Here is a 71,285-nt window from a genome sequence, read left to right as displayed (position 1 = left end):
AATAACCCTCTTTTCAATCTTTTACATTGCAGGTGGGGAGAGATTTCCCCTGGGTATAGGGTTACGCTGTTTACACCTAGCTCCTGCAGAACTCTCCAAAATTTGGCAAACTTAATTTAATTCAGTCTTCACTCTAATGCCTTTTCCTCCCCCTCCCCCCTCCGGCTTTGAAGCGCTTTGAGACGTCTCGCCAACTTGATAAGGCGCTATGTCAAATGCAAGGTTTATTATAATTATTATTGAGGGATAGAGGCAAGCTGTTTTGTGACGTCAAAAACAACAATAGTGGTGTCAATTGAGGTGTGTCTAAAATTCCAAGGGGCACCGACTTCAGGTTAACTTGATTCAACTTAATTTTTGTTTTAGATGGTAGTAGTGGTGGGGGGATGGGGGGAGGGGAGGGGGGCAGTGGAGAGATTTAGCTGAAGAGGAAATTCTTGTGTTATCCTGTGTTAAGTGATTGGCATCCTCACCTGCCTCAAGCATTTTCATTTTACTTCAATAAATTGCTTCTGTGCGTTGGTCCTGACATTGGCGTACGAACACAGATGGCGGGCAACAAAAACCACAACAACACCTTGTATTTATATAGCACCCCCCCCCTCACGCAGAGCAGTGTCTCAGAGCGTAACTGCAGCAAGTGATGTATTTATACCCAACAAGTTGGAAAAGTTCGGTTTGCATCGGGGAAGGGATCGAGACATCAGATTCACATTTCTTAGCCTACAGTGATTCATCTGATCCTAAGTTCATTTGTTTAGTCTGTATTTAAAAAGATCCTGACTCCCGGCCCCCCACTCCGTGTTCCCCCCCCCTCCCTTACTTTGTCCTTCAACAGTTTTCAGTTCCTTTGAGATTATTTCTTTAAATCCACTTAGTTCTGGTGCAGAATTGCAGTGGTTTTGGTCGTGTGTTGCGAGACGGGGCTGGTTTGGAAGTTGATGTGTTTGGGGAGTGGTGTGGGGTGGCGGGGGGTGTGGGGGGGGGGAGGCGGGTGGAAGACTCCTAAGGAGAGCTTTGGATGGATATTAGTTTGGATGGAAGACAGTTGCTCTCCCTGTCAATGCAGCTACATTGACCCAACTGGGTTTGGAAATCCTTTTGTCTGCACTGCTGCCGTGATGCTGAGCTCCTTTTCATGCTGAGTGACAGCTGTCAGCTCTGGTGGAAATTATCCAGTACCGTCTTTTGGGCTCATAGTTTGCCTACAAAGCACACAGTCACTGCACTTTACAGGATAATAACGATAATAATCCTTGCATTTGATATAGCAACTTTTCACCTCGTTGAGATGTCGTTCAGGCATCTCCAAGCGCTTCCCAGGATATACTGTGCAGTGAATTGACTGTAATTTGTGGAAAAATATCCTGTGAAATGCTTGCTTCGAGGCGTTCTCCCAGGCGCTGTATCAAACATAAGGCTTAATATTATTACACATTACAGAGCTGATGATTGGCCTGTGTGAGGCTTTGAGAGCAAGTGTGGATTCCAACACTTACCTGTAGCCCTGCCAATCCTACAGGTGGGGAATAACAGTCAACACGATTCGGAATAGACACAGAAACACCAGACAAACGACACAATGAAATAATGAAACCAGGTTTTAAATATGGTGTGGAATCTCCTCCTGGATCTAGATTGACTCCGTTGATACAGGATGTCAGAGCGTGCAGAATTTGGCAGATTTTTGAATTCAGTCTCAGCTTTAAAACTGTTTTTCTGTTCTGTCGTCCGTCAAATAAACTTACAGGTAACAAAGGCTTCAAACTTAAAGACTGCATTCGACAAATTCTGGATCCTGCATTAATGCAGTAATAATAATAATATAATATTCCTTGCATTTGACTTAACATCCTTTACATCAGGAGGGCATCTCAACGCGCTTCACAGGATTTACTGTAAAGTGGAGTGGCCGTAAATCTGTACTCCACCTGAGTCAAATTAATCAAACCTCCCGCTCAGAAACGGGTCAAGTGGTCATTCTTAATGTGTGCCCCTTGTGTATGTGTATGAGGGAGTGTGTGTGTATGACTGAGTGATGGAGGGAGGAGGTCATTGCAACTCAACTCAATCCTGCCCTCCCCCCAGAATCCGCACCTTCATGCACTTTCCAGCAGGGAGGGGGAGGGAGGGTTCTGTGATACCCAAGTGCCTGAGTTGTTAGGTGCTCTATGGCTCCCGGACTGAGCTCAGAGTCAGATCCAACCTGTTGAGACGTATTTCATTGGGTGTAGCAATTTTTACCGATTCAGTCATTGGGGAGGGGGCTGTCAGAATACCTGTGTTTGTATTTCTTTCCAGATGAGAGCAGCTGCCTTGTGGCCTGGTTCGGGTAACACGAACAGTAATTAATTAAGGTGGAGATGAAAAACAGGAAAAATATCAGCACTGCCCTCACCCTAAAACATTTCCCCCCTCCCTCCCCCTTACCTTCAAAACACCTGTCTTTTCAACTGCACTTTCGACTACATAGCTCTACCACCAACCCCCCCCCCCCCCCCCCAACACACACACAGAGCTCAGGCTTTGTAAAGTGCTTTGAGACATCCTCCTAACATGAAAGGCACTGTATGAATGTAAATAGTTTGTGTGTGTGTGTCTGTCTTGTAAATTGTGGGAACTTGTGTGCGTGTCTGTATGTGCGTGTCTGTATGTGCGTGGTTGTATGTATGTGGGTGTTTGATTGTGTGTGTTTGTGTGTGTGTATGTGTTAAGCGCTCTGAGACACTACCCCATGTGAAGGGCGCTATATAAATACACGTTGCTGTTGTATGAGTGGATAAACCTCCTCTCTCCTGGCCCGTTCTGGGTGTGTATTTTATTTATATATAACTTTATTCTGCAATGGGCTTTTCTTATCCCTCAAAGCCACCTTCCACTTTGTCCTTGTAAATCATTTGCACAAAGTGATCAACTGAGTCAGTCACTTATTTGGGGAGGGACAAGGGACAGAATGGAACGGGCAGCTATGGTGTCAGAACGACCATCTTTCTCATAAGATAAATCAGAGATTTGCGGAGTGGGAGGCTCAGTCTCCTTCCCCTCTCTCCTGGAGATGTATTTAAGCGCTCGGAGATGCTATCCCTCGCGGAGGGAGCTATATAAATGTGAGTTGTTGTTGTTTGACATCACGCCCCAGCCCCATCCGAGGTTCCATCGGGTCAACAGAGAGCAGGAGAAATCCGAACATTGTAGCTGGTTCATCACAATGGCTGATCTCAGGCGATAATTAGGCTCAGTGTCCCATGGGCTGGGGTGGGGGTGGAATCAACCTGGGTTTCCTGCCCCCCCATTATAATGAATAATAATCCTTGCATTTTAGCGCCTCATCACGTTCAAGACGTCTCAGAGCGCTTCACAGAATATACTGTAAAGTGAATTCATTGTATATTTTGTGGGCAAAATGCGGCAGCCAATTGCGCACAGCAGTGTCCCCACAAACCGTCGTGGATTGAGTGACCAATGTATTTATTCAGTTTTTGAAGGTATTATTACCCCTGAAAAAGTGATCCACCAATCGACTAACAACCAGGTTCCTACTTACTGCTGGGTGACAGAGGCGTGGGGAGTAAGGAACTTGCCTAAGGTTTTGCCCCATCTGGGAATTGAACCCGGGTTCTCCGAATTATTACCCAGAGACACCCCCTGCTGAGGGGAGGATAATAATACTAATCCTTGCATTTGATATAGCGCCTTATCACATCTTCGAGACGTCTTAAAGCGCTTCACAGAATGTACTGTAAAGTGTAGTGACTGTGTATTTTGTGGGCACCTGTGGAATCTCAAGCACTTTGAGACGTTATCCCCGACATCAAAGGTGCTTTATAAGTGCAAATTGTTGTTGTCCTGTAGCTCAGTGGTTAGAGCACTCGTTTTGCAAGTGAGAGACCTGAGTTCAATTCCAGGCAGAGGGCGAAACCTTGGGCAAGTTTCCTTACTCCACACAGAGCCTAATAATAATCCCTCCAAATCCAAAAACAATAATAAAATTGGTGATTTTCAATCCACGACTGTTTGTGGGGCATTGCTGTGCGCAATTGGCTGCCGCGTTCACCCACAAATATACAGTCAATTCACTGTCAATACAGTGTGTTCTGTGAAGTGCTTTGGGACGTCCTCCCAACGTGAAAAGCGCTATATCAAATGCAAGGATTATTATTATTATTATTATTATTGTGTCCTAGTGGAAGATGGCGGAAAGGAGAGGGGAGGAGTGGTAAGCTTTCCAGGAACGGGGAATGGAGGAGCAGAGAAGGGTGTCCCTCTCCCTCATGTTTGTGTCAAATTTTTTACTTCAACCTCAGCATGCACAGTGAGGTCCACATTCTCACCACCTTCTTGCATGAAGGAAGTTCCTTCTCAACTCCCTGTCATAGAGAAGCTGGAATGTGAGAATCAGATACAAAAGGGTGATTTAGTAAAATGGGGAGCAGCGGGATAGACATGACAGGCCAGCTGGCCTCCTCCTCTACCTGAAACCTTTGTCTCTTTACATTAGACCCCAACAAACAAGTGTAAAGCTACAGCAACAGCTGTCAAACTGGAGCCATTTAGACTCCTGCATTCAGTGTACATCACACACTGATGTCTCAGAGCTCGTGTTCCAACTTGCTCTTCTCCACCCCCCCCCACCACTCCCCACCTGCCACTGGGCTGCCCATAACGTGACCGAGCATATCTCCCCCCGTGATTAGTTCTCATGGTTTCGCTTTTCGCTCCCTGATTTGAAGATTTTGGCTCTTGTGGCATGTGAGATGCTGCTCACAAGACATGCTCGGTGGAGTTCAATAAATTGTAGGTCACGGTAGAAAACAGGTCAACAGAAACAATGTCCTCAGAGGATTGCAAACTGCTTTTGTCCCTCTCCTGGGCTTCGGGAGCACCTCCCGTCCCCACTGGGATGGATTTACTGCATTGTCGAAGGCGCCGTCTTTCGGGTGAGGCATGAGGAGCAATCAGCAGACTGGAGCTCGAAGGGCATGAGGGCAGAAGAATAGGACTGGGAGAGATTGGAGAGATAGAGTAAGGCAAGATGGTGAAGAGATTTGACAGAGCTACTGTGGAGTTTAGTGACTGTTTCGGTCGGGGAGAGTTAGTATGTGGTATTGCCGGGGCCATGGATGGTTTGGAATTTGTCTGATCCAGTGTTGAACACAAAACCATCGTTTCTGGGGGGTTAAAATCAAGTAATGTGGGTTTCAGTCCCTGATGGACAAGCACAATGAAGTTGAGGTTTTGCAGCAAACTCTGCCCCAAATAGTCAGGAGCGGCTGCTTGGAACAGTGCCCTAATCCCTCTTACCCGGGTTGGTGTGCTCACTGCATCTCACTGACTGCAGTGTGGGCACATTCCCCCTCGCTTGGCCTGACAAATGCAGGTCCCTCTTCACGGCTGACTCGCCCCGTGTTCGTGCGGCCGTTAATTCCGCTCAAGCTGGGGGGGCAAAACATCCCACAGAGAATGAAAAGTTATCTTAAGCGGATTAAAGTCAAAAGCGCGGCCCGCTCTCTCCCTCTCCCCTTCGGCGTTCCCGACCCCGACGCTTAAGTCAACATTCTTTCATCTTCCCCTCGCTTGCGTGCTGTGTTGGCATTTCGTGAATTTGGCTTTGGCTCCACACGGATCCTTTCACAATGTGCGGCTGAGGCTCAGAGACGAGGTAGTGTTTTGGGATGGCGAGACGGGATGGGGCGGCAGCTTGGATAAGAGATCGTCAGATTGAGATCAAATGTCCACCGAGTCTTGGTCAGTAAGCTTATTGTCTTAAGGTTTAAGATCATGAGATCAGTTTGGATAAAACAGGTTCTTCATCCCTCCACCGCCTCACCCCACAGAAGCCCTCCGCCCGACCGTACTCCCATCACAACATGCTTCTTGGCATCGCTCTGTTCTAGTCATTGTTTACCCACTTTGTAAGGGAATACTTCCTGGTTTCTGTCCTGAGATTGCCTCTTTACTGCCCAGATCTTCGTGTCCCGCTGTCTTGGTGTGTCGGGAAGTAAAGATGGTGCAGAATTGTGGAAAAAAAACACAATTCTGTGAGCGATCTTCAGGCAAAATGGTCACACAGGCTAAGGCTAGATGGAATTCCAACCCTCTGATTTGTTATCAGTGTAGAATCGTGCAAAGCTCGGGAGAGTGAAGGACCAGAGAGGGACAGCTGAGCGATGTTCAAAGTTAGCAAGCAGTTAATGTGTGTTAACCATCTCAAAATACATATACATAACACAAATAATGCTTGCATTTGATACAGGACCTTATCACATCATTCAGACATCTCAAAGAGCTTCACAGGATGTACTGTAAAGTGGAGTAACTGTGTATTTGTGGGCAGAATGCGGCAGCCAGTTGCACACAGCAATGTCCCGTAAACAGCCATGGATTGAGTGACAAATTTTATTTGGGGGATTGTTGTCCAGGACACCGGGAGAGAGAGAGAGAGAAACTCCTCTCTCTTTTTCAATAGCGCCGCGGGATCTTTAACATCCACCTGAACAGGTAGATGGGACCTCGGGTTTAAACAACGTCCAAAGCGTAGGCTTGATCCAGTGCGGTCAGTCGCTGTGGGAAAAGAGATTGTCAGACTGAGATCAGATGACCACCTAGTCTTGGCCAGTAAGCTTATTGTCTTAAGGTTCAGGATCATGAGATTAGTTTGGATAAAAGAGGTCCTTCATCCCCCCAACCCCCGACTGTCCTCCCATCACAACGTGCTTCTTGGCATCGCTGCTGTGGCAAAATCCGGGACTACACTGAGATCTGAGCAACGCTCTCTCCTCTCTTCCGGTCCTTGTACAGGAGTAGACATCGTGTCTGGGCCGACAACCCCCCCCCCCCCCCAGATAAAACTGACCGTTGGCTTTGTGCCTGTTTGCGGGGGACAGATGTCGATGTGTGCCTCTTTTCCCCACAAAACACACCATCACTTAGTTTCCTGTGAAGTACCGTGTGCCACTGTGATGTTGCAGGCGCTGTATCAAACGTAACAATGATAATTATTATTATTATTATAATACTGGGTGATGTTGCCCCTTTTATCTCTTGATCACAAAGTGTTTCGGTGGTTTAAGATTTTGGTGCAGTGAGGAGGAGGAGGAGGGGTGGGGGTGAGAATGTGTGAACTCTCCTTTTTGCGATGTATCATTTCCAAAAAAAAGCAGCATTTTTTTTAATCCCGGATCTGAGCGTCGCGGAAAGAACTAATGGAGTGTTTCTTGGGTTCAGGCTTTAAGTTGGTACGACAAGTCATTGTGTGCATGTTTGCCAGAGGCCTATCGTTGGTGAATGACAGTAATTATCTGGTCTAGACTTAGCTTCACACTGTTCGCATTTTAGCAAAAGTACAAGGGTTTGTGATACGTCTATAAACCACTTGAGGAGAGTTGCCAGCGATGGATTATCAGACCCAGCCAATCTGATCCCTAACAAAACCCACATGGTTTAGAGATGACCTGCTTTCTCTACACAATCTTCAAAGGGACCCACGAGAGTCTGGGCCTTTGATGGGAGTTTTCCTACAGTTGAAATCCTTTCTTTCTTTTCGCCGTTCGCAAAAAGACATGCCCTCGGCTAACTCAGGCTCACTGGGCGTCTCTCCTGGCTTCTCCCCACTTTCAGTTCCTACACCCAAACCTCAGGAACTACCTCCCTCCAACCTCTCTGTCTTCCTACTCCCCGTCCCCCTCTTGTTCTGTCTTTAAGCATCACATCAAATCCTAACTCTTCGGAACTTATGGCCACTTAATAATAATAATAATAATCCTTGCGGTTGACATAACGCTTTTGCACGTCTTCTAGACGTCTCAAAGCCTTTCACAGAATATACTGTAAACTGAATTGACTGTATATTTTGTGGGTGAAACACGACAGTCACTTGCGCACAGCAGCGTCCCCACAAACAGTCGTGGATTGAGTGACCGATTCTCTTTTGAAGGATTATTACCCCCAGAAAAGCCATCCGCCAGTCAACTAACAACCGGGTTCCTGCTCACTGCTGGTAAACAGAGGCGTGTGTGTGGTGTAAGGAAAATTGCCTAAGGTTTCGCTCCGCTCGGGAATCAAACACAGGGCCTCTTGCTTGCGAGGCGGGCATGCTACGCACTACATGATGGGGGGGGCGGGTGTATGTGTGTGTGGTGGGGGCTGTGGAGGGGGGCTGTTCTATCAGTGCCAAGCACTGTATGAACAGTGAGTGCCAGTGCTGGTGGGTGGGCGGATGGACACTGAGGCACAGCAAGCTGCCGACAAACAGGACGGTCTTTATGTTTCTGTCCCTCCTGCCAGTGGCGGCTCACACAACCGTGCAAGATTTTTGCTGAGGAAAGTTGAAACGGGGGAGGATGAGTGAGAAGGAACAGCGGGTTGATAGGAATGTTAGGAAGCATTTATTTGGAGCATTGCTGTCAGACCTCTCCCCTCCCACACATACACACATACACCCCCGCTCCTCCCTTTCCCATCACTATCTCCATTGGTCCCTTACCCACGAAGTTGCCTCACAGCCTTCGGTTAATGTGTGAAGTTTGTGGTATTCCCTCCTTCCAAAGGGAGCAACACTGAATCGCTAACAAGGGGGCAGGAGTTCAGGGCTGTCAGTGGGTGAGTTAAGGAGGAGGTTAGAGAGCTGAGGGTCAGTGGTTTGCTGGAGGCGGCTGACAAAGCCGAGAGCGACGCAGCAATTCAGAGTGAAATGGAAAAGTGTTTGAGAAGGGTGTAGGAGAAAGCGTAGGGAATTTGGGATTAGCTTCCATGAAAGGAACCTGTCTCGGGTCTGGGCTTGCTGGGGCGGTGCTCAGGTTAGCTGATAAAAGTTAGGGATACAGCTCACTTTGCCACCCCCGAAATCAAGAGGAGGACATCAGCCAGGAACAACAACGGCAAAATCACATCTGTAAAGCGCCTTTCACATCAGGAGGACGTCGCAAGGCGCTGGTTTCCATTCCCCCCACCTCAATAATTATCCGGATCAATCACCCCCTAAAGGGTAGGTTTAAAAAAAAATTTGGTCACTCACTCAACGACCATTTGTGGGATGTCGCTGTGCGCAATTGGCTGCCATATTTTGCCCCCAAAATACACAGTCACTCCACTTTAGAGTATATTCTGCGAAGCGCTTTGAGATGTCTTGAAGACGTGATAAGGCACTGTGTCAAATGCCAGGATTATTATTATTATTATTAGCTGAATAACACTTTCAACGACAATTGGTTTGACTCCAGCAGTTACCCAACGCGCACTCTGCCCCCACCCATGTCCTACAAGCCTTGGCTCTCGCCAACCTGCACCTGATACTCTCTTGGATTAGGTGAGGAGGCGACGTCCTTCAGAAGAGAAAGAGAGTACATTCCATTCCGGATACAGGAAAGTTTTCCAACCCTGATTCGGAGACTCTTAAGCACAGCGATGGGTTTCTGTGTGTCAGACCCCGGCTGATCACGGTGATGGGTTTCTGTGGGTGTCAGACATTGGCTGACCAGAAACGTAATGACCTGGTCGATTTGTGTCGCGGGGATACTTCACCACACTGCCCACCGTCGAGGGGTTCGGTTGGAGAGAGGGAGGGGGGAGGGAATGGCTTCACTTCCCTCACACCAGACGCGTCACCATGAAATGCTGATGTCTCGGTGCAGTTGATAAGTTGCCCTATTTGCTGAGTGGATTTCTGGGCTCAGGAGGCGTGTGGTTTGTGTGTGTGTGTATGGTTTGTGTGCGTGTGTGTGTGTGTTGTGCCGGCCTGGTATTCACTGGATTTTGTGTATCAGCAGTTGGATGTACAGGTGACAGTTCCTTTGCTAACCTGTCAGCATTGTTTGCTGTTGCCCGGGTAATCTCACCAGTCTCACTAAGAATCCAGGCAGAAGCTCGGAGCCAAGCCTTGGGTCAATGTTCATCTCACCCCCCTCTCCCCCGCCCGCCTATCTCCCTCTACTTCACAGGCGTTCGGTGGAGCCTGGCTGCGCACAAGTGTTTACTTATAAAAACAGTCACTACACTGTACACGGCACCTCTAGAAACAGTCACAGCACAGAAGGAGGTCGTTCGTCCCCACTCCCCCTCCCATCTGGAAGTGTTTGGGGCGGGGCGAAATCTTAGGCAAGTTTCCTTACTCCTCGTCTCTGTTTACCCAGCAGTAAGTAGGAACTCGGTTGTGAGTCGATAGGCGGAGTGTTTTCCAGAGGGTAACTCGCTTCAAAAAATATATATTAATAATAACAATTTCGTCACTTAATTAGGACGCTGCTATGTGCAATTGGCTGCCGTGTTTTGCCCACAAAATATACAGTGAATTAAATTTACAGAGTATCCTGTGAAGCGCTTTGAGACGTCTCGGAGACGTGATAAGGTGCTGTATCAAATGCAAGGAGTATTTCTTGTTGTCTATGAATCTCGACCACTGATGGAAGTAGTTTACCCACTCAGCCACCAGGCGGGGAGCGTTTTATCAGTGGTTAACAAGCCTAAATGCTCAGGAACTAGTGAACAAAGTTAGTTGTAATTGGTGGGTGCAGTGTCTTGTTATTTTACCCGGGGCGGGGGGGGTGGAAGTTAAGTGGGCATAAGCACAGTAGACGTCTGGCTCTTTTGAGAGACCCCAAATGCCAACTCTTCACCCGAGCACCATAAAGTTTCGCCCACAAAGTACAGTCAATTCACCTTACAGTATATTCTGTGAAGCGCTTTGAGACGTCTCAATGACGTGATAAGGCGCTATGTTAAATGCAAGGATTATTATTATTAGGGTTAGGTTTAGGGTTACCTCTGAGATGCTGAGTCCCCAAGTTGCTCTGCGGCTCGTTTGGACAGGGTAACTGTGGCCTTGAAATTCCCCCTCTCCTTAGCCTGCGAGACCGACTGCCTTGACCTTCAGGACTAAACAAGCAGTGGGTTAGTTTCGGGGTAAATTTTAATCAGCTGATGACCGACTGGATGAGCTCTCCCCAGCCTGCGGCAGTCAGTCAGTCAGTCAGTCAGGACTGTGTAAAGTGCCATTGGCCACACAGCAGATTAGTGCAATTGTGCAATTTGGGGTGTGTTTGACTGTAACTAACACTTTGCTAACCCACTGTAGTTTGGAACTCACTAACTACAGTGCTATCTCCAGCCACTAATATCCAGCTTGTTTGTTCAGTGATTAAGAGATGGTTAGCTTTCGTTGTTAACCTGGTCATTGAGGGTGAGGCAAACCGAGGACCAAGTAACACTCTGTGTCAGTGTCTGTCTCGCAGGAATCCCATCGTATAGTGGTTAGAGCGCTCGCCTCACAACCGAGAGGCCCCGGGTTCGATTCCCGGGCGGAGCGAAACCTTAGGCAAGTTTCCTTATTCCACCCACACGCCTCTGTTTCCCGGCAGTCAGTAGGAACCCGGTTGTTAGTCGACGGGGGTGTGGGGGGGCGGTGATAATAATAATCACTGCATTTGATATAAAGCCTTAACAGCAGCAAAGATTTCAGTGAAGGATGAGAGAGAATTTTTTTCTGAATATACTAACCCCTGTCCAAAAAAAACTCCTTCCCCCACTCCCCAAAATGTGCAGAGACCGTGAGCCCCTCTCTCCTCTTCCTCCTCCCCCTCTCTTCCATTCCGCTTCACCACCTGAACGCACATTGTTTCAGCTGTTGTGAGTAATTTAAGAAATGACTGGATTCCTGTCAGATATTTATGAATGTTTACGTCTGCCGATCTCTCCCCTTCCCCATCCCCCAGGGCCATGTACCTAGAATTAATCCTTCACCCACCCCACCCCCCGACCTCAGGCTGTGTGTCAACACTTCTCCTGCCCCAGTGTAGCTTTCCTGACTCAGTGTGACTCACAACTTGGGGTCCTGCAAGCGAGAAGACCTACGGTTGATTCCCAGGTCGGGGCGAAACCTTCGGCAAGTTTCCTTACTCCACAAGCATCTGTTTGCCCAGCAGTAAGACGGAACCCGGGTGTTAGTCGATTGGCAAATCTCTTTTTCGGGGGTAATAATCCCTCCCAAAAAATGTGGTCACTCAATCCACGGCTGTTTGTGGGGACGCTGCTGTGCGCAATTGGCTGACGCGTTTCAACCACGGAATACACAGTCAATTTATTTTACAGTATATTCTGTGAAGAGCTTTGAGACGTCTCAACGACGTGATAAGGCGCTGTATCAAATGCAAGGATTATTATTATTACTATTATTATTATTTCGCCCACAAATATACAGTCAATTTACTTTACAGTCTATTCTGTGAAGCTCTTTTGAGATGTCGATAAGACGTAAAAAGTGCTGTATCAAATGCAAGGATTATTATATATTATTACAAGCCTCACAACTGGCGCTCAATCTGAAGCTGTGTGGGCGCTGGGACCCTCCCAAGTTGCTGAAGATCTCAGAGATGAGCGGCGAGGCTGAGGGTGGGAGCCTGTGGCTCTATGTGTCTGTGCCTTATTAATGAATGAATTAATCAATCAATAATAATCCTTATATCTGATCCACGTCAGGAGGACGTTTCAAAGCACTGGACTGTAAAGTGTAGTGACTGTGTCTTTAAGACGAACGCAGCAGCCAATTTGCACACCGCAATATCCCCACAAACAGCCATGAAGTGAATGACCAATTTTGTCTGCGGGATTGTTGGCCAGGAAACCGGGAGAAAGAAACTCCCTTCTTTTTCCCAACAGCCCCGCGGGATCTTTAACACCCACCTGAACAGGACGAGCCAGGCTGACCTTGGGGGCCTGATAGGCATTCGGTTTGGGGGGGCGGGGGGAGGGGGGGTGATAGATACTGGTTATTTATTACTTCCCCTTCATTATGATCTCAGAATTTCTGCAGTTAAAGTGGACATTAATACTGTACGTCATTGTTCAACGTGATCAGCATTCCTGGGGATTAGCTCACCCTGTCCATGTCTGCCCGAGGATTGTGAGTGTGTGTGATTTATTGCGTGTCAGATTGCATGTATGTGTGGTGTGTGTGTGTGATTGCACACGTATGTGCAGGGGAATGAGAGACACTCTCCGGGTGTGCGGGAGCTGATTGGCTGATCACTCACCTCTCTGCCCCCAGGACGGGGGTGAAACAGGTGGATTTGAACACCTGACTCCGGGGTCAGAGCTGCACTAACGCCTCTGAGCCGTGTGGGGAGCGATGCCGAGCTTGGATTGCCGGGCTGACGGCACAGCGGTTGCTAAGGGAACGGGAGTGGGTGAAAGGGAATCCGGGCATCTCAGTCTCTTCTTTTATGTCCACCTGAAGAAAGAAAATAGTGGTTGGATTAATGATGGGTGTGACCTCTCTCCCGGCCAAACCCTGCAGGTCCTGGCACAGAACTTCCACCCCGGCTACAGCGGATGTGTGTGCGCGCACATGTGTGTGTGTCTGAGCATGTGTGCGTGTGTGTGTGGATGTGGCTACCACACTCTCCTGCAAATCGCACAGTCACTAGACCTTACAGCGAAATCCCGCAAAGCTCTTTGAGCTATTTTGACGTGATTTGCAACATTTAAATTACGGATAACTTACCAGAGCTCCCGACGTCACATCACATACAATATTAACAATAATCCCTGCATTTGATACAGCGCCTTATCACGTCGTTGAGACTTCCCCAAAATGCTTCACAGGATACACTTTAAAGTGTAGTGACTGTGTATTTTGTGGGCGAAACTTGGCAGAGCACAGCAGCGTCCTACAAACAGCCATGGAGTGAGCGGCCAATTTTACTTGTGGGATTGTTGACCAAGACACCAGGAGAGAGAGAGAGAAATCTTTAACGTTCAGCTCAACTGGCAGATGGATCCTCGGTTTAGCATCTGAACCAAAACACTAATAATAATAATAATAATAATCGTCTGACAGTTCTGTGGCCATCATTTAGGAGGGTTGCGGGAAGGTGATGGTCGAATGGAGCCTTGGGAAGGGCAGAGGAGAGGTATTAAGCGTTGTGGTGGTTGCTTGGTCATGTTGAAGGGATTGGCTTCCATCGGAATGCTGAGTGTAAAGCGCAGGATAAAAGGCTAAAGAAACGCTGCCCACTGACCTGCGCGGCAGTCTGACCGCTCACTGCACATTCAGAAAGCAGCCTCTCCGCCACATTTAACATCAGGAAGAACAATTAATCGTTTTGACGTTTTTGCGCCCAGCAAACAGCCGGGAAACAAGGCAACCGATTCTCTTCAGGGGGATTGTTTCGCCCACAAAACGCACAGTCGATTCCACTTTACGGTGTGTCCTGTGAAGCTCTTTGAGACGTCTCGACAACGTGATAGGGCGCTGTGTCAAATGCGAGGATTATTATTGTTGTCGTCCGGGACGTGGGGAGAGTGACACTTCCTTGACTTTTCCAATAGCGGTGGCGGAGAGAATGGGGAGTGTGGGGGACCTGGGGGTGGGGTGGGGGCACAGCTGAGCTCAATCCTCTCCTCGCTGCATGTCCGGGCACCCACCTTCCAGCAGGAGGCGCTGGGCCGCAGGGCCTGGCTGACCGTGACGCCCTCCGCTGGACGGGCTCCGGCAGAGCCGATGCCCTGTGAGAGGCGACACACACACAATACAGCCTTGTCCACTCCACTCGGCCGCTCCCTCAGCCCTCAGCACAGCACCCTGAGCCCCCAGCGTGACAGGGGATTACAGTGACAGCGCCGCCGGCTCCAGCGGCCTTTGTAAAGCAGATAAAAAGCCGGTGCAATGGTCAGTTAGCACAGGCCGGTCGCCATGGAGATTGCCTGTGGCTTGGCGTCTTATTTGGTGTCTTTACGTGTCTGTATTCTAAATATTATACATGTATCCAAGGCTGGTTCTTACTTGCAGGAGAAGTGTGGGGGGGGGAAGGGGGGGCTGGGCGCGGAGGGCAAGTCTGTGTGTGTGTCCCCCCCAGTGACGAGACTGACTTCATTATAGCAGTCGGGACATTGGTTGTAGACCCTCAACCGGGTGGGGGGAGAGGAGAGGAAGTGGGGTGGGAGAGGTGAAATATCAGATCCTGCTTCCTGGCCATCCAGTGAAAGCCTTTCACTGTGTGTCTTTGTCTCTCTCTGTCTTTTTCTGACTCTTTCGGTCACTCTCTCTCTTCCTCTGTCTCCGTCTATCCCGTTCTCTCATTGTGTCAATACTTATTCTCCAGTATCTCTCTCTCGGGCTCTTGGCCGACAATCCCCCCAAACAAAATTGGTCACTCGATCCAAGGCCGTGCGCAACTGGCTGACGCGTTTCACCCACAGAACCCGCGAGTCAACGCACTTTACAAGTACATTCTGTGAAGCGCTTTGAGACGCTTCGTTGAAGTAATAAGGTCTTATATCAAATGCGAGAATTATGTTTCTCATTAGCGTTGTTGTTGATTGTTGGGAGTCGAACCGGATTAACACCGTACAGCTCACCGTCGCACATCCTGACCGGCTTTGTCTTACTGTGGGACACACTATAAAAAGTGAGCAAAATGTGGGCAGTAGAACCCGATGCCATCGCAGTCAGACCCCCGGACCCTGGGACTGGGAGATGGAGGCAAAGCGGTGTTCTGGTGCCCTCCTGTGGGCACTTTGCAAACTGCAGGTCCCAATCCAAGAATTGTCCGTTTTACAGTGACTTGTGTGTATACAGAGCTCTTCACGTAGGATAGAGCCTCAGAGCGCTTCACAGCGACGGTGTCTGACACAGAGCAAGAGAGAGGGAGGCCGTAGTTGGCCAAAGGCGCAGTTAAAGGTGTCAGTGTTCACAATAACTTTACATTTACACAGCGCCTTTCACATCGGGCGGATGTCTCAAGACGTTTGCTTCACAGAGCCGATGAGGGCCTGTGGGGGGACGCGGGGGGGTGGTGGCTGGGGGGTGGGGGGGTGGGGAAGATAACTAAAAGTGCCGTTGAAAAGAAAGAACTTAATGCAGGGAGGGAGGGAGGGAGGGGGCGATTTATAAGGTGATGAGTTTTAGGCGTGATTTAAAGAGAGATCGAAGGAGGGAGTTCTTCCGGAGGGGACCCCTCATCACGCCTCTAGTCAGGGTGGTTTGGGGCTTTCCCCTGGAAAGCGATCCGCCAATCAACTAAAAATGGGTTCCTACTTACTGCTGGGTAAACAGGAAACTTGTGTAAGGTTTCACCCTGCCCGGGAATCAAACCCGGGTCCTCTCGCTTGTGAGGCGAGCGCTCTAACCACTACACTACTGGACTCCTCAGTTGTACTTACTATTCCACCTCCAGATGGTGCCGAACGCACTTACCCACATAGGGCAGCCCTGGGCTGAGAGACAATCTTCAGCCTGAGTAATGTTTTGACTGAACTGAATGAAAGCAAACCTTTCTCCTCTCTCTGCTGTACTGAGCCGGAATGTGCGGAAAAGAGGGGAGGGGGGCAGGTTCAGGGAGATGGGGCGGTCAGGGAGGTGGGGGTTCAAGGAGGTGGGGGTGTGGGGGGGCAAAGTGAAGCAGAGAATGTCTCCTCCCCAAAACCGGATTCTCAAATCTTTGAAATGATTTGATCTTCGCACTGAGAATTGAAGTGGGAGCTCATGGTCTGGGGGTGTTGACAAGGGCAATATTTGGTGGTGGGTGAGTGTTGGGTGGGTGGGGAGGGTGGGGAGGGGAGGGGAGGAGAGCAATGGGAGGGGAGGGGGTCAGGGCTGCTTCCTCAGGTTCCCAGGCAGAAGTGACCAAAATTGGCAGTAAAGATGTTAATAAATGTCTCTGTTCTCCTAGGCTTGTCATGGCTGTAACACAGGGTCATCATGCGACTGCAGCGGAGTGAAAGGAGACAGGGTGGGTCTTTTGGTCTCTCTGTGTTTAACCACCTCCCCCCCCCTCCCCTCCCCCCCCCCCTCCCCTCCCCTCCCCCCTCCCCCCCCCCTCCCCTCCCCTCCCGGTAACATCTCCCTCACTCCCGGAATTCAAACATTTGTCAAACTTTGTACAAAATTCTCTCTCCTGAAGGTGTTGACTGTTTCTGACCGAAGTTCGGGATATCCAACTGGGTGAGGGGGGGAATCGAGGCCAGAGTCATGTCCACACAATTACACGTGGACAAACCCAGCGCAGTGGTGGGGGCTGTGGGGCCATCTGAGCAGTGATCAGGAGCAAACACCCCGGCCCCCGACCCCCCCCCACCACCACCAACCCACCCAACTCCAATCCCAAACCGCCCAACGCTGCGGGAATAAGACCCTGAACTGGAATCAGTCACCTGGGGCTTGAGCAGAGTCGGCTGCAGTGCCATCACCTGGCCACCAGGTGGAGCAGCGTGAAAGAGTGGCACCACCCAGTGGCCAGGTGATGGCACTGCAGCCGACTCAGTGCCCATTTTAATAAAATTAATAGCTAATTAATGGAATGGTTTCTGTCCAATATTCGCGCCATCTTTTGCTGCACTGCCTCCGAGCAGCTTTATAATAAATAAGTAAATAAATACATAAATAAATACGTTATTTTGTCACTCAATCCACGGCTGTTTGTGGGGACGCTGCTGTGCACAATTGGCTGCTGTGTTTCACCCACAAAATCAATTCACTTTACAGTATATTCTCTTTACAGTATAGACGTCTCAAAGACGTGATGAGGCGCAGTAGCAAAGGCAAGGATTATCATTATCATTATTATTTATACTGTTCAATGTTCTTTGATTGTCTCTGGACAGGGGGACCGGGGTTTGCCTGGGATGGAAGGAAATCCTGGATTGCCTGGGTTCCCTGGACCAGAGGGACCACCTGGACTGAGGGGTTTGAAGGTAGGAGGCGGCGGAATCCACTCGCTCGCTATCTTGCTCCTGGATGTTCCCGAAAAATGTTCTTTAAAAAAAACGTTGTCAGTGAAGCTGATAATGTAAACAAGTTGGCCTGAGCCGCTCCTAAACAAAGGACCCGTGTGAGCGCGAGCTGCAGATTTACTGTTTTACGTGTCTTTTTGCCAAAACTCTGCCCCCATCCTCTGGCCACCAATGGCTGGAGACAGTGTCTGTCAGTGACGGTGACTGGTGGTGAGGGGGGTCGGGGGAGGGTCTGTGATGGTGGTGTTTAATTCCCTCTCTGTTTCTCTCAGGGGGACCGGGGTTCATCGGGCTTTCAGGGACCGAAAGGAATCAGAGTAAGTGTCTCTGCGTGTGTGTGTGTGTGTGGGTGGGGGGGGGGGTATGCTCCTCGGTGTCTCAACTTGGGGGAAGGCTTACTCACCAGTACCTCGGTGGGAGTGGGGGTTCATTCACTCCTCTCCCCCCCCCCCCCCACCCCGAATCCAACCTTAATTCAGAAGGGGATGAGGGGGACGCAGGTGAGAGATAAATTGCAGGGAGGAGGGGGAGGGAGACTTGCTTATTGATCTTAGCCCTGTTATTCACCTCTGTGACGTCTGTGTATTTCGCAGGGACCTCCAGGGCTGCCCGGATTCCCAGGAACCCCCGGAATTCCGGTCAGTATAATCCCGGAGACTGTGCACTGCACACGGATCCGATGAAAAATTAAAATAGGAAAAAATCCCTCATTGGATTGCCTCTCCCACCCCCTCTCCACATCACCTCACATCTCGTATCATTACCACCTTTTATTATTATTCCTCCGGCCTCCTGCATGTCCCTCGTGCCCTGCGTTCCACCATCGGTAGCCGCGCTTTCAGCCACCAAAACTTTTTCTCTATCCCTCCGCTTTGCCCCTTTCCTTCCTCTTCGACCAGTTTTACGTGTCTTTTTGTCAAAACTCTGCTCCCATCCTCTGGCCACCAATGGCGGGGGTCAGTGTCTGACCTTCCTCTTTGACTAGTGCCTTCAGTCCCCATCCCCCCGGCTCAGGCTTGTGCTCCACTACTGTCAAACACTCTGGGACACTACCCTGCGTGAGGGGTGTTATATAAATGCAAGTTGTTATTATATAATAGTAATCCCTGTGTTTGATATACCATCTTATTAGGCGGCTCAAAGCGATTCACAAAATATACCGTAAAGTGAATTGACTGTATATTTTGTTGTTGTCGCTTTCCCAACTCCTCCCTCCACAGGCTGCAGAGCATCCAGAACTCTGCAGCTCATGGCCTCTCCTACTCCAGACTCCATGACCCCATCACCCCCACCCGGCTCCACTGGCTAATCTTCTCCCAGAGAATAGAGCTCAAAATATTCGGCCTCGCCTTCAAGGCCCTCCATGGATGACCTCGTTCCTTCCTACCTCTGTGACCTGCAAAACCCCTATCAACCTGTCCGCTACCTCCGCTCAGCGGGCTGCGGCCAGTTCCATGTTTCCCGCCTCACTCGCCCCACCATTGGCGGTCGGGCCTTCAGCCTCTATGCCCCCAGCCCTATGGAACTCCATCCCACATTCCCTTCGCCTCGCTCTCTCCACAATCTCTAAACGTAGTCTTTCTTACCTCTTTTGAAGGGTCTCCCGGGACAAGATGGTCCTGCAGGAGTCAGCGGTGTCCCAGGCTGCAATGGAACCAAGGTAGTTTGGCGCCCGCAGCCTGTTCTGTTGAACAAATATCTTGTTATGAAATAGAGTTTGACGCTCTCTCCTCTTCGTTCTCTTGCAGGGCGAACGGGGGTTTCCGGGTACCACAGCTTTCCCTGGATCTCCAGGCCCTCCGGTAAGTTCCCACGGTAATGGCAGCAACTGTCATTCCTCCCACCGCCACCGGCAATTCCCAGGACCCTCGCCTCGACCCACCGGGCTCAGGAAGAAGAGAAGAGAAATGGCAGGAAATTGGCTTAGAAACAAAATGGCCTCTGGCGAAGGCAGAGCTGGGAAACCTGCTGAGGCCTATTGGTTTCTGTAAAGAAATGCGTCCTGCGGGAGTTGGAACTTGGCCGTAATCAGCGAGTTACTTGGGCTCGAGTTGTGTCTGCCTTCTCTGAACGTGTTTTTCCTTTTGCAGGGACCTCCCGGGTACCCAGGAGCGAAGGTGAGGCCTAAAACCTTGTCATATTTGTCTCTCACTCCTCGTTGGGCTGTGTGGTTTAGAGCCTGATTCCGAATAACTCACTTCCCCCCCTTCGTTCCCTCCTCAGGGCGACCCTGGTGAAGTGCAGGTGTCGCGGTTGCCAGGGCAGAAAGGAGACCCAGGCTTGCCCGGCCTGCCCGGGCTCCCGGTGAGTATGGGCACGTCCTCTTTGGCTTTGGGTGGGGGGGTGTTTGGTGGCCAGTGGTGCCAGCAGGCGCTCACATGTTTGTCGTGGGCATGTTGTAAAGCTGCTCACACTGGCCATTGAAGCTGGATATTTAGTCGGCGTACAAAATACACAGTTAATACACTTGACAATGGAATCGAGGGAGGGGGACATCACGGTTGGGTGCCCTCCCCCCACCCCACCCACACACCCCTGGGGCTGTTTTGTTTCGAGTCTCTGCTGCCCCCAGTGGCTGGTTAGTGCCGCACGGCATACGATGGCCACTAGATGGCGATGGTACCTTTCTTAAACACGGTGATTCTGACAGATGATCGGTGTGAGCACGACTATCGGGTGTGCGCGTGAAGCTAACCAGCGTCTTGTCTTGTCTCTCACAGGGTCAGTTGGGTACACCCGGGCCCGTTGGCCCAGTCGGCCCAAGCGGCCCAGCAGGACTCCCGGTAAGTAAACTGTCTTCTCACAGCAGATGTGGGTTATAATCTCTTCACAACCAGCGCCTTCCCGAATTCCCTTCAACGTTTGATCACATCGGCCACAGACCAATCCGGGGCCTCCCCATATCCCACTTCTCACCATTTTCTTTTCTCGTTGGCCTTGCTGAGGATCTATCCATCGCCCTCTTCAATCCCCATCCTCACCGGGATTCTGGGGACAGACGTTCCAAAATTGCCCTCCAATCCGTGAAGAATTTCATCCTGGTTTTTGTCGAAGCCCTAACCCCATCTTCGCAGTTTTAAGGCTGGGGGGGAGGGGTGGGGGGGGAAACCCGCTCACTGTTTTTATTGGTCAAATTCGTAAACCCTGAAAACCTCTTCAGCTGAGATCGTTACCCAAGGAAGTGCTCTGAGACGCGAGCCTGCGTGAGGGGTGCGCTATGTAAATGCAAGTTGTTGTTGAACATGTTTTCAGTTCTGCACAAGATGGCGCTGCACTCACTCACCCTGGGAACGCTTGTTATTTTTGTTATTTTCCAGGGTTCCTCCGGACGTCCGGGCCCCGCGGGGCAGAAGGTAAGGCAGACGAACTGTCCGAAGAGCGGGTGGGATTTCTATCATAAAAAAAAGTCTTTGTTTTCCTCAAGCAGCCTGATCTGACGCTGCTCCTTTGCTTCCTCACAGGGAAACATGGGCTTGAACTTCCAAGGACCCAAAGGCGAGAAGGTAAAGGAAAACCCACTGTTTTATCCCCTTGACAAATCGCTCACTCGCCTGCGGGTTGGTGATTGTGCGAGTTGGAGTCTGTTCGAGGGTGAGGAGTGGGGGGGCGCTGGTGGTGGGATGGGATGGGACGCTTGGCTTTATCTCCTCCTCGGCGGGAAAATCACGAGCCACCACATAGCGGACGGAGGCTGGAAGGATGGAGAGTCTGACGGTCGTCCATCGCGGAGACGTCTTTGGCTTCAGCCAGGCAGTGGGTCAGACAGTCAGCCTGAAATGACCCCAGGTATCTGCAGGGTTAAACAAACTGCACCTCAACGTTCCCACTATTGTAGGTTTATTGAGAAACTAGGAGGAGGAGCCCTGTGGGCAGGAGGCAGGGAGGGAGTGAGGCAGGTAGGCAGATAGGGAAGGAGGGAGGGAGGAGAGTCACGGTTTGGGGAAAGAACAAGCTGGAAATAGAGGTTGACTGCAGAGGAACAAGTGGACAACCGGTTCTGACGTATTGGGGAATGGTTCGAGAAGTCCAGAGAAAGAGGGTCTGTGTGATCTGGGACACAGTAATGCCGGTGATAGGAGAAGCCAAAGGAATAGCCTCTCACTCTTTCTCCGTCCAATAACTGTAACTTTTCATTCTCAGGGCGACCAAGGTCTGCAGGGGCCCCCTGGACCCCCGGGGCAGTTGGAACAGTTAAATTCCCCCAGGTCGGACTTCCAGAAAGGAGACAAGGTAACCACCGCCCCTTGCTCGCTTGTCCCACCCCACACCAGACCACGGCTCTGCCGACAGCTGCTCCTCCATGATCTTTGGTGCCATGTGTTGGAGCATGCAAAGCACACAGGTTTATAAGATGATGACAAAGGTTTATAAGGGATGAAGAAGACCCTTTGGCCCATTTGATCTCATCTTTCCAGAACTCCATCCTCCCTTCACAGCTTCTAGTTGTTGCTCAAAATCAGCCTAGCGTTCTGGGCTCAACCTCCCCTGCCCCTCCCCCTTAACCCCATTCCAGCTGCGATTCCCCCTTCTGTGTTAGGAAATGTTTCTCTCTTTCTACTTTTAGTTTAAATTGTCTTCGTTCCCACCCACCCCACACCAACGCCCCCACCATCCACCACCATCCATGGATGAGGTCATTCATCGGCACTGAGATATTTTCCTCATTTCAGCCTGGCTCAGTTGGTAATGCTCTCTCGCCTCTGAGTCAGAAGGTTGTGTGTTCAGGCTCCCACGTCGGGATTTGGATTCACATGGTCTAAGCTGATGCTCCAATGCAGCGCTGGGGAGAAGGGTTACATTGTTGGAGACTCTGTCCTTCAGCTGAGACGTTAAACCGAGGTCCTGTCTGCCTGTTCAGGTGGACGTTAAGGATCTGCAGTGGAGCTATTCGAAAAGAGAAGGGAGTTTCACTCTCCCACAAAATACACAGTCGCTTCACTTGCCAGAATATCCCATGAAGCACTTTGAGATAATAATAATAATCCTTGCATTTGATATAGCGCTTTTCACGTCGGGAGGACGTCCCAAAGCGCTTCACAGAACACACTGTAAAGTGAACTGACTGTATATTTGTGGGCGAACGCAGCAGCCAATTGCACACAGCAATGTCCCACAAACAGTCGTAGATTGAAAATGACCAATTTATTATTGGTTTTGGTTTTTGGAGGGATTACTATTAAGTGTGTCTGGGCGACGGTTAAGGCACTGAATCAAATGCGACAATAATGATCTGTCTTCCACATTTTCTTTTCTGCTCTCACCAGGGTATGATCGGGCCTCCCGGGCCACAAGGTTACCAAGGAAACCCCGGCAACCCTGTGAGTATGATCAGACAAACCCTAAGCGCAGCACTCACCATCTCAAACCCGCCAACCTGCCCAACCGCTGACCGCAACCTTTATGTTCCTCACAGGGTCCCCCTGGCTATGGCAACGTTGGCGAGAAGGGCATGCCCGGGGAACCAGGAAAGCGAGTAAGTCAGAGAACTACCGAGATGTTAGTCACGGGGAAAGCTGGAGCTCTTAGTCTGCAATTTCAAAGGTGGCCACTGGGTGGCTTTGAGGGAGCTCTTGGTTGCGATCGTTTGCCGTTCCACACCTGGCGGCTTTGAGCCTGGAGGACAAGCATTGCATTTGGGTCGCTCTGAGGGAAGGAGAGCGACACAAACCAGCCGAACATCAACATAGAAAAGTGCAGCCGCCCACGTCTGTCTTTGGCTTTGACGGTGTGTTCGGTGGTCAGTGTTTTACACTTTTCTGTTCTCTGATCTCAGCCCTTTCTCTCTTTGTTTTATCACCAGGGAAAACCCGGTAAAGATGGAGAACTTGGGACGCCCGGCTTCGATGTAAGTCCTTGTGGTGAGCAACGAGAGTCTCCCAACAAACCCCCCGCCCCCCAACACACACCCACTGCCCCCAGCACCCCCAACACGCATCTTTGTTATAATGTTGATTCTCTAACAATTCCTGAAGCCTCTTATTATGGTAACGCTGTGTGGAGCTGCTCCAGGGCCTATCAGCCTTTGAGCTTTTTCTGTTTACCACTCAGGGTGGGTGGGGGTGTGGGGGGGCAAGTGGTGATCTGTACGGCAGTAAACGGACGGTGTGTCTCACATTCCACAGGGTCTGACAGGAGAGCCAGGCCGGTCAGGATTCCCAGGCAGAGATGGCGCCAAGGTAAGTGCCACGTGGGGTGGGGGTGGGCGACGGTGTTCAGCCATAAACATTTCCAGGAGCATCTGAGACAATGTGAAGTCTTTGCTGTGAGGGAACCAGAAGGTGGAGGGTTTGTGAAGAAGAATTCCAATGTGACAGAAGGTTTGATGTTCTTGGGATGTCCTCCCGACGTGAAAGGCGCTATACAAATGTAATCTTGTTGTTGATGGGACAACACGGGACTGGTCTTCTTAACAATAAAAAGTGGGTATGAGAGAGGGAGAGCGAGGGGGGCGGGTGGGCGTTGAGTAATGGCGGTCACCGTCGAAAGATGTCGTCCATTGATGGGTACAAGTTTGTGATTTCGCTCTCGATAACTTGATCTAAAAAATCTAAATCTTTTATTTCTCTTTAACGTTTGGGCCTCTCCTGTGTTCATGTTTTTTTTGTTTGTTTTTTAACAGGGTGGGAAGGGCGAGTCGGGTCGTCCAGGTCCTCCAGGCATTGTGAGTAGCAATTGTCTTCTCTTCTCCCCCCCATCTTCCCCCCACGATCTCCCCCTCCACCACCCCATCCTACCCCAACCCCCCCTTAGACGGGGCTCCGGTTCCATCGGGTGGCCAGTGACCAGAAACGGCAGATCCTAATTATCTGCAGGAGACTCACTGGAAAGATAGATCTTCTCGGTCTGATTGTTGACCAGTTATTTTGGGTACAGAGAGAAGAGACCAGTCAGCCCAGGTCTCTGGCGTTCAGCATCCAGCCTGTTCCTCCAGTTTATTAGATCATTTCCCCATCTCTTCTCCGTAACTTTCCCTTAATACCCTCACTCCCCATTTCTCTGTCTCTGATAAGATTATCAGATTTCCATGTGTTTGTCAGACACCGGGCTGATCACGGTGATGGGTTTTGGTGTGTGTTTCCACGACCTGGTTGATTGGTCGAGGGGACATTTTGAAGCTTCACCCCGCTGCCCACTGTCAAAGGGTTCTATTGGAGTCCTGTAGCTCAGTGGTTAGAGCACTCGCCTCACAAGCGAGAGACCTGGGTTCGATTCCCTGCCAGAGGAAACCTTGGGCAAGTTTCCTTACTCCACACACAGCCTGATAATAAGCCCTCAAGAAAAAAAAAGCAATAATAAAATTGGTCACTTCAAACCACGGCTGTCTGTGGGTCATTGCTGTCCACAAGTGGCTGCCGCGTTTCACCCACAAATATACAGTCAATTCACTTTACAGTCTATTCTGTGAAGCGCTTTGAGATGTCTATTATTGGAGGGAGGGAGGGAGGGAGGGAGGGAGAGCAGGAAGGATGGAGGGCAGGCGGATAGCAGCCATGTCACTGAAAGGTCCCACCTGGATGGCATTTGGGCGGGATTAGGAATGGGATTTGGATGGATCTGCTTGCGTGGGCATCTTGCCCTGTGCCCAGTGACCTCCTTGCAACCTGACTCACACAGTAGCCTCGCTGCTTTGCAGACCTTCCCAAGGCCGGGCATCTCAGTCGGACAGAAGGGTGACCCCGGGTTCCCAGGCTCCCCGGGGGGCAGGGGTGACCGCGGTAGCTCAGGTGAGTAGCCTCTCCTCATCGTCCGACCACGAGCACCATCTTTCCCACTCATTCTCCTGCAGCCTTTAAACTGCGCTAACCACTCACCCGCTTTGTCTTGCAGGCTTCCCAGGGCCGCCCGGACCACCAGGATCTCCAGGTGAGTCACAAGCCTCCGGCTGGGTACATCGCTGTCCGTTCCAGTGAAACCAGTCAGCACCCCAGCAGGGGAGGATCAGTATGAATGCCTCCCAATGGTCTCTCGCTCTGTCGAGGCCAGTCTGCCTGCTTGGGTGGATATCAATGATCCTATGACACTGTCCGTCAATCGGGGTCAGTCTCTCCACTCTAAATCAGAAGGTCATGGATTCAAGCCCCCACACCAGCATTGTGCCCCCCCACCCCCCAACCCCTCGCTCCTCCTGGCACAGTGTCTCATCACAATGCATGATGGCCAAGATTGGTGACTAACCCTGTGTGAAGGCCAGGATGAACCCCCACCCCCGAAAACCCCGCTGTTTAATGGTGCAGTGGACAGGGGCTACCAGCAGAGGGCGTAACATTGAGTTATACCTTGGCCCTGACTTGTCTGAACCCATTTCTTGCCCCCACCCCCCGCAAACACACACTTCGGTAGCAGCGAAGTGTCCCGTCCAACAGTCACTTCACTCCCAAAGGACTTCTTGATTTCTCTCTGTTTGCTAAGCCATTTTCTTTTCCCTTCCTTCCTGTTGTTCTTTCTTCCAGGACAACCCAGCATAGGCCCACCAGGCACCCCAGGTTTCCCTGGAGAACGAGGCCAGAAGGGTGACCAGGGCCTGACTGGTCCCACACTGCCAGGGCCCTCGGGGTTGCCTGGACAACCAGGCCCAAGCGGACCCCCGGGACCTCCAGGCCGCCCAGGAATTGCACGTAAGTCTTTTTTCCTAACTGTAAATTATTCATAAACAGCAGCAGTGCACAGTTAGGAGTAAATGTCATAATAATTATTATTATTGACAACAATAACATCTTAAATAATGTCCGCAAGCAAGTTCTTGTTGCTGAGATTGGAGCGGGAAGGAACGTGTTACCCGCTGGGCTCTGGTGGCTGAGCTTTGGTTGTTTTGTCTCTTCAGAACCGGGGATTGGGGAGCAGTGCCAGACGGGAAATCCGGGGCTGCCTGGGGCCCCGGGGCCCCCTGGCTTCACGGGGGAGACTGGTCTGAAAGGTGAGGGCTCTTTATCCACAGCGTCCACTCGCCCACCCGCCCGCTGACACGACACCCGTGGCTGTAAGATGGGGCGTGCCAGACTCAACAAGCGCGGTCTCTATTGTACCATGTGGTGTGTCACCACCCTCTGGGCTGAGACCGACCTGGAGATCTTTGTGGAAGAATTTCAGCACCTGAAAAAAGAAGAGTTTTAAAGTGCTTTGAGATGCTCTATCCCATTTCTCCTTCAACCTTTAGGTGATCGCGGAGACACTTGTTTCAACTGCATTGGCACAGGGCCCGGAATTCCTGGCTTTCCAGGACCTCCCGGATTCCCTGGAGAACCAGGTGGGTTAGTGTGACCGCGAGGAGCTTCGGCTAATTGGTTGAGCGTGTCGGCAGATTGAGGTGTGGGGGACTCTGAGCTTACAGTCCAGGCTGAGGCTCCAGCGCAGTGCTGGGGGGGAGAGCGCACCGCATCATCAGAGGTGTCGTCCTTTGGATGAGACGTTAAACCGAGCTCCCGTCTGCGCCCTGTTCAGGTGGATGGTAAAGATCCCACGCTCTGTTGGAAAAGAGAAGGGAGTTTCTCTCTCCCTGGTTCCTGGATAACAATCCCCCAGATAAAAAATTGTGCCTTCACTTCATGGCTGTTTGTGGGATCTCACTGAGAGCAAATTGGCCGCTACGTTTGCCTACGAAATATACAGTCACTACACCTTACAGTGAATTCTGTGAACTCAGCACAGATCAAGGCTTCACCCTGCGACCATTTGTTGGTAGGAATCAGTGCAACACAGGACAGCGCTGCCTTTACCTCAACTGGGAAATCAGGATAGATGGGAAACCACTCGCTGAGTCCTTCTGATAAGATTAATTCTCACTCACAAATGTTTCTCCAAATCATTTAAATTCCACCCGTTTCCCATTCGATGGTCTGTAACGTTATTCATGTCACGCTCACACTGAATGGGCTTTCTTTCCCACCTCACTGGGCCCTCGTATCTCCACATCGCTCGTCATTTGACTTGACTTATCTCGGTCGAAGCGGGAAAAAGCAGGTCAGTTAATTACCATTCCCTGGTTTCAGGTCGCCCGGGATTTCCTGGAGGGAAAGGAGATAAAGGACTACCCGGACCTAGGGGACCCACGGGGCTGACTGTAAGTATTTATCCAAAGTGGCCGCGACCATCTCCCAAACACCTCAAACATGAGAAGCCGTGCCTGAGACAAGGCCACAGAAGGAGACATAGGAACAGGCCTGTTCTGCCATTCTATAGGATCATGGCTGATCTGTACGTCAACTCCAATTACCCACTCTTGCCCCATATCCCTTTGGCCCACCATACATACCTGTTGCCAGCTCTCTGAATGAGCTCTGTTTAGTCCCACTCCCCTGCCCTCCTTTGCCCCCAACCCCCGCCTCCACCCCACCACACACAGCACATACACTTTTTTCTTTTTCCAAACTTTTGTCTCATTCCCTTTTAAAAGCACATAATAATAATAATAATAATAATAATCCTTGCATTTGATATAGCGCTTTTCACGTCTTCTAGACGTCCCAAAGCGCTTCACAGAATATACTGTAAAGTGAATTGACTGTATATTTGTGGGTGAACGCGGCAGCCAATTGCGCACAGCAATGTCCCACAAACAGTCGTAGACCAATTATTGTTTTTGGTTTTGGAGGGATTATTATTAGGCTCTGTGTGGAGTAAGGAAACTTGCCCGAGGTTTCGCCCTCTGCCTGGAATTGAACTCAGGTCTCTCGCTTGCAAAGCTTGCATTCTGCTTCAGCTGCTAGTTTTTGGTCACTGTGTTACGTGCCTAATAAATAAACCCTCCTAACCTCACTTTTGGTTGTTGTTGTCTTCAGTCTCTCTGACCCCACCCTCTGGAACTCCATCTCGCAACCCCTCCGCCTCGCCTCCTCCCTTGCCTCCCTCAAGGCCCGTCTCAAGGCCTTCCTCTTTGACCACAGCAATGGTAATCCTCCCAGCCCCAAACCCTCCCTACCCTCTACCCCTCTTGACTCCCACCCCCATCTTGGATGTAATCCCTTCATTGTCTGGCGCCTTGGGACATCCTCCTGTCGTGAAAGGTGCTGTGTAAATAAATAAAATGTTTGTTGTCCAGTAAACACTAACAGTTGGTTTCACTTTCAGTGACTTTGATACTCTTGCTTCTCTTTTGGTTCTTTCTAGGGGGGGACTGGTACCCCAGGGTACCCGGGGACAGCTGGTCAAAAGGGCGAGTCAGGAGGCGGCTTCGGTTTTCCGGGTCCGAAAGGTGACCGAGGCGACCCTGGCTTCTCAGGACCCCCAGGACTTCCGGGATTGGATAGAGGTCCAGGAAGAGATGGGGCGCCTGGGCTACCAGGGCCCAAAGGCGAACCTGTAAGTATTTCTGCTACTCCAGGCATCCAGGGAAATGAACCATGCTCACTGGGGTTGGAGTTGGGTTGGGGCTGGGTTTGTGGGTAAGGTTGAGGAGGGTTTGGGGGCTGGGGTTGGAGTTAGGTTGAGGGTTGGGGAGGGGTTGAGGGCTGAGATTGGGGAGGGGTTGGAGCTGGAGTTGGGGATGAGATTCAGGGCTGGGGTTGGAGTTGGGTGATGAGGCTTCCAATTCAAAGACTCATCTTTTTGAAATTGAGAGCTAGAGTTCCATGCCCCCAGAGTAGACTTTCCATCAGTCTACGTTCAGGGAAAGCGAGCGGGAGAAAGGTCCTGACCACCATGTCTCTGCGCTGAAGACATCGGTGTGAAAATCCTTGGCCATGTGACGAGAACAACCCACATTCTGTTCAGTTAACGGCAGCGGAACTCTTTCAGGGTGGACTGGCCTTCAAAGGGGAGCGAGGCCAACCAGGAAGCCCAGGGCAACCAGGATTCCCAGGAGACCGAGGGCCGCCAGGACCACCAGGGTTTGGTCTCCCAGGTCCCATCGGTGGAAAAGGTGAACAGGGAGTGTCAGGCCGGCCAGGATCGCCCGGAATCCCAGGTGGGTCTTGTGTGTATGTGTGTGTGCCAACTCCCACAGATATTTGAAAGAGCTTCTTGTTTGATTCAGGCTCCGTTAACCCTGTGAGCCAACGCCCTATCAGGTAGGAAGCCGGAGGAATCTTGACAGCGAATGCCCACAGTGGCAAGCTGCAGTTTTAGCTGACTGACTGTCAATGCAAGCACTCGGGGATTTACCAGCAGGTTGATGTTTCCTACACTGACATGGGTCAGGGCTAACCCTCCTCTGTTCCTTGCAGGTCCCAAAGGTGAATCGGGAAGAACGATCAGCCAACCTGGACAGCCCGGCTCTCCAGGGCCTCAGGGTGAATCTGGGCTGCCAGGTATCCCAGGTAAAGCCACCCAGAGTCCAGCATCACGGTCTGACTTGTGGGTTGGGTTTAACAATCCATGTGCAATATCCGTGTGCATATGAATGACCTTAGTTATGTACACGTATTAATTTTCAGGTGGGGTGGGGGGGCTTCCCTAAACCTTTTAATTGGTTAATTATTGTAAATAAAGGCACCTGCATGCTGTTCAACCTGCAAATTAGACCCAATGGTACATGTACGTCCTGTGTCATCGATCGTTGAGGTCAAGAAAAGCTAGTCAGTGGAACATTTTGCTAGGAAGCTGCTTTGTAACCTGGGCGTCCTGTATACTGTATAGATTGTAGACTGACTTTCCCACCATCTGTCCTATAGGTGACCCTGGCCTGCCCGGACAGCCTGGTTTACCAGGTCAGCAAGGACTGAAGGGGGATCCGGGGGTGCCGGGGATTGGATTCCCAGGGCCACCAGGGCCGAAAGGTAGGTTCCTGTGGATGGATATCGATGGATCGAGCTCTGTGCTCCCGAAAGTAATATTTTGATGGTGTGTGTTGTCCATTTAATCTTCCCAGGTTTCTTGGGACTGACAGGCCCACCAGGGCTTCCAGGGGGTCCGGGGAGACCAGGGTTGGATGGGTTACCAGGTCAACCAGGACGTCCTGGGTCAAAGGTGCGTAATTTACTGTCTCTTTGGTGACTTTCTGAATGGGCGGCAGGAGGAGTCCTGTAGAGCACTCGCCTCGCAAGTGAAAGGTCCCGGGTTTGATTCCTGGGCAGGACAAAACATTGGGCACGTTTCCTTACTCCACTCGCCTCTGTTCACCTAGCAGTAAGTAGGAACCCGGTTGTTAATCAATTGGAGGATTGCTTTCCAGGAGTAATAAATACTCAAAAATAATAATAATTTGGTCACTCAGTCCATGACTCTTTGTGGGACACTATTGTCGGCAATTGATTGCCAAGTTTCACCCACAAAATACACAGTCACTCCACTTTACAATATATTCTGTGAAGCACTTTGAGTTGTCTCAATGACTTGATAAAGTGCTGTATCAAATCCAAAGATAATTATTACTATTTTAAGCATGCAAAAACAGCTGAGAGCCTATCAGCCCCATTTTGTGGTGGGAGGGTAGAAGTGAGGGCTTGATGGGTTGAATGAAGGAAAGCACGAGAAGACAGTCCATCTTCAAAAAATTGGTGAGATTGTTTTTCCTCACACAGGGAGATCCAGGGCTCGGGGTACCAGGGCCAATGGGGCCTCCCGGGACACGAGGCATTGATGGGCTGCCTGGATCCAAAGGTGACACGGGATTTCCCGGGTTACCAGGGTCATCGGGTCGCCCAGGATTGGATGGCACATCGGGGGTCAAAGGTAAGCGTTTTGAATGTTTGCGAAGGTTGGTTGGGCCAATGGATTGGGAGATGGCTCCCAAGCAATAAGATGTGCCCACCCAACCCAGAACCTGAAATAAATTCAGTGAAGAACATTAACTTTGTTCCTCAACAAAACATCGGTTTTATAACCCGTTGTTATTTTTCTCTTCCCATCTCCCTCCCCCCTCTAGGTGACCCCGGTTTACCAGGTCCCCAGGGTGCTACCGGTGGCCCAGGTAGCCCTGGGATTGGTGGTCAAGGTCTTCCAGGCCCGCAGGGTCTGCCTGGGTCTCCAGGGCTACCAGGTAGGAATTGCCACAGCTGTGCCTCGTTTAGTAGCCCAGCGTCTAGATAGATCATAAAGTGCTCATTGTCCTGTGTATCGCCTCCTCTATACACAGAGGTTTCAGACATCAGCAGTTGCTTCAACAAGGTCCACGACCCCTCCTATTCTCGGGCGTTCTGATTATGCAGAATTTTAGAAAACGGCCTCAAATCCGACCTCAAATTTGCAGCCTTTAGATTCTCGGAAGCCCCAATTCTGACCCAACCATGTACTTTTGAAGATGGTGATCTTGAGCCTAAGAAAGAACATGCTCACACCATGTTTCCTGTGGCCGGTCTTTTTTTTAAGAGGAAATTTGACAAAGGGAAACAAATCCAACTCTGGATTAATATATCTCAAGTGAAGAATTACTGGTGAATTTACGCTAACTTGGGGTTTGGGTTAACAGCCCACATGCAAAACTTTGCGAGTTGGGCCAGCCGCATGCAAAGGCAGAATGAATGGCAGGATGGAATCCTTTAACTTGAGGTCCACGGACAGACCAAGATTGCACGGACAGACTGTCTCCTGTTTCAATCACTGACGCTCTTCCCACAAGCTTAACACACGCCTGCTTATAATCAGACAGTTCAGCGTACTAACCTGTGACCACGGGGTCTGACGTGTGCTTTCCATTTAGAAATGCCTTGGGTATCAACTGGAAATTCCCCCTCCCACCCCCCACCAACCCCCCCCACAGTCACCCTGCCCCTCAATTCCAATAACTAGGAGCTGGAACACCCTTCCTAATAAAGCCTGTGGAAGTCACTATTGAGATGGATGTTCGGAAAGAACCACCACCTATTCGGTCCGTTACGTTCCGTGTTTACGCTGCATGTTAGACTCCAGAGCATGACTTCAGTTAGGCATCCAATGTCAAGCACTTGCTAACTAACCAAGGCTTGTGTTTTCCACTTCTCCATATCTCTCTGTTCATGTTGTGTGCAGTTTGATGGTAGGGGACCATCCAGGTATCAATATTGCAGAGGTTGAGTGTGGGAGGTTGAACAGGCAGAGCTGATGGCTTTACAGGACAGAACAATTGGCTGCTCCCAATAACACTGCCTGAGTCTCGCCTGTGACTGGGATGATGAATGCCTTTTAGAACGAGATGAACCAGGATTTTGGAAGAATTTCGCCAAACAAAAGCCACCGACACTGGGAAACAGCTCTACCCACCCGCCCGCCTCGCTTCTCAACCGCCCCGAGGCACGCTGGCTCGTTTTATAGGGAATTTTTATTTTAAAAATTTGATGAGCGGCATGGGGATCAAAAAGATCAATCAATCGTCAATATTGATACTTGGGTGTTATCGAGTTTTTTTATGAAGCATTTGCTGGCGGGGGCGGGCGGGGGGAGAAGAAAGAAAACCATTTTTTTGAAAAAAATGTTTTCATTAACCTGTGTTTTTGAAGTTATTTCAAACTTCAATCTGCTTGGTTTTGTTTTCTAACCAATGACTGACTGGCTTTACGGGCTACCTGTAACCGCTTACTGGTGACTGCCAACTGCCGGGCGACCCTAACACGCGGACCTTTCCACCTGCTCAGGGCAACCAGGTACTTGCTTTCGGAAGTTGCCGGTGGTTTTAATAGATTCATTGAAAAGGCGTTCTGTGTTGGTTTTTTTTTGCTTTTCTTTTGACTTTCCGCAGAGGGAGATAACAATATCTGTGCCCTGTGTTCCTCTATGTCACTTTGTGGCGCTAGGACTGAATGCCAAAGACACAGACATGCTGGACACGCACACTGACGCGGGCTGGACACGCACACTGACGCGGGCTGGACACGCACACTGACGCGGGCTGGACACGCACACTGACGCGGGCTGGACACGCACACTGACGCGGGCTGGACACGCACACTGACGCGGGCTGGACACGCACACTGACGCGGGCTGGACACGCACACTGACGCGGGCTGGACACGCACACTGACGCGGGCTGGACACGCACACTGACGCGGGCTGGACACGCACACTGACGCGGGCTGGACACGCACACTGACGCGGGCTGGACACGCACACTGACGCGGGCTGGACACGCACACTGACGCGGGCTGGACACGCACACTGACGCGGGCTGGACACGCACACTGACGCGGGCTGGACACGCACACTGACGCGGGCTGGACACGCACACTGACGCGGGCTGGACACGCACACTGACGCGGGCTGGACTATTTTAGTTCAGACAAATCATAGAAATAATAGCACAGGAGGAGGCCTTTCAAGCCAGCGAGCTTAAAGCTGTTCCCGCTCCTCCATTCTTGCTAACAACTCTAATCCAATTTCCTGCTCTTTTTTCTCTTCGGATGTTTATCTAGTTCCTTTTAAATGTTCCACCTTGACCGCTGCTTGTGACGCTGGGTTTCCTCTGCCTGATGCAATTTTTCTTCTAACCGCCCCTTTAACTCTTCCCGTCAGCACATCGTAGCTTGCTCGTAAACAGATACTCTGTAACCTGCTAACTCCATACTGACCTGGCCGCTCCCTCCGATCTGCCCGCTCCACCATCAGGGGTTGGGCCTTCAGCCTTTCTGCTCCCTCCCTCTCGAACTCCATTCCACAGTCCCTTCGCCTCCCCCCTTCTTTGCCTCCTTCAACGCCCATCTCAAGACCTTCCTCTACCACGCCTTCGGTCACCCTCCTACTCCTACCCTGCCTGTCCTCCACCCATCTTGATCCAACCCTCAGTTTGGGTCCAAAGCCTTCACTGTCCAGTCTGGGCTGCAGCTAAGGCTAAGGTGTAATGTTGAGTAGCGTACGAGCAACGTTTACTCTGCATCTACCAATGCTTTACCTGATCACCTGACCCCACTGAGGAATACTTCATATCAACATTTGAGCAGAGTGAGTGGGAACACACCCCAGGACTGACCTCTTTACTTTAAGTATAACATTAATCTCCTGCCACATGTCCCAGTTTAACACCGTGCGGTCCCTTTGCCATCAGAGCCAACAGCCGAGAGAGCTCTGAACACCTTGTTCCTCATTACAGATCGAGGACAACGTGTTAACTAGAGACCGCTGCCGTGGTTGCGTAGTTTGAGATCAGAAGAGAGGTTCCGATGAAGAAGGCCCTTTGGTCTACTTGATCTCCTTCCAGAAAACCAGTCCCACCATCACTCAGTCACGGCATCCAACTGTTTCCCAAGAGATAGTAAAGCTAGTCGGGTTAATCGATAGAGATCGGTAATACCTTCTGCGTACCCAGACTTTACATTAATATTATTATGTAAATGTTCTGCCCCACCCTGGGAGAAGACTGAATGACTAGCACTGGGAGAAAAGGGGAGTTATGTTATAACATTGGGTGGGAGGGAGGGATGAGCGATTTGGTTCTTTCCTATCTATGTGTTGCAAAGTGTGCTGGTGCTAACGTGTTTCCTGGTGCAACCGTAGGGATACCGGGTTCCAGTGGCGAGAAGGGGGACCCTGGGCCTTTGGGGCTCGATCTCCCAGGTCCTCCTGGCGACAAAGGAAACCCAGGATTCCCGGGAGGCCCTGGGGCAATAGGTCCTCCTGGCACTCCAGGTCCTCCAGGAAGAGACGGATTCACAGGCTTTCCCGGTGAGTGGAATTTCCTGCCTCACACCTATCAAAATGACAAGGAAGAGGTGCTTTACAAAGACAATGTGGAGCACAGTGGGAAGTAAGGAGGAAAACAGAATGAGGGAACCGATGGCACGGATTGAAGTATGATGTATGTCGTCAGAGGGTCTCTGAGAGGAGAGGGAGGGTGTGGGGCGGAGGGAATTTGGCCGGGGAGATCCAGGGGAAGGATCTGGAACACATTGTGGCTCTGGTAAAAGGACATTGTTCTTCTCTGCCTATATGTGTGCCGGTTGTTTTTCGAGGGTGAAAGGAGATCGGCGGTAGGAGATTTGCTCCTGGTGATTGATTTCCTTTCTCTTTATCCACAGGTGCTAAGGGTGATATGGGTGTGATGGGGACTCCAGGGCCCCAAGGTCCAGCTGGCTCTCCAGGGATCCCTGGCTTTCAGGGTCCAAAAGGTAAGTGGCAGGAAAACATTTACCAGTAATTATTGTCAAGTGAAGTGACTGCTTTTGTGGACACCCAATAAAGGAATGCACAGGCAAGGAGCCCTCTCTGATCGCTGCTGATACGAGTGGAATAAATTGAGGAATAAATTGACTGGACCGAGCATGGTTGCTTCTGCCTAGGTGTCTAGCCCTTCCTGAGGCTGGAGAGAGATGCTTATTGGCTGTCTTGTAGCAGCCTGGAGGGAGGGTTAATGATGACTTTTTTTCATTTGGTTTCTCTTTGTTCTTCTGACCTGGATCTGTTTCCCAATGTTCAAGGTAATGAAGGACGTCCAGGTTCCTCCGGAAGTACAGGTCAGCCCGGATTCCAAGGTGTAAAGGGCGAGGCTGGCATCCCTGGCCCTCCTGGATACATTGACCCCGCAATGTTTCAAAGAGGCCCCAAAGGAGATCCGGGATTTCCAGGTTGGATGATCCTTCCTTCCTTCTTCCTTCCTCCTCCCTCACTCCTTCCATCCCCACTTCCCTTCCTTCAGTAAAGGCACTTGATACAATTCTCCACGACCACGTATCATGTCGTTGATGTGACTTGAGGGGAAAATGGTCAAGGGGATGTGTGGAGGAGACTTGCAACTCTTCAGTCTTCTTTTATTCAGTCGCAAGTCACAAGAGAGATTCGGGCCCCACTTGATGGCATCCTGCCAGGAAACTCACCCTACAACATCAAGCTGTTTCTTAACCGAGTCCAGTTTTCCGGCCTCTTTGCACCTTTCCCAGCAACCTTGTTCCAGCTGTTGATGTCACTCAATGGATAGAATTGGTTGTGTTTGTGAGTGTACAGTGCTCAGTCAGCGGCCATGTTACACGTGACAGCAGGAACCCCAGTCGAATTCCAGGGTCCACTTTGTCTTTCCTTGCCCACATCTCTTCTCTCTGATCTTCTGAGGTGTTTTTGTGCCTGTCACCCTTGCTCACCACCTACACAGCTCAATGTTAAATGCTTGAAATTCTCCGATGGCATTAGTGCTCCATCTCTAACCATGGGCCCGGAGTGAGCAGCCCTCAGGGTAACAATATCCAATGGCATCTTTAGCCTTGCACAAGGTATGCCAGTAACAGAGATGTCCCATGTACCAGCAAAACATTTCCCAATGTATTTAAACATTGGACTAATTTGGCACGCCAACAATGCAAGAAAAACTCCAAAAGACAAGGTACTGGAGCACACATTACTCCGTACTCGCGGGTCTAACTGGCTTGAGAAGTGTGGGGTTCATGTGGTAAAACATTTTCTTCTCTTGTTTCTAGGTTCGCCCGGGTATTCGGGTGAAAAGGGTTTCTCGGGTTTACCTGGCAACCCAGGGGCACTGGGACAAGATGGTCCACCAGGATCACCTGGAGGGTCAGGTGAGAGCGAAAGGCAAAGAGTCACCAGCTATATTATATACTGTGAGGAGGGTCCCAGTCATGGTGGTGATAAACAGGCAGAACTTCACATGCGACTCCCTCAAAGTGGAGTCCCGCAGCATAGTGGTTAGCGCGCTTGCCTCGCAAGCCGGTTTGATTCCCCACCGGGACGAAACCCCTCAAAGCAGTTCATAGGATCTCACTGTAAAGTGCAGTGACTGTGTATTTTATAGACATATGTGGCAGGCAGTTTGGGCCCAGCAACAGCCACAAAATGAACGACTATCTGTCCAGGGAGTGGACCCGATGTGCGTCTGGACATTTTCCTGCTCTTTCTATGTATTGGATACAAATCAGCGACGTGTCTGTTTCCAAGCGACGCTTCACATATATTGCGTCATGTGATGTAACAGCAATAATGGGTTGGCTGTTGAATAAATATTTTCAAGGGTAGTGATGGGGAGGTGGGGGCAGGGAGGAGGACGATGTCTCAAGGAATGGAGAAGAACCCCCCCCCTCCACCCCCCCACTTCTAGGGAGAACGATTGAGAACTGAACATTTTATATCTTATTATTTTTAGGTCCCAAAGGAGACCCAGGATACCCGGGGCAGTCTGGCCTTCCCGGGGCACCAGGCCAAAAAGGATCAATGGGAGAAATGGGGTTTCCAGGTACGGTTCTTCACGGAAAACATGTTGCTAGACAGTCATCCCCAAACGGCCTCAAAACCCACCCTGAGTTTGAGCTCAACATCAGCCAGAGCTATACAATGATGAGAGGCGCGAGTGTAGGAGATATTATTTGATCCTGCGATTCCTGAGAACTGTATGTTTTTGTTGTTTCTTTATGTGTGTGTTCCTGTGATAAAGGGCAGATGTGATGCGAATTGTTATTGGCATTCTGCAGGTCCATCGGGTGCTAAAGGTTTTCCAGGAATATCCGGGCGTCCTGGGCTTCCAGGTTCCTCTGGTCTCCCAGGATATAAAGGTGAAAAAGGTGACTCGGGGGTGCCGTCAATTGGCTACCCTGGGATTCCTGGGCCTAAGGTGAGTCTCGATTGATCTCCATGCAGAATTCCATTCACCGCAAAATGTCACTTTGCTGTCTTTTCTGTGGGGGGAGGGAACTGTCTCCCTCTCCTGCCCGCCTTAACCAGCTCTTCCTCCTACTCCCATGAGCGTAGCTCCCCTGTTCTCCACAGCCTGACACTTCTTTGTCCTTCACTACCACAATCGTGACCCAGGCAGAGAACAGATGCACTCTCCACACCCTGTGTGCACCAATTCTCCTACACAGCAGACTGTTTGGCAGATCCTTAAGTCCCCTAACCTCTGCACTTAATCTCCCTACCCCTCCATCTCAGCCCCTACTCTATCTCTCTTCAAGTTCCGCCTTGAAACCTAGCTCTTCGGTCATGTCGGTGGTCACCTATCGTTTCTCCCCAGTGATGTGAAGGGCACTACAGAACCAAAATATGTTGTGTGTGTGTGTTTGTGTAACTATATTATATAATGTGTGAGTTCTATTATATACATTAGTCAAAACCTTCAAATATCAAAATACCATTTATCAGAAAGTCTGCTGTTTATATGGTGCTCAATCTTGGTCTGTTGAGTTAGTCCCAGTCACCCAGACTTTCTTGGATGACTGGGACTAACGTGAATGTCTTCTCTCTCCACTGCTCTCTCACTTGTCCCCTTTCTCTCACCGTTTCTCCTGTTCAGGGTGATCCAGGTTCGCCCGGTTTCCCTGGCATTGCTGGAGTCAAAGGTACTCCGGGAAGCCCTGGTCTGCCTGGTCTCCCAGGGGCAACAGGTTATAAAGGAGATCGTGGCCTTCCAGGGTACCAAGGTGAGTGTCGCCCAATTAGCTACTGAGCTAAGCTGCGCTGAGCTGGAGAGACTGCAGCGTCCCCCATTGGAGGGAGGAGGCATTGTAGGTGTGGTCAGAGAACAGGGGCATTCTGGAGCAAGCCATGCACACCCGCCATCTTGGATGCAGGCATCAAACTGGATGGACGAAAAACTTTTCACCACCTCTCTCCTCTTTCCTATGCCTCCCCCAACCCATTCAAAATAAAATGCAAAAATAGAAGTATATTAATCTGGCTTTGGGAAAGAATTAGAGTGGCCTATTATATATATATATATAGATAGATATCTTTGAACTAGGTGACTTTGGACTCAAGGAGTTTGGGCATCTTTGCCCTTTGAATGACCAGTCACTGTTTGGCAACTTGCTTCCATATGAATTCTGCGTTCTGAACACTTGGCACAAAGAGTCTTTATTCTCAGTGTTGGCAATCATTTTTCTATGAGGCTTTCACTCACCACATCATTTGTTGTTTCTTCCTCTGACTTACAGGTAACCCTGGCATCACTGGCCCCAAGGGACCTGATGGTTTGCCAGGTGGGCCAGGTCTGATGGGACCACCTGGGTTACCAGGTATGTGGCAGGCAGCGTGAAGCAAATTGGAATGAACTCTAGGCTTGATTGTTCAGGTATCTCTGGGCTTTGATGCCAGTCTGTAGCTTAGTGATTAGAGCACTCACCTGGGTTTGAAACACTGGGCAAGTTTCCTTACTCCCCACACCTCTGTTACCAGCAGTAAGTAGGAACTCGGTTGTTAGTTGATCGGCGAATTGCTTTCTGGGGGGAAATAATCCCTTCAATCGAGCGAGTTTCATTTCTTTCATAAACTATATATTGCATTTGGATCTGAGTGACGCAGCAAATTATTTTATTTAGAAGTAATATTTTTCACGTTAAATCTGAAAATGTAAATCAAGAGACGTCAGTGATGTAAAGGTTTCTACCTTTGAACGTATTCTTGTGGAAGTTCATCCCCGGATAAAGGCACTGATTCTCTTTCTCTCTTCTGGTACTGGTGAGGGAGCGGATCTAAGGAGAGGAGATGTTAATAATAATTATATTTGATATAGCGCCTTGTCACATCATTGAGACATCCCAAAGTGCTTCACAGGATATACTGTAAAGTGTAGTGACTGTGTATTTTGTGGGGGAAACGAGGCAGGAGAGGAGATGAGGAGTGGTGTGAGGGATAGTGGAGTATAGACACAGACATTTTGTGGTGTGGTTGGGCCTCACAGCCTGTTTACGCGCTGCAGTGTTGTGTGGAATTAATTGATGGCTCTGTTTGCAGGTGAGGGGGGACGCCCGGGGCTCCCGGGGCCGACTGGCGAGAAAGGAAATCCGGGTCGTGACGGTATTCCAGGCCCCGCTGGGATGAAGGGAGACCCAGGTTGGTTCGTGCCCCTCAGCACTCAACCCAACCGGGGCGTGGGAGAAATTATAACAGCAATGGTGCCTTCTATAATGCTCCCTCTCGGCTGAGTGTCCATCGCAGTCACAATGTTAGTAGTGGTGGGCTGGGGGAGAGAGATGAGGTGGGGAATGGGGAGAATCAGTGTAGAAGAAGCTCTGAGATGGTAACCAGACCAAGGATCGTACTGACTCACCTTGACCAGATGTTGGTTGTGACTCCTGTGACGATGGCCTGGTTCGATTCCTGATCCAAATCCAGGCTTGAGCCCCCCTTGTGGTACCTTTGAGGGAGGCTTTCAGAGCGACTGAGATCCAGAATGTCCGAGCAGCTGAATAAGTGTCTAAGGACAACAATAACCAGCCAAGCTAAGTGACAACAGCCACCATAGGTGTTCCTCTGCAGCTCCTCTCACATTGAGAGAACATCTCAAAGCGCTTCATGGAGTTGGAGGGGTAGTCGAATCTGGGCAAGCGATTGGGGTAGGAGGGGTAAGGAGGAGGTGGCCGAAGGCGCTGTCAAAAGTGGAGAGTGAAGCAGAGGGTTCCAGACAGCAAGGCAAAGTGGCTGAAAACTCACCCACTCCTGGTGGGATGGGGGTGGGGAAACGGGCAGGGGTAATGGAGGGGGGGGAAATGGACGGGTAGACATGGAGCAGGCTTGAGTTGACAGAGCGGATGGAGCGAGCAACACTGAATGATGGGCATTTAGAACAGTCTCACATCTGTCAGATGTTTTCAATTCTCTTTTCAGTTTTGAAATGATTCTTCCTGTTTCCACCCACTGACCTGATCAATGTGGTTTTATCTCCAGGTCCCGCGGGGCTGGGCCGCCCGGGCGCCCCGGGACTACCCGGGTTTCCAGGTAAGGAAGCCATCTGGAGAACGGGAATTATCATCAGGAATTAATAATTTTTGGGAGGTTAGCTGGGTGTCTGACACATGCGGAAGCCCAACACCATGCTTAAGAGTCTCCAAACCCAACTGAGAATTCCCCACATCCCACCTACACATTGTTGGAATGGAATCCGCACTCTCTCTCTGGAGGGATACATCCTGTTATCTAATTCCGGAGAGTATAAGGCGCAGGTTGGGCAAGAGCACTGAATTATGAGGAGGTAACCATCAGTGACTGGTTCAACTAACAAGCTGACCTTGGTAGATTTCTCCTTTCCCACCTCCCAGAAGTAATCCAAATCAAGCCCTTCTCTCCAGGCTTCCCACCATGTGGCTTTGTAAATCGCCCAGTGGATAGTAATCTCACATGGGTGTGGTTCATAGACTCAGTAATGTGACTCAGGTTGTATCTGTTTCCCGTTCCATTCATAAACAATTAGAAAAATTAATTTGTAGGATAAGAGCTGGGATGGCAGTAATTTTCTCCTCTCATTCAATCAGCAGAGAACATTACTCAATAAGTTCAGGCCCTCCAGAGAGATATCTTGGCAGGGACTTTACAGAGAGAGGTACAAGAGTGGTCCCAAAGCATTTACTCTCTTGTGTCTGTTCCTAAACAGGAACAAAAGGAGACCCAGGGTTTCCAGGCATCCCAGGAGGTCCCGGAGCTCCGGGTACTAAAGGTGATATAGGATTCCCAGGATTCCCAGGTCAGCAAGGCAAGCCAGGGGACCCAGGACCACCGGGGCCATCCCTGGAAGGACCCAAAGGACTTCCCGGGCTCTCAGGCCAGCCAGGAAGGTCAGGTAAGAGAGCAGGGAGCGATCTCAATGATGACGACAAATCAAGGCAACATCTCGTTTCGTTCCTGCCTTGCTCGCTCGCTCACTCTCGTGGCTTTGTTCAATCTCTGCGCGTGTTCCATTGCATCTTAACTTCATTCATTCCCAGCCCTTGGGAGATCTCTCCACTCACACACCCTGACCTTGCCTGTAGTCCTGACATTTGGAATTATTCTCAATAATCGGCCCAACACTGAGCTAAACAGTAGTTGTTAGCAGTTGTTGCAGCGCTTGTGCCTGACCTGCTTTGAAATGAAAGCCTAACATGAGTTTGCTGGTCTAAAGGTCTTCCAGGCCCAATGGGATCACCAGGTCCTCCAGGATTTGGGGGCATCAAAGGAGAAAGAGGCCAGCCTGGGCTTCCGGGGACATCAGGCTACCCTGGGCTTAAAGGAGAGCCGGGATTGCCAGGAACACAGGTATGGGAAGAATCTACGGTTGCGCACATGCCTATTTAACATGAATACATTACAACTGTTATGTAACATCAATACGTTAGTTAATAACTTTCGCCCACAAAATTCACAATCAATTCACTTTACAGTATATCATATGAAGCACTTTGAGTCATCTCAATAATATGGAAGGCGCTATATCAAATGCAAGGATTATTATTCACATTATTAATAACTGGAAGCCTAGAAATGTACGGCCATTTAGCCCATCATGTCTGTGCCGGCACCTTGCAAGAAACTGGCCAATCCAACTGAGTGGATGTTGAAGTTGGCTGATGCTGCAGGTTGGTGGTGGAGCCAAGGAGAGTAAAGCCTCCATTGCCTCCCACGTTTAGTGCGATCTATGCTGGTGTAAGGAAAGGGTGATTCCACCTGAAAGACTGGCTTGGCTTTGACCAGCGAGGAAACTCCTCTCTCATTCTCTCTTTGCTGTAAACTGCCGTGTTTTTATCTCTAGGGTGTTCCGGGGAACCCCGGGCTGCCTGGGTACAAAGGAGATCCTGGATTAACCGGCATCCCAGGATTCCCAGGTAAGGGAGTGGGGAGACACGCTGTGATTGGCTCCTCGTGCCATTGAGGGCCTGACAGGGCAAGAGCTTACTGAGCAACACTAATCCTTTACACCTCAACCAATCGTCAGATCTTGCTCTTCATGGGTGTGCAGTAATAGGCCAGGGTTGGCGCTGTGGTACACACTGGCCCAGGGAATGCTCAGCCTTCTTCTGAATGTCTTGAGTTTCATTGACGGTGATGTTTCCAAAATTCTCTCTCTCAGACACATACACACACACACACACACACACACAAGTGACATAAGATAGATGTGTTATGATCTCAGCACCCCTATTTAGAAATACCAATTTTGCAATATTCCATCCTATCCAACCCCATGAGAACTCCGCCTCAGAGTATCTGCAACTCCTGATATTCCTTATGTAGGAATCCCATCAAGAAATACCAAAAATTAGACCCCTCAATCAGGGAGCAATTAAATGTGTGACATTATTGGTGGGGAATTGGGATGTCTTTGAATGCTCTAGTATTTTAGTTCAAATGTTTGTGAGATTCTAACAGTCAATGCTGAGTGTATTAATAATTACCTGTTAACTAATTAGTTAAGTGATAATTGAGCATTATTGGAAAAATTGTTTAATCCAGGCCCTTGTATTTTGCTTCCCAGGAGCAAAAGGAAACCCAGGACCATATGGTCTTAAGGGAGAGCCAGGAAGTTTGGGACCGCCTGGATTGCCAGGTAAATAATTTGTTTAAAATGTTCCTTCTCTTTGAATTTCTTTCCCTTTGTTCTTTTTCCCCATCGATCTCATTTCTTGGACCTTTGTGCAGTCCCATAGCGTAGTGGTTAGCGTGCTCGCCTCGCAAGCAAAACCTTAGGCAAATTTCCTTACTCCATGCACCTCTGTTTACATAACAGTAAGTAGGAAACCAGTTGTTAGTCAGTTGTCGGATTGATTTCAGGGGGTGATAATCCCTCCAACAAAAAAAAACAGGGCACTCAATCCACGGTTGTTTGTGGGACACTGCTGTGCGCAATTGGCTACGTATTTTGCCCACAAAATACATTCACTCCACATTACAATATATTGTGTGATGCACTTTGAGATGTGCAGGCACTGTATCAGATGCATCGATTGCATTATCAGTATTCTTGTAACTTTGTTTCGCAGGTGCCCCTGGCCTACCTGGCCCTCAACCTCCTCTACAGTATGTTAAGGGCGAGCCAGGGTCACCAGGATCACCTGGCCGGCCTGGTCCCAGAGGACCTTCTGGTCCCTCAGGTTCTTCAGGTCTGAACGGTAAGTTATGGCCAACTAAAGGAATGTTCTCTGTAATGATCAAGGTTTGCTGTGTGATGTTTACAAACCCAAAGCAGACAGACAGGGAACAAATGTCCCTTTGGGAGAGGGATCTCAACTTTAGAGCTGAGCTGGTTAGAAGAGAGATCAAAGGAGATTGTTTCTTCACATACACACACACCGCCCACCCCATATACACACAGACACTCACACATACACGTAGGGCTGTGAGAATGTGGGGCACACAGAAGGCGTTTGATTGCAAAATTATTTTGGTTCCTTAAAAACAGGGATGTGGCGAGTGGATAGATACTTAAGAAGAGTTGAAGGTAATGGAGAAAAGGTGGGGAAATGGAATTAAAAGGTTTGCCAGAATCTAATAAACTGGCAGAACAGGTTTAGTGGGCTGAATGGCCTTTACCTGTTCCTGAACGCACTCTTTCAGGACTCTGGAGTCCAGATCCCAACATTGCTTTCAATGAAGAATGAGCACTGACGAACATGTGTTGAATTTCCTTTTTTTTTTACAAAAATATAAATTTTCTCTCTCTCAAGGCTCCCCGGGATTTCCTGGTGACCTAGGTGCCAAGGGTCTTCCTGGGTTCAACGGCCCCCAAGGAGCCAAAGGAGAATTGGGTCCCTTAGGACAACCAGGTAAGAGCTAGAAGATTATGGTTGAGAATGAGAACACTTTCCTCGTCTTTTCCTATTCTTCGGTCACCTTGGCTTTGAGCATTTCCGATAGACAAGAAGGGTCAGGGAAATGTCCTGCACTTCCCATTATTATCCAACACCTCTGAGTACGGTGTTGATTCTGAATGGGGATATAATATATAGCTTGTTTGACTATATAATTTCTTCCTCCCATCTTGGACTCCTAATCCAACGTGCTACTTGCTTTTTTCGCTGTTTTCAGGAGGGCAGGGAGGGTAGTGGTCGAAGAGGAGGGTTCTTGAATCGTGCTTTGAAGGAGGCAAGGGAAGGAGCAAGGCAAAGGGACTGTGGGATAGAGTTCCAGAGGTTGGGGACAGAGAAGCTGAAGGCCCGACCGACAATGGTGGAGCGGGCCGGGCAAGGATGTGGAGCAGGCCGGAGCCCGCTAAGCAGAGGGAGCAGACAGGTCGATATGGCGTTGTGTGAAGGCAGCTCACGTGTGAATGTTCTGTTAAACAGGCGATCAAGGTTTTCCAGGCTCCCCTGGTGCGGATGGCATTCCCGGAATTCCAGGGCCTCCTGGATCGGCTTCTGTAGCTCACGGCTTCCTGTTAACCCGACACAGTCAGACTAGGGATGTGCCGGTCTGTCCTGCCGGAACCCAACAGATCTACGAAGGTTTCTCGCTGCTTTACGTCCAGGGCAATGAGAGGGCACATGGTCAGGATCTAGGTGAGAATTGTCTCTTGGGACAACCCGGGCTGGGGTTTGTGGAGTCCTGTTGTGTAGTGGTTACTGCGCTCGTCTCGCAAGTGAGATGATCCAATTTACGATTCCTGGGCGGGGTGAAACTTTAGGCAAGTTTCCTTACTCCACACGCCTGTTTATCGAGCAGTGAGTAGGAACCCGGTTGCTAATCGATTGGCAGAGCGCTTTCTGGAGGCAATCATCTCTTCAAAAAAAAAGTCACTCAATCCACGACTCCCGCATTTCGCCCTCAAAAATACAATCAATACACTGTCCAGTATATTCTGTGAAGCATTGAGACATCTCAATGACGTGATAAGGTGTTGTATCAAATGCAAGGATTATTAATATAATTATTGTGGTTAAATCACCTGCCTCTCTGTTGACTGACTGGTTGTTGCTCTGTGTCTGTGCCCAGGGACGGCTGGGAGCTGCCTGAGGCGGTTCAGCACGATGCCCTTCATGTTCTGCAACATCAACAACGTCTGCAACTTTGCCTCCAGGAATGACTACTCGTACTGGCTCTCCACCCCCCAGCCCATGCCAATGAGCATGGCGCCAGTCAGTGGGGAAAGCATCAGACCCTTCATCAGCAGGTGACCAATGCGTCTGCCTCGGTGATGTCTTTCAAACATATTGATATACGTTCACAGCTTCAATGCCCTCCACAGCCTTGCTCCTCCCTACCTCTGTGGCCTGCTAAACCCATACATACTGGTCCAATCCCTCCGTTCAGCAGACTCTGGCCTGCTCCATATCCCGGTGCTGCACTGGAGTACCGGCCTGAACAGGGAGCTCAGAATTTCAATTTGGGCTTGAATTTACAGCCTTCTGACTCGGAGGCGAGAGCACTACCCACTAAGCCAGGCTGACACTTAATAATTAATGGCTGGAGTGGGTTTGCAGGAAGGGTGGTTGAGGCCAGGAGCCAGGACTCTGGACTGGTTGAAGAAGCAGCTCAATGGTGTACTGGGAGGGCAGTGAGAAGGGAGTTCTCCAAGGCTGCGGTCAAATATGAAGGGCGTTTTTCATCTGACCCTCTTCGATGTGGAAAGGTTTCAAAAACCTTCTTTGGTGCATCTTTCCCCCCCCCCATCCACCCCCCCCATCCATCCCCCCCAAACTAACCTTGCTACTTCACCCAATGGCTATTTCAGACATTTGCTTTCATTACACATCATGTTTTGAGCTGGTTTCCATCAATAATTCAGCAGAATACAACGTCTCCAATTCAACAGTCAATAGTCAGGAAGCCTTCTGAAGCTGGGTACATTGCAGCAGCTCGCTCCTGAACTGTTCATCACGATTGACGGTCGGCCACAGGGGAGAGGGAGGGGAGATTTCCAATCCATCCAGGCTCCTGATCTTTTCCCTGAAAATTCCTGCTGGGGACAGCCTGGATGATGGAGTGGATTGCAGGGTTGTTAGGAGCAGGAGCTCGCTAGTTGGACTCCCGCTCCCTGCCAAGTTTGCCGATCTCCTGTGGATGATAAATTTCCTGTGAAACACTTTGTGATGTTTTGATGTTGCTAAGTGCAGTGTTCAATGTGAGGATTATTGTTGTCGTTCAATGTTAAGCCTGACGTGTTTTTGCTTGTTGCTTATAGGTGCAGTGTGTGTGAGACTCCAGCCATGGTCATAGCTATTCACAGCCAGAACATACAGATTCCAGGGTGTCCTGTCGGCTGGATTTCACTGTGGATCGGATATTCCTTCATGATGGTAAGACCCGGCTTTCAACATTGAGACTTTTTTTGTTTTTCTTACCGAAACCCAACAGCCATGTTTCTTCCAACCTATCCATATAGTCACTTGTTCACATTAGCCTGGCTCACTCTCATCGTTGGGCCAGAAGCTTATGGATTCAAGCCCCACGTCAGGGATTTTGATCTCATAATCCAGGCTGATACTCCAGCGCAGTGCTGGGAGGAACACTGCTTTATCACAGTTGCCGTCCTTTGGATGAGACGTTATACTGAAGGACCATCTGTGCCTGTTCAGGTGAACTTTAAAGATCCAATGACACTGGTCCAGAAAAGGTGGGAGTTTCTCTCTCCTAGTGTCCTGGCCGACAGTCCCCCATATAAAATTAGTCGCTCACTTCATGGGTGTTTGTTGTCCACTGCTGTTGCCAAATTGGTGTTCGTGTGGATGATGAATTAGCACTGGTCGTCCCAGGAATAGGGGAGACTAAAAGCAGCCAGGTTTTCTGATCCTAGTCCCTCTTCACAACAGTCGTTACACTTTGCAGTAAAACCCTGTGAAACGCTTTGCGACTTTCTGTCATGGTCGATCCTGTATCAGATATGGAGCACCTGATGACTGATGGGGAAGGCTTTCTCGTGATTGTTGTTCTTTTTCACAGCACACCAGTGCGGGCGCTGAGGGGTCTGGCCAGGCTCTGGCATCTCCCGGCTCCTGCTTGGAGGAATTCCGCTCCGCTCCGTTCATCGAGTGCCACGGACGAGGAACGTGTAACTACTACGCCAATTCCTACAGCTTCTGGCTGGCTACAGTGGAGAACTCAGAGATGTTCAGGTGAGAGATTGGAGATAAAATGGGGATTTGTGGAGTAGTTAGAGCACTCACCTCGAAAATGAGAGGACCTGGTTTTCGATTCCCGGAAGGGGTGGAAACCTTCGCCAAGTTTCCTTACTCCATACGCCTGTTTACTTAGCAGTAGGTAGAAACCTGGTAGTTAGTTGATTGGCAGATTGCTTTTCTGGGGTAATAAAAAAAATTACTCATTTAATCCACGTCTGTTTGTGGGGCACTGCTGTGTGCAATTGGCTGCCAATATGTACACTTTCTAATATATTCCATGAAGCTCTTTGAGATGTCTCAATGATGTGAAAAGGCGCTACACCAAATGCAAGGGTTATTATTATTTGCCCCAGAGAAAGGAACACTGACATCCGAGCCTGTTTGTGACAACCTCGTGGTGAATGACACTGGACTCTGCCGTTCAGTGTGGACATTGTTCTGCATGAGTCACAGCGTGGGCAAAGCTCGAATGGAGACTGAACCTAGATTGAGACAGAGGAGTCTAGATTGTCCGCAGTTTTCATTCGCGTACTCCTTACTAAATTATTTTATTTGTTCTTCCCTTCGTCTTCCTCGCTCTCTTCACCGCACAACAGCAAACCGCAATCTGAGACTCTGAAAGCCGGGGAACTGCGCACCCGCGTAAGCCGTTGCCAAGTGTGCATGAAGAGTACGTAATGCATCAGCCCAAGCAACCAACGGCAATCTCTAACCGGAGACGGAGGAGAAGAACAGAGCGAAACGACTAACTAAATAATACCTGTAGGGTGCCTTGTCTTCCATTTACAAATGGTGCTACTGTGCAAAGCAAAAAAAAAAGCAAAAAAAAAACTCTTCACATTTAATACTTGTTTGTACGTACCTCATGTCGAGAGTATCGAGTGCATTCTGGAAACCAGGTCTGGCTGCGAAACCTCAGCGTTCGGGACCGAGACGCAGCTATTTCCTTTAGCTTGAAGAAAGTGAGAAGAGATTGTTCCCCCCCCCCCTCCACCCCCACCTCACCTCATCCCCCTCCCTGTTTCCCCCCACCCCACCCAACAAGGCACTTTCTGCCGTTTATTCAAACAAGAGTAATGCACTGAGGACATAACAGTGAATGAGACTCATTCCATTCTCTCTCTCTCTCTCTTTCCATCTCCATCTTCCCTCCCTCCCTCTCGTCTTTGTTTCTTCATTTTTGAAGCAATTTAGTTTCTCTCTCAAAAAAAAGGTGCTACTAACCAGTTCCTGAGTCCCGAGGTTCCTTAAGCATTAGAATCCTTCTGAAATGTCCTTTTTTTGTAAGTAATGAAAAAATGTGTATATGATGTATCCAGGATTTATGTCACTTGAAGTGCACACTGCAGCGCTCACACACACATGCTGCCCTGACACTTTGTCACCAGCGCACTCTTTCTTTTTCTTGTTTTTTTTTAAAAAGAAAAACATTAAGAACAAAATTATCTTCTTTTAAAAGTCGCTTTTACAGAAGTGTGAGGACAAAAAAAAATGGCAGTATTTTATATTAATGGATTCACTTTATGGGATCTCCCACTTCACAGCAAAACTACTGATAAGTTTTCTTTTGTCTTATATAGACGATCAGAAGCAATCCCCTTTAACTCGCCCTCCCCTGACACACACACACACATCCCACCCCCAACCCCCCTTTCCCACCTCCCTCCCCTGCATCCCTTCCTTTACAAAAAAAAGTAATGAATAGTTGCATTATTGTCGGGTTTTTTTCTGTGTTCAGAATTGTAAAAAGTTTGTAGGGTCCTCATGTCGATCAGGGTTTTAATAGTCAAGAAAAAATGAATATATACACCGTGCTACTTAATTACAGCTTTCCTAAGGTGTCTTTTGTGTTATAATATACTTTTCTTTTGTATTGTGTGAGCGTATGTGAAATAATTTAGCCATAAGGAGTACCTGCACACAGGGAGACGGGATTCTGTGTTTTAAAAGAAAAACATTTACAATCAAACCAGACTCCACTCAGCCCTCATATCTTCCTCCTCCCCACCACCATGTTCTTTTCTCCTTCCTGCTCTCCCCCCTCCCTCTTTCTCCCCCCACCCCTCCCTCCTGCTCTCTCCCCCCTCCCTCCTTCTCTCCCCCACCCCAGCACGCACACACACGCATATACACACTTTCATCTTCGCAATGAAATTGTGAAAATTACCAAAGGCCAGTAGATTTTATTTTAGTAAGGATCTCTCTCTCTTCATCCCAAAAGTGTTCTCTTTTCCTTGTATATTCTCCAGGACAGATGTAAAGCGTCTTAAAAGAAACTATACACACACAACCCACACACAAACGTGTGCGCGCGCACACACACAAAATACATTTGAAATAAAGGAAACACTGACTGAAAGATGCACACGTTTCTCTTACATTGTCTTTCATTCAATCATGACGAATAGTTGCCATCAGTTTTTTATGTGTTTTGTTTAAGATAGTGACCCATGTTATTTTGTTCTCATTATTCCATGCTTTGCTACGTAGGACCACCCGTTCTGGGACACTCACTTGATAAAACAGGGATATTTTCTAAGCTGTTCCTTTTGCTTTCGTCAGTTACATTCATTAAAACGGGATGGGGAGAAAAAAANTGTACATTTTTTTTTCTCAGAAATGAGTGATAGTTTCTTCCCTCCCAAAAGCTATGATACAATCTTCTCTCCTAACACACTCTAATCTGGTTCGATTTGCTTGACTTCATCTGAAATGCCAACGACAATCAAATTGGTCTTAGTCTGACTGGCTTTCCAGATCTGATTGATTCAATTTGGTAAATGTGGAAAGGAAGGGAATTCTAGATTCTCCCGGAGAAGCTTAAAGTGGAGTCCAGAGTTCTCCTTTAAAAACTATTGCCCAGGACATCAGGAGAACACTTTGTTTAATATCGTACCTTTGTTTAATATCTTATCCAAAAGATGGCACCTCTGACAATGCAGCGCTCTCCACCTCCCCCCCCCCCCCACCCACAGCAATGCAGTGGAGTATTAACCGACGCATGAGCTCAAAGACCTGAGTGCACAAACTTCTGATTTGGAGACCAGAGTGCTACCAAGTTAGCCAGGGACCTTCTCTAAGTAGCTCCTGAGAAGATTTTGGTCAGTTTGTATTCTGTAATGATGACCCATCATCTGCTCTGTTTCCATATCCACAGTTGGGCCAGTCTCAGTCGAGGGTGGATAGCAGACTCTCTCATCGAAGCAGAATGTAAGTCTTGACTCATTTATAGGTTTGCAGACATTCACTGCTGCTGTGATCCAACGTTGCCAGCAGGCGGAGGCATCTCTAATCCATCTCCAGTACTCCCAGTCACCTGCAGTGCAAAGTTCCAAGCCGACTAGAGCGATCATACAGATTAGTCGGGGATGGTTCAGTACTTAATTATGGAAACACAAATTTTAATTTAGTTGGACAAGAACATTTCTTTCAAAATGTCAAGTGAAATAAGGGGCCATTAAATTTGTCTAGCCCAATGCTGAACTCGTGTCCCCAGTTATGAAATTTGCAATAGCACGATTAAAATTAATTTAAATTTAATGGGTAAAATTAATCCCATTGCTAGGTTTCCTTACTTTGTATCGCTGCCTCCATGTCAGGTATTTTTCTTCCAATATTCTTTTAAGGGGGAACATTATCAAGGGACGAACGGCGACAACAATAACTTGTATGCTGCGTTTCACTTAGAAGGGCATCTTTAAGCACTTCACAGAAATGATTGGGAGAAGGGCAAGTAGGATTGAAGGGTGTTGACACAAGAAAAAGAGAGAGGTTTTCAAGGTTTTGAAGCTGGCGAGAGAAGGGAGCTGGGGGAGCGAATTCCCAAGTGGGGTCATAGTGGCTGAAAGATGGCCAGCGATGGTGGAGTAAGAAAGATGGAGTAAAGGGATCATAGTACTACAATTTATTCAGTCTTTCACCTTCTAACGTTTTAACTTTTTTCTGTCATCCCATTCTGCTATCCTGCTCCATCTGAAAGTATTGTTCCGGGTTTACTTGCTCAGTTTCATTTAAAATCTTGTATTCTAAAGTCTGAGACATCTTCCAAGACTGAAGAGCCTTAGCTCACAGCTCATTCCTCTAATACTGAGGATCATCCTTGTAGTTCTCGTCCTCACCGACTCAGGCATGCCGGTTATATCGCAGTGACTAAACCTGTACCGCTTTGCAAGCGAGAAACCTGAGTTCAATTCCAGGCAGAGGGCGAAACCTTGAGCAAGTTTCCTTACTCCACACAGAGCCTAATAATAATCCCTCCAAAACAAAAACAATAAATTGGTCATTTTCAATCCACGACTGTTTGTGGGACATTGCTGTGCGCAATTGGCTGCCGCGTTCGCCCACAAATATACAGTCAATTCACTTTACAGTTTATTCTGTGAAGCGCTTTGGTACGTCCTCCCGACGTGAAAAGCACTATATCAAATGCAAGGATTATTATTAGTAGTAGTACTCTAGGTGTGGTCTGATCAGAACTTGTCTTCTATGTAGCTTGACTACGATCTGAACTCAACTGTTTTGGTAATATAGCCGAGCATCCTGTTTGTCTCGTCTTGTTGACTGCTGTCTCAGTGTTGACATGACCAGCAATGAGTCAGGGTAATTCTCAACGTTTGACCACTGGTTAATGACTCGCCAATCAGTTGAAGTTGTCTGCAGATCACAGGGTTCATTTCATTCTGATTCTACAGTCAGGGCTGGGATGGGAGGACAGTAGGGCAAGAGTCAGTGTGTTGGGAGGATGCAGTTAGTAGTGTGGAAGGGTGAGATCAAATGTGCCTCAGGGCCTTCTTCAGCTCTACCCTCCTTCTGTTGCGTGTTTTGCTCTGCAGCTAAGCAGGTGTGTTGAGCAAGCTTCTGTTATGAGTGCACCTGACCTTGTTGTTGGACCACATGATTTGAAACTGCAGAGGAAACTGGACTTCATTGTGTTGCAAAAGTGCAACCGATGTACGCTTTTACAGGGTAAACTTTTCATATTGTCTTTCTTGTAGCTGCAATACACAAAAAAGACTATTAATAATCCTTGCATTTGATATTGCATATAAAGTACCTCAAAAGACTTTAGTAGGAACTGCTGTCAAGTCTAGTAACTGTTTATTTCAAAGCAAGAACAGCAACCTATTTGTACACAGTCAGGTCTCACAAAGTGTATGGCCAATATATTTTTGGATATTTATAGTCTAGGCTGAAGCTGCAGCGCAGTGCTGCGGTGTGCTGTGTTATCGGAGGTGCCATCCTTCAGGTGAGATGTTAAATACGGTCCCTGTCTGCCTAATCCTGTGGACGTTAAGGATCCCAAGGCATTAAGTTTGACTGCAAATTGTTCAACTCTAAATACAGTTTCAGCAGGATCAGGACCAGACACAGCAGTAAAATAGCAACACATATCCAATTATAGATCGTAATAAACAGCTTTGTTGTATAAGGAATGTGTTGTCACACTTCAACTGTGTTAAATGTTCTTTTATTAGTTCGGTGATGGCTCAGTGGGCATGTGCACCACTTGATGCTATGGCTCTCAGCCATAAATACCAGGGAGGCCTGAGGTCAGATCCCTGGTGTCTGCCATGAGAGTAAGGGTCTCAATCAGCTTCAATGTCCTTGGGTTAAAGAGATAAAATCAGTTATGGACTCCTGAAGACATTTCCCATATTTTGCACAAACTTAAATTTTAAGACAGAATGGTTTCACGGGCTAAGATCAAGTGAAATTTCCGACCTTTGTGCAGCTGACATGCAGATTGAACCTCTTAAGGTTTGGCCTCACCTTGAGCTGATCTTGTGCACCTCCTAGGAGCTGACTTTGGCAACACAGCCAAACAAATCACTTGTCCCTTTCTCTACCCCCACCCCTTCGAGATTGGAGTTGTAGGACAAAACATGTTTTGAAGGGCTAGAAAATCTAGGAATTTATTGTTAAACACCTTGAACTCTGCTTCATTATTCTTTTTTTTATTTAAAAAAAACCCCTGCAGAGGCACTGTCCTTTCACATTTGGGTCATTTGCAAAACAATGCACTGAGCTCTTTTGAAGCCTAATCTGTTTCGTGACCATCTGAACGGCATATGTCAGCAAACTGGTGATTTCGTAACATGTTTTTCTGAAAGCTGTTTGTGGAAGCCAGCAGAAAAGAGATGTTGCAACTTGGGTTATGCCAGAGCGCTTTATTTTTTAGTCCAACCCTCGCCTGCCTCTCCCGCTGAGACAAAGAAAATGTTTGTCTCTGCAGAGAAAGAGCATCCGTTCTTTGCTGGTAAGCGTGGCTGTTGTATTGCACACTATTCCTGGAACCTCTGTAAACTGGTGAAGAGTGAAAAAGTTATACAAGGGTCTGATTTGTGGTATTTCATATGGGAATTGTCAAGCAATCCAAGTTGCACAAGTGAGGGGATTCTGGTGTTACACATTCCATCCAATGAAGATTCTGGTCTACTTCCAGCACAGGCTAACAGGAATACTAATGAGATCCTTGTTAAGTAACGTCACAAATTAGACCTCCTTATTCTTAAATAAGAGTATATTAGGAGAAAATATAATGGAAGACAGACTTGGGTCCCTAACACCACCAATATGTAAACATTACTTCCTATCACTATCCTCCTCATCAAGTTCCTTGTCGAGGTTGTCATATGGAGAGGGTACAGAGGAAGAACAGAGCAAGGACTAGATACTAAAGGATTAAGTTGTCTAGAGCCAAATGGAGCAAACTATGGCAGAGAAGTTTAATAAGTACTTTTCTTCAGTTCTGAGAGAAAGGACAGTTGGAGGAGGATCTGAAAGAAGGATGTGAAAGAGCCTCTACTGGAGCTAAACATTAAAAGGGAAACAGTACTCAAAAAGTTAATAAGACTTTAAAGTAGAAGCTTTACCAGGTCAGGCTGCTACACATCCCAGAATATTGGAGGTCAGGAAGAGAACTGCCCAGTTTTTCAAGATTCAACAGGTCATAGTTTCAAAGATAAGCCCGCAAAACTATGGTAGAATGGGGAGAAACTGGTACATTTGCAACCTGGATTAGTAATAGCTTTGCCTAATTATTTGAAGAAAGGGAGTTTCTCCCAGTGTCTGAGCCAACAATTCCCAATTAATTGGTCTTTCATGGCTATTTGTGAGACCTTGAATAACAAGTCTCTACTGCCAGTAATTGCTTGTGCAACATTTTGACAATACCAGTATATAAAAATACCAGTTTAAAGATTTTAAAAAGGAGGAACAAAAACAAGTTAACAAATTACACAATTGATGTAAGCAATAACATGAACACAGTTTTATTGCATGTAGCTCTATGGAAAGCATTTGTGATAAATATAAACACTATACAGAACTCTAAGCCAGTCTCCCATTCACAGACATGGTGGATTAACATTAAACTGCTTAACAATATTTACAGTGGAAGACACAGCAAGTTAAAGTTAGTTCTTTTTAACCTTGTCATGTGGTGCAGAAATAGTAATATATAGCGTATCAACCTAATGCTTTTCTGTACAGACAAAAAGTAACAATATGTCCATTTTTCAAATTAATTTACAGAAGGAATACAATTGCTCGATCTTGGATTTCTTTTACTGTACAGCAGCATACTACTGGCTGGAAGATCCAACTTTATTTTGTGCACGAGACGAGGGAAGGTATCTGCGCTCCCATTATGGAAAGGAGCACAAAAAAAAAACAATACAAATTTTCCGGTGGTTCTCCAAGTTAGCTTAAAAAATACGACCTTTTAGGCGCAATGGATTAGGAAGCAGTCTGAGTAACTTGTGGGACAGCCCCTTTAATTCAGGATTCTCACTTACTATCAAAAGAACCAACGCTTCCCTCCCCACAACTCATTCAGTTTTTCAGCATTTGCACAATTTCCACCCAGAAGCAAGTGAGAGAGAGTGACAGTGGCTATGCAACTGGTCTTTGACACAAATAATAGTAGGTGCTGGCCATTTTGCGCCTTAAAAAAAAAGGACTGGTGAAAGTTATAAACAATGTTTCCTTCACATTGCGCAGGTACTTATCCTCGTCTTGTGTTTGTTATTTTCCAACTGCGTTTTGTACCATGTACAGACACGTTTTTAAATAATTTCTTCTGTATTTATGCAGAGATATGTCAATCATTATCCGGAAATGGCTTTCCAGCACAATACTGAATAATTTAGTTAACTCTGTAAACTACAAGTAGACAGAAATAAAAAGCATTGCATATTTCATATGCCGTATCCATTTAGCCACAAGTTGGCTTTTGAGGTTACTGTATAAAGTCAGTATGTAAATCTTCAGTGCTCCATTTTGTACACTGGCAGCCTTAGGGAGCCAAGGTGTTTGTGTCTATTGACAATTATGCTGGTATTCCTTTTTTCAGTCCATCAGCAAAAAAAAAATATCCATTGGTGATCAGTACCAAAATAAAGCAAACCCAATTGGATGTGGTACATTTTTCATTCAGTACCCACTGATACTAACATTATCTATAACTACACTAGATTTAGGAAATAGCATAGGAATTCAAACCCCATCAAGTCACTAATTGCAGTGTTCTTACTGTGGACATGTACCTCCAAACCTCCCGTACCAGAATGGTATTACCCAGTTACTATTGACTCATGTAATATCGGCGTTCGTACCTCTATTAATGCCGACTATTTAGTACCGATGCTCATACGGGTTCAGTATGCAGTGTTCATAGGTTATTATTACTGATCCATGCATTACATTACTATCACAAGTAAGGGTCCATTATTGGTTAATCGTACCTCTATTAGCACTAATCTATGCAGTAGACACTGCTCCGAGTATCTGGTATTTGCAACAATTATCTATAAAATATACACTGAATAATTTATTTACCAGGAATCCGATGCCAAATGCCAAAAAAGATACCCACAATAGTAACTTTTTACACAATGCTACATAGCTTCAGGTCCCACGTCAATTACTGTAACAAGTTTCATTACCCTTTTACCTACATAATGCTGTGTCTGCCATGCAACGGTGCTTAATGCACACACTGGTTTAATTATTTAGTATACATCATATACAATAATAGCCAGTAGGGTGTAAAACAAAGCAAGTCAATTCCAATGTACTGCTGACATTTGAAATCCACTGGAATTTTCTGGATTGAAGCCTGTCAGCTATTATCCTATACATGTTAAAACCTTAACAACACATCTGCTTTTATTACAAAGATTTTGGTGGTTGGTTCATGCTTAAAGGGGAAAGGTAAGCTCTATGAATGTGAAGCTCTTGTGCCTTGGGCATAACCAGGCACTTCTTTAAAAATTCCTATTTAAGGACTGCTGGATGAAAATGGACAGGCCAGGCGATGCAAGGATATCATCATGGAACGCAAGGATTTCCTAAATTTGATAGATTAGCTGTTTTTTTCCAGTCAGACTGCAGGCTTTTGCATATTTCTCCATGTTAGAAATGTGATGACTTGCAGTGACTCTAAAACTCATCACAGTGACGTAATCCATGGGTAATCCACCCTGTTATGTCTGTCTAACCATTGAAATGAAGGACAATACAGGGCTTTGCAAAAATAACCATATAAAAAAGGTTTTCAGACCTTTTTAAAAATATATATATATTTATAAAGTCCTAGGACATGCCTACCAATCTCAGAGCCAGCATTATCAAGCTTTGTTGGGAGAGAGGTGAATTGGAAATTCTAGTATTTTATGTAAAATGTGGATATTAAATGTGTTAGACTGGTGTCTACATGAAGACAAATGCAACACAAAAAAAATTTGGATTTGAGAAAAGCACATATTGTAAAATTGCATTTGACTTGCAACAATGACAAAACCGATGCACCAGTATTTACCTGGTTCAGAAAGCATCTTGCAATGTTAACAGTTGACTTCATGCAGAATGCCCATTACTCTGCTGACCACCTTAGGGAGATTATCTCAAGTCATGGTTTGATATAGTGTCAACCTCTGAATTGATGATCCTTGGATATTTACCAAATGCTGGATTCCTAGTCCACCTAATCAGGCAGCATGCTGTTGCGATATATTAACTAGAGAAAGTAGAGTTTCTTTTCTATGGGCATGATGCAGTTAGCTGCTTGAATTTCTGCAAACACCAATCTAAATGTTTATGCCCACCCCTCTTTTGCTAAAGGTAGTGTATCCCCATTTAATTGCCACAGCAACAGGGCAACCAACTCATAAACCTCTGCCAAGCACAAGTGTGCGTGGGAGAGGCATCCCATCAACTTATTTTGTTTCCCAATTTTCCTGAGGGGAAGGAGACTTGGCTTCCCACACAGCCTAGGTTGAGATTGTAAACTTGCAGTTCATACATGGGGTGGGGGGGGGGGGGGGTGAAATGGTAAAAGAAAATGAACAAAGCGAAAACTATCTCCTGCGATTATGCACAGATCATTGGTGCATCGTACACTGCATAGTTGTTTCTCGCTTCTCCTATTCCCTTCTCAAACCAGCAAATGAATATTAAAACAGCCTGGTAAAGGCAATATCCTCAAGTTGACAAAGTCCAGCAGGATTGTGTAAACCCTCAATTACGGTGTTCAGACTATTCCGTAACAAAGACAATGAGTCTTATTGACAGCAACTAATTATACAATACAGAAACTGCAGGTTTTTAAATAAAGCTTACTAATTTTAATAATGTATATTGCAATTAATTCATGGCTTTTCAAACAGCATAGGCAGGCCAAGTGAAATGAATTCTGTATCCCTAAAGAGTACTTCTTTAAAAAAAATCAGTCTCAAGTTTGAATTCATTCTCAAGAGAAATGAATTGTTGAATACTTGACTCGAGAGTTCACACACACTAAATCTGCCAAGGGATTTTATACTTCCTACAGCTTCAGCTGTTGTGTGGTTAGAACAGTGGCTGTGTAGCACGATTACGTGGTGCCAGACTCATTTTGGAAATTAAAAAAAGGTTTCACGAACACGATGGAAACAAAAAATCTGAATATTTTGGTCGCTAACCCAAAAGAGGTCTGAAAATCCTGATATAAGGGACTTGGATACCACCTAGGCAATATAATTTACCTTAGATTACTGGTTGTTTGAATGTGGCATTTATCCATTTAGCCTAATGTAAGTAGTACAACGCTGCACATCTTTGGTTACTCAGTGTCTCAGTGCCCCTGTAGTAGGATGATGGTATTTCAATTCATTTCTCATATCCAATCCAGGGAAGTCCAGATGGTTTTAAACAATATCCCCAATTCCATGCAGCTCAGTATGAGGCCTATACATAAAAAANCAGTAAAAATTACAAGAATCTGTTCCAATTATATCTTTTAATTTAGGTTCTGCTAATGGATTTTGTTTGGAAAGCAGCATTTTAGAGCTGCAGTAAAAATTGAAAGGATTTTATTCCGATTCCCTGTAGTCCAATAAGTACCAGTAATTCAATTTCTATTGTACCTTTTGCATAAAATATTTTGCATTACATAAGCCTTCTCAGATCCGCAAAGTCAATTTATGCATATTAAATCTTTTGCGGTATAAGGTAAGCAAAAACTGTACTACGAACCTAAAAAAACACATCTTAAAAACACAGCTACTTTTCGGAGTAGGAAGGGTGAAAGAAAACAGCCAAAGTGAATACATATCAAAGGTTTTTACTGCCAGTAAATTGACTAAGGGACAATGGAAAAAAGAAAAAAAAAAGGTATTATTGATGGCATCTGGCATCATTGTAGAGTAGATGTGGAGATGTAGCAGTGATATCACAAAGGCAGTGTTAATGAACTCCCATAGCGGATTGTTAGCAAATGTCAGCAGCAGCTTTTTAAACCATGCAGAATGTGAAAATGATTTTTGAAGGAACATAATATGTACATTTAGGAAAGGGTAAATTCTGGTCTATTGGGAATAGTGAAAGTAGACTTCCATTTGCATTTACGTACTACCTTATGCAGAGCAAGAACCACTGGCAACACCATAGCTTTTAAACTGAAATCAAATTTTGAAACCCAAAAAAGAAGTTCAGGTAAATTGATAATTTTGGAGCATAATTAAAAGACTGGGTGAACAAATAAAAATACCTGATAAAAGCAATTTGAAAAGAGCTTCCCAATATTCTCAGACATTTTATGATCTCTAGAAGTACTCCTCATCATAAATGTTTGAACTTTAGATCAATCTTTACTCACAGTTAGCTCAGCTGGTCACAGGAGTTGCAACATATAACTTGGTGCATGTTAAAGCTGGTTGGAGGAAAGAATTTAACCTGGTTCATAAGGTTTGTGTGGAATAGCGAAATGAGTTGCTCAGAGACAGTTGTTCAACCACTCCAGCTTTGTACAGGGAAATGCATTGCGTGATCTTCAATTATCAACGATCTGAAAAGACACCTTGTTACACTATGTAAGCTGTTATCTTAACATCACAAGAATACTTTTCTAACTAAAAATAATTTAAAGCTGGATATATAGTGAAATAGAATACATCTCCAGATGTCACAGAATATACAAAATGTTCCTCAAGTGGTTGCAGACTGTTGGTGAAACACTTTCCATACTCCAAAAATCAAGAGCAAATAGGACTTGTAGCAGCAATTGTAAATATCTTCCAAAACTTACAAGAGAAAGTCTATTGTTGTTTGGATTGAGGAACATTTGTAAAATTATTTTAGCAGGTATTTTTATGTGAACAATTGTTAAAAAATGACAAAACACTTAACCTTTATTTGTGATTGAAATTAATGTAGTTTTAAAACTTTTCAGTACGTAGTTTCAAGTTAGCTATGGCTCGTTTTTCTTTTTTTGCTCAGCTGAAACTTGCAGGAAGAGTGTCTTATTTTGAAAGAAGTACCAAAAAGTCATCAGGCAGAAAATATGTTCCTGTTGAGATCCATTTGTTGCATTTTCCACTTGTGCTCAAGGAAAAATAGCAGGTAAGTGTATATTCTTGAAATAACAGGACTGCCCTCGAAAAGTACCTGCTCCATCAAGCATTTTCTACAACTTCATGGCAAGCTCCATGGGAAAGGTATGCTTCACTCTTTCTTCTCTGTTCACATGGGTTTTAATCACATCGGTGGACTTAGTCTGGAGAAAAGAGAAAATGTAAATAGTTAAAAAAAGGCAGTAACTCTGTTGTCTTGAACTGATTCTGAATATTCAGGTCAGTCACTGTTTGAAAATACTGAACATAATCTAACTCCAACTACTTTTCCAATTTTCTTTTTGATTCACTCTCCGAAACTAAAGGATAAGGTTCCTCAGCCATTCTTCGTCTTCCACACATTAATTACTTTCTCTGTAAATAAAATATTTCCTAGTGTCTGTCCTGAAAATGCCCTCAAGAACCCTGAACCTGGGATCTGTTGTCCTGCTGCCCTGGACTATGTGAAAATATTGCTCTAGGATTCTATTTAACATATATACATCTCTATAAGATCCCCTCTGATTGGGGAGGTGGTGACTGAGAGAAAAGGGAAGGAGAAAGAGGTTATTCCTTATTGTTCTCCTTTGAGTTGTCTGTAGGACCTAGACAGTCCTTTTAAGTCACAGTAAACCAGAACAATATGCAATCATGGCACACAGAGGAATTTTGGGAGGATAATTTCCTCAAAAAACTATACTCAAATGCACTAGCATTCTCACCCACACGGGTAAACAAATGAAACATCTGAAGCCTACAGAAGTCTATTCAACAAAGAAGTGGTTCAGTACGTTTTCCAATTTATATCTCATAGCTACACTCTTCTCCACCTACAAAAGCTGCAGAAGGTTCTTCCACTTTACCAAGCAAAAAGCAAGTGCCTGATTCTTGCCATACAGTGAATTAGTATCCCAAATGCAGTCACTGGGCCATCAAGCAGCAAGTTTAATAATAATAATACTTGCATTTTTGGGGAATTTATTTCTGGAAGCCAGCTGATTAATAGTAGAAACCTTCCTTTTTAGAGGTTGTTTTTAAAATTCTTATTCAACTTAATAAGCTTTAACCACCACAATTCTAGTACATACTGATCCTGCACTCCAGATTCCTGCTCACTTAGTCATCCTGTTTTTGAATTCCACACAACTGAGAATGCTCAGAGGAATGACACTCTGCTCTCACCTTGCAAGTCAAAGTCCAGTCTCCATGAGGGTTTTAAAACTTAATTCTACCTTTCCTCCACTGCCAAAAATAAATATTTCAACACTTTAGAAAGTAAAAAAACAAATGTTACATTTTCCATTGGCTAAAATATTCCCAGCAAAAGAAGCATTTTAATTTTGCCACAATATAAGAAAAATAAAACGAAAAACCATTAGGCCTATTACGCTTGTTCCTTTCAAACTGCTAAAACAATTTGCTTTTATAGAGTGCTCTTCACATAGGGTTACGTTTCGGAGCACTATCTGTGCATCTCATTCAATCTCCCGAGGAAAGGTTTATCCCTACCCCCGAAAAATATTCAAGCAGAACTCCATTTTATCTGGAGTTCTGCTTGAATATAGAACAATGTATATTTTTGAGATGACATTTGTATGGTCTCAGCATCTCATTGGAGCTATCATATTCCACAGGCATTCGATTTTTGTAAGCGGCATTTGGAATGAAAGTTATAATTCTTAATCACAGATCTATCCAGTTTTTTTTTACAGAAAGGTGTTAATCATCACAAGATTAACTGGTGAGCCTTGGACTCTGAACCACATATTCACAACTCAGTTGCCCCGAAGAAGGGGGGTGGGATGGGGAAGGTCACTACACTTCAAAAGTATTCAGTGTGGAATGAAAAGAGTTTATTTAGTTTGGATTGAGCTCAGAATTGAGAACACGAGTATGAAATTAACCAAGACAGATTGTAGATTAGAATTCTTTCAACTCCCAAATCAGCTTTCCTCATGGCTTGTTTCAGGAAATATTTCTTCTAAATTATGGACAGTTTTAAAGTCCACTAGGAATTGGACTGAGACTGACTAAACTCATTTCACTTAGCAGCCTTACAGACAGCAGATTTTCTGGTCTCTGCCTAAATTAAAGGGAAAAAAGACAATGTATGTCACTTCAGATTTTCATTAAATTTTGATGGCAACTTTTTTCTTCTAATACTCTTTGGGAACTTTAACGATGGGATTAATTGGTATTTAACAAGCAAATTTTCAAGACTTCAATGTTGATACAGATGGTAACACATATTGACACAGATGGTATTAGGAACCAGTTACTAGATTTGACTATAAATGTGCACGAGTAACTAATCTAATCTAAAACAGAAAAATCTCATGACCCCAACATTCTATGTTGAACAAACAAAATGGCTTGTAACATAGTAAATTCACATTCTGGCATGCTGATGCTGAACTAGCTAATCCACACGTTATGTACAGTAAAACAGGATGTTTTTACGGAGCAATTTACCGCAAGGCAGGCAGATTGACTAAATAATAGCACATGATGCTGTTCTTAAGCAGAAATTGTCCTACACTGAAAAGCCCAGATAATAAATGTCAGTTTGAAAAATTACTGCTCTGCGATTGTGACAGTTCACCACACAAAGATTAATTTTTACTGAACTAATTTCAGTCTTACTGCAGTAACCTAGATCTAGGAAATGTTTGCTTATTGCCTCAAGCAAGTTTTTTATATATATTTTGTTATTTTCTTTTAATATTCTGTAGCGTAGCCAAAACGTTTAATCTTCTCACTAAATTTACAAGTATTATTTGTGAAACCACAGATAGTGTTTACCAACAGAGACACAGGTGAGCATGGACTGACACCATGCCCAGATTTAGAATGGTAAAGAAATGTTTACTCAACAGAAGCTATTTTTCAAAGTCAAATGCAAATCAGCCATCCCGGTGGCACACCACTTAAACCATCACTCCACATACAATCCTGCGGTTGTGGGTTTGTGTCACAGAGCTGCCTAACAACAACAACCAAACAATAACCAAAGCCAGAACAGCAGCAATCGCAATTCACATTTGTATTGTGAATAGCATTACAAATACAGAGTGGAAGTCTAAGCTGGGAAATAGATGGTAGATGGGTGGGGGTGTAAAAAGAAGACGCCCAAAGCCACGGTCAAAAAGAAATACCTTTTAGATGGGTTAAGATTATGAAAGCAGAAAAAACGAGAGTACCAGTTAGACAGATTATAAAAACAGGTAGGGAGGGAGTGAGGTGGGAGCTTTTGCACTCAGTAACCTGAATTACACTAATTATTAATCCCTTTCTACCTAAATTAATTTCTATTTCAGTTAAATTTTACCTGTTTGGTAGGATTGTTTGGAAAATCGTTATTACCCTCAGCCTTCCCCCAATGTACCTGTAATTAAAGTCACAGCGGTTATGAATACCGTATTTCCACTACCAACTGAAAATCCGGGCAAACGTTTCTGCCAAACAGTGAATCAACAACAACAAGATTACATTTGTATAGTGCCTTTCACGTTGGGAAAATGAATTATTCGGGTTATGAAAGAATATTAGAATATCTACCACCACATTAATTTTGGCAAACGATACTACAGAAGTATTGACTATATAAAAACCTTATGCATAAACAGTACCAATTTTCTGTTTATGACAATTATAATACAATAATTAATGTGTCGATCCCAGTATCTTAATGTTAAAGCTGGCAGTTGATGGAGAAGAAATGTTCTTAAAATTCGATCTAGGTTTTCCAACAGCATTAGAATACTGTTAACACCCCAACATTTAGAATTTCTCAAAATGCTCACACAAATTCTTGGTTTTCTAACTTTTATCTGACCCACACACCATACTGAGAATTGAAACATGGGTGAGGCTTCCAAGATTGAAACATGGGCGACCCATCCGATTCGGGGGCGTATCCAGTACAATACTGTACATACCTCCAGAAAAGTTAGCTATTTCATTAACACAACTAAACTGTGCATGAAACTTGGTAAAGTCTTTACCCAACCTACCCCCTACATGAACCACCTAGTTGCATAAGCAGAAAAATAGGCTTGAGTAAAGCTGGCAAATATTCAGCTCTTAAATAAGAAGAGTTCTCCAAATTTTCTTGTGCACAGAAACAAGTTTAAGATTTTAGAAAATCTGAGACATGTATAATAATATTTGCATTTGGTATAGACTAGTCAATCTTTCACATCCAGAAGATTTACTGTGAAGTGAAGCGACTATGTATTTGTAGGTGCAGTGCAATTTTAGTTTGAGTTGATAGATCCTAACTAGCCTAAACAAACCAATGAAAGTATGTAAATGCATGTTGTTGTTAAAACTATAAACATAGTGGAAACACCACAAACACTAAAATATTGTTTGAAATTTGTCAATGACTCTCTGACATCCATTTCCTTTGTTCAACTACTCTGAAATGAACCAATTTCACACTAAGCACTGACAAACAACCTTGAAGAAAACACATCAGATGCAACAGCACACTGCAAAATACGCAACCTCCCCAACAGCCGTTTCACCACCCACTACATTTAATGGCTTCTACACAACTCTTTGTATTGCTGACAGAAATATCACACCTGCCTATAAATTGAATGAAAAATGTTACAGAATTCAAACCAGGACCAAAGATTTCAAGTTATTTACATTATTGTATCATTAATTCAAATACTGGAGAAAACGTCAACACTTCAAAACAATATTTTAAAATGCTAAATTAGAAACTTTGTAAACAAGTCTCCCTAAGACAAATTCCTTTTAAAAGACACAGCCACAACTTCTAGCTCCATGACAGACAAGTGTTGCAAATACGGAATAAACAGCAACAATAATCCTTGTATATATAAGGATATATAACCTCTAAACAGCTGTACAACAGTGTAGGTAACACAAATTTGAAGGCAATACTATAACTCAAATGAATACTAACAGGAAAGCATTTTCTTTTACAATTGTGGAATCTCCCTAGTCTAATTTTAAAATAAAATTCCCCCTCTAGAACTGTAACAGCACTAAAACGAGAAACAGCTCATTTGAAAACAAACTTATGCTAGGTGATGCAAGAGAACTAAAACAGAACTAAAAACAGAAACAAATGAAATACCAAATTAGTATCAAGCATTATACTGCATTAAAAGTAGGAAAAGAGCCAAAATGTTATGTGCGATATCTACAGATGTTCTGTAATATCATTTTAGGAGAAACTGTATTTTATAGATTTCACTAACATCCCTGTTTCATTGTAATAATTTATCAAATAAGAGCTGAATTTACAGATCTTTATTTAAAGACAACTAACCATACAATATATTTTAGACCCTATACTCACTCACACATGTCCACACACACATATCCATTAAGGTGTACTATGTATAAGACATAGATAGAAAGGATGCCATGAATTTAGGTCAGAAAAAAATAGAAAAGGAAAAGTTACCTTCATTCACACACATGCTTAATGAGCAGTCGTAACAGACGACGCAGGAAAGATTAAATAAACTATAACAGTATCAACTTAATTATAATATATATAATCCGACAGATGGGAGGTTGATAAAAAACATTGCAGAAACTGGGACAAATGGTATTCACATTTGACAATAAAAGTTCAAATGCAGTAGCAGGTTTTAGTGAGACAGTTTATTTCAAAACTTAACTACGTCATGCAGCAATGTGGGAGTGAAATTTCTGTAAGCAGATGTTATTGAATCAGTACAAAACTAGTCTGAAATATGAAGTTGTAAATTTTGCTTACCCTACATGACCACAAACGTCCATCTTTTAGATTCAGCTCAGTCCAAATACAAGACAAGGAAACCATCAGCCTGATGAGTTTATTGTACATTTTTCTTTACAGGATGACAAGAGTTCAAATTAGGCTGTTTAATAACAGCCAGTTTTTTTTCAGTTTGTAGACCTTAAACCTGGTATCCAGATGTGGGATACGTGACTCTCAAGCTTACGGGGGCCCTGCATAACAAGTCAATTTTGCCCTAAGTCCCCTTTACAGCCTATATTGTTCTGCTTAACCATATATATGTACATTAACAAACCCAATAACTTTTAAAAGAGCTTTTTTAAGTATCAAATATGTTAATCCTCCTTTCCATGTGTACATTCAGATACCATCATCCCTTAGGACTGACTTTTTGGTGAATACTTTGTCTGCAGTAATGAAGGAATTCCAATCTTACCTCTCTCCTAATCAGTAAGCGTCAGTTTATTACACCCATCACTGTACCACATGCTACTTAGAAAACTGCATCTGCGAGGTGGTCAGGAATGTTTACACTGAAAATTATACTGCTGATTTCACTATTAAACAAGTCAGACTGTATGTGCTGGATAAAGAGTTTGTACAATATACTGTAAAGTGAACTGACTATATATTTCAGAAAGGAATCAAGAAAAATGGATTGATCGTGCATCCTTAATGTAACAAAGTGCAGTAGTTAAACCGTACTACACAATTATACAAACAACTCAAATGCGTCCAAAAAAAAAAGGAACACTCCAAATGTCAAAGGAGATTTAGAAATCTGGCACATAAACTCCAGCAAAGATTTTCTCCATTTACACTCACATTTAATATTTTCAAATAGTCTTTGCTGATGAACACAGAAGGAAACTGGCTTACTAAGAGGGAAATAGAATGATTTTTAATTTTAAAAAATCTAGGGCGAAAGGAAAGAACGAGAGAGAATAGAAATTATGTAAACATGACCATAGATTGTCATGTTCTGACTTTGTTTTTAGTATTTTAATAGGGTGCTGAAAAGATTAAAGCAGCATGTCAAATTTCTTTGATATTTATTACTAGGTTTGAATTGCTGCCAAAGTATAATTATCATTTCTGTTTAAGCAAAAAAAACATGGATCAAGATCTGCTTTTACTGCAGACCTGGAAAAATTGTCTGATGTTTTTAATATAGGGAGATAATGTTAGCAGCCAATTATGTGGCTATTCTTAAAAGCATAGATTACAATACAGGCCAACTTAACAATATTAGGTCTTCACATTTTTCATCACTTTTCCATCTTATAACCAACTACCTCTAAACCGATACCAGTCTTTACTAAGAATCAACAGTGATGATGGATAGTGGAGTCCTGTAGCTCAGTGGTTAGAGCACTCACTTTGCAAGCAAGAGACCCGAGTTCAATTCCAGGCAGAGGGCGAAACCTTGGGCAAGTTTCCTTACTCCACACAGAGCCTAATAATAATCCCTCCAAAACCAAAAACAATCATAAATTGTTCATTTTCAATCTACGACTGTTTGTGGGACATTGCTGTGCGCAATTGGCTGCTGCGTTCGCCCACAAATATACAATTCACTTAACAGTGTGTTCTGTGAAGCGCTCTGTGTTCTGTGAAGCGTCCTCCCGACGTGAAAAGCGCTATATCAAATGCAAGGATTATTATGTCACCAATATCCCCCCACCCCATTAAAAAATTCAGCTACATATGCTACTATACATATGCCGTACACCCTTACTCAGAATCTGAGACTGTCCATGTGAAATGCTCCGAGATATTATCCTACATGAAATGTGCTATATAAATGCAAATTGTGCTTTGTACTTCCATTTTTCAGGAGCTAACGGATTTAAAACAGATAACGGAGGAAAATCTGGATGCAGTAAGAATATTCTGCCCTTGGTAATCTCCTGCACGATTTATGAATGTGATAGATATATGGATGCTAAAATATTTAGTATGCTAGCGACATCCAGTGGCAAAATCAATACTGCACTATGTGTTATACAGGCTTTTTAGCTTGAATGATGTGTACCTTACCAGAGTATCTAATTGGAATGTCATTCATTCATCCAACAGTTATAAATACAACTCCATTATACAATGTTGGAACACATTTCAGCCTACTGCAACTTTAAAGTTCACATATACATTCTCCAGTACAGCACCGTTTCCCCTCCTTTTCAGAACTCAACGTGTCTTCAATCAGTTGATGAGAAATCACAGTGCAGCATTAAGACACATTTACTTTGCACCAAGTTCACAACAGCTATGACCCCTTTGTGCTGTTCTTCTACTCATGGATTAATAAGCAAACAGACTGCTAAGTTAGCTTTTCCAGCATGATCAAGATAACAATTAATTCAGCAGACATAGATTTCATGAAAGAAAGTTAGATGGAGTTCTGTGTCACAATGAGGGCTCTCAAGTCTGGCAAGATTAAATTTTTTCCACAATATTAAGATTTAAATTAGAACATTTGTGTCATTAAAACTGGAACAGGATGCAGGACTTGGCACAAATTCAAATGGTGGTACAGTGTCAGTCCTTCCATTCTGAATTTTAATTTTTTCCAGATTTAACTCACATTATAAAATAAATCAATGTAACAAATCCTCTCAGTTGCAAATCCTCTCTTAAGTAACATTATTTCTTCTATTACAAATTGATAAAGACCACAGTAGAGACCCATTATTAATAGAATTTGTGGGAGTGGTCATTAAAATTGCAAGCAGTGTTAGAACAGGGCATGGATATGAGCACAGAAAGTCATACAGGAAGTAAGTTGGTGCACAATTTGCCAAAATGGCCATATTTTAGTGCAATGGAAACCGACCGGTTTTCTGTGTGCGTTTTGAATTTTATGGTAAGTAAATGTTTCTGAGTCCTCAGCCTAATAGAGTTAAAAATAAAACATGCTATAAATGTGATTTCCACTGTAGGCTAGTGATTCCATTTTCTTTTAAACAGTTGCAATATTCAAACCCTCATCCATGTCAAATAATCCTCACCTACATAAAAACATTATTTTCTATATATTAATCCAACTATTTAAAACTTTTTGCAAATACTATTCATTCCATCATCAGTTAGGAAAACAATCAATTGTTCATTTGTACATAAACACGTTGTGTTAGATCAAGAAGGCTGCAAAACATTTAGCCCTGAAGGTGATTGTTAATATCTCACTATAGCAATACACATGGAGTTCTAAAAAAAATCAAGTCAGGTACTGAATCTGAAAACATACTCACACAAAGGCAATTTTGAAACAAGAACCGGAAAAATCCTAGAACCAACATTGTCAGTGGCTATGCAAACTATACCTGCCTCAATTTGCTCACCATAAACCGGTACCACAAACCACAACTTACACCTCCAAAGAATGCTCTCATTAAGTGTTAATGGGGATGCACATATTCCTATGTAACATCTCAACAATATTAACCTTCACAGATATAGTTCTCAAATGGGATTTTTAAAACAAAACCCTTCCGCCCCAACGTGCAATATAAAATTGAACATGAGAGTCTGTGTGTTTACAATAATCCTACTTTATGGATCGGACTTTATCAAGTCACTGCAAAATTATATTTTATCCATTTTGACATCCAGTTAATATTTCATTGCACAGTCTCATGCAACCAATTTTAATCAGCTGAAATTTGAAAAATACAATCTCATTCAGCAACTTTTTTTCATCTAAAATATGAAAACCAGAAAGACAACAAACCTTCAGATGTAGAGGTATATTTCATCCCATCTGATTTGGTAAAGTCTATGCTTGCATAGCCTCTAGAGTCTGTACTGCTGGTGATTTGGCGAAGTGGATTCTGCAAGCTTCCATTTGATTCAATACATCCGTGATCTTCCCTTAGGTCCAAAGCAATATAATTCAATCCATTCTGAAAGCCTGCAGATGTATTCCTGCACATTGTACTTCTTTGCTCTTCACTAACACTATCATTTGGTTTAAGCCAAACATTATCAAATGAAGCAGAGCTGTGCCTTTTGCCACCATCAGCAAAAAAGGGGGAAGATGGAGTCACTGTGGGCGTAGAGGAAAACGTCTCTGAGCTGTGGCGTCGTCTTCCCTGTGGGTCAGCACGGATCACCTTAGGGGCATGATTGGCATCAGAAGGAGGGCCAGGGACAGGAAAGGTGTTTATACTAGGATACTGATCGATAATGCACAATCTCTTCACAATTGCTGTAGGGCTAATCACCTCTGCAATATCTGGTTTGGGTAAAACTGGCTGAGGAGCCGTTACTGCCACGTTAAATGTCATCTCTGTGTAATCATCCACCTTGGCAGGTGTACTGACACAGGCAGCACCAAGGCGAACACTA

The 71,285-nt window shown here is 46.2% G+C and overlaps 2 protein-coding genes across 5 annotated transcripts in view; one reads left to right on the top strand and one right to left on the bottom strand.

The window, feature by feature from the left end:
* The first annotated feature begins 15,426 nt into the window (after positions 1–15,426).
* LOC103179092 (collagen alpha-5(IV) chain) lies at positions 15,427–49,452 on the top strand. The gene is made up of 52 exons (XM_042340838.1): positions 15,427–15,498; positions 16,662–16,721; positions 17,593–17,682; positions 17,994–18,038; positions 18,315–18,359; positions 19,319–19,381; positions 19,470–19,523; positions 19,812–19,838; positions 19,945–20,025; positions 20,442–20,504; positions 21,039–21,074; positions 21,183–21,224; positions 21,862–21,951; positions 22,986–23,039; positions 23,135–23,194; positions 23,522–23,566; positions 23,844–23,897; positions 24,341–24,382; positions 25,355–25,445; positions 25,549–25,584; positions 26,172–26,336; positions 26,543–26,635; positions 26,876–26,965; positions 27,708–27,778; positions 28,825–29,016; positions 29,452–29,620; positions 29,880–29,972; positions 30,327–30,431; positions 30,524–30,621; positions 31,176–31,326; positions 31,520–31,633; positions 35,056–35,223; positions 35,577–35,666; positions 35,976–36,122; positions 36,966–37,064; positions 37,646–37,735; positions 37,971–38,110; positions 38,789–38,915; positions 39,429–39,509; positions 40,228–40,326; positions 41,161–41,211; positions 41,864–42,049; positions 42,371–42,504; positions 42,998–43,070; positions 43,721–43,792; positions 44,226–44,354; positions 44,910–45,008; positions 45,528–45,740; positions 46,174–46,351; positions 47,363–47,477; positions 48,121–48,293; positions 48,896–49,452. The coding sequence occupies exons 1-52, from the start codon at positions 15,427–15,429 to the stop codon at positions 48,975–48,977; spliced, it is 5,037 nt and encodes a 1,678-aa protein (XP_042196772.1). The 3' UTR covers positions 48,978–49,452.
* Positions 49,453–52,762: 3,310 nt separating this feature from the next.
* Positions 52,763–71,285, bottom strand: part of LOC103179604 (insulin receptor substrate 2-A) — a 21,054-nt gene continuing 2,531 nt past the window's right edge. The window contains exons 1-4 of one of the 4 annotated variants that reach the window (XR_006085497.1): positions 70,669–71,285; positions 64,497–64,553; positions 60,436–61,332; positions 52,763–53,293 (exon numbers count right to left, since the gene is read on the bottom strand). The exon at positions 70,669–71,285 is cut by the window's right edge and continues 2,519 nt beyond it. Coding sequence is in view for 2 of the 4 variants with exons in the window: in XM_042340681.1 (XP_042196615.1) it covers positions 64,534–64,553; positions 70,669–71,285 (637 nt within the window). In the remaining 2 variants the exon portion in view is untranslated. Of the gene's footprint in view, positions 53,294–58,615; positions 61,333–64,496; positions 64,554–70,668 lie in introns of those variants that run through there. The other 3 variants (XR_006085496.1, XM_042340681.1, XM_007894983.2) reach the window with 3 other exon arrangements.

The sequence above is a fragment of the Callorhinchus milii genome, unplaced genomic scaffold (genome assembly GCF_018977255.1).
Source record: "Callorhinchus milii isolate IMCB2004 unplaced genomic scaffold, IMCB_Cmil_1.0 Scaffold15, whole genome shotgun sequence".
Classification (NCBI taxonomy): Eukaryota; Metazoa; Chordata; class Chondrichthyes; order Chimaeriformes; family Callorhinchidae; genus Callorhinchus; species Callorhinchus milii.
The sequence above is the reverse complement of the archived record's forward strand: the minus strand, read 5'-3'. Positions and strand labels throughout refer to the sequence as shown.

Excerpts from the sequence above, each read along its gene's own strand:
- LOC103179092 (XM_042340838.1), top strand. The coding sequence starts at position 15,427 with ATGCCATCGCAGTCAGACCCCCGGACCCTGGGACTGGGAGATGGAGGC. Across the intron at positions 30,432-30,523 it reads AGGGCCACCAGGGCCGAAAG|GTTTCTTGGGACTGACAGGC; the intron begins GTAGGTTCCTGT and ends TAATCTTCCCAG. Across the intron at positions 41,212-41,863 it reads GGGACTACCCGGGTTTCCAG|GAACAAAAGGAGACCCAGGG; the intron begins GTAAGGAAGCCA and ends GTTCCTAAACAG.